Raw genomic sequence first — 72089 nt, forward strand, 5'->3', positions numbered from 1 at the left:
AGTAACCAGTTGTGCAGGAAATGCCTGGAAATCCCTACCTTATACAGCAGGAAAAACAACCACCCTTACAGAGGTTAAACAGAAGGTCGAGGAACCATATCAGGATTTCCTTTCTCACCTCATACAGGCAGTCAAGAGAGTAATCAATAACAAAGAGGCAGCCGATATCCTAATCAAACAACTGGCTTTTGAAAATGCTAATAATACCTGTCAGGCTTTATTAAGGCCGATTCGCAGAACAGGAACTATAAATGATTTTATAAAACAGTGTGCTGATGTAAGTCCAGCAGGGTGTAGCTATAGCTGCAGTTCTCAAAGGGGAGACATACCCTCAATATGTACAGGGTATAGGACAAGCCAGCAATAATACAGGTAATAAAAGAAATATGAACTGCTACTCTTGTGACTTATCTGGGCACTTTAGCAGAGAATGCCCAAATAAAAATAATAATACTCAGGCCAGATGGCAAGCTCCTCGACAGCCTGGAAATACATTAGGGAATAATATTAATCCTCCAAAAACCGTTTGTCCCCGATGTCAGAAAGGATTCCATTGGGCAAAGGAATGTAGATCAAAATACCATAAAAATGGTCGGCCTTTAAACTCAAGAAATAGCTCCCAAGGAGGTTATATCCCATCACCTCAATTGGGAAACTTGAGAAGGGGCCAGCCCCAGGCCCCTGCAATAATAGGGGCATCAACCTTCAACCCCTCTGCAAATTTCGATCAGTCAGTGACCTCTTCAGGGCAACCCCACGCAGTGCAGGATTGGACCTCCACTCAACCACCCATGCAATACTAACCCCAGACTCGCCAGTTGCAGCCATTCCTACAGGAGTGTCTGGGCCGCTGCCTGAGGGAACTGTAGGTTTAATATTAGGACGGAGCTCCACCTCGTTACAGGGGATCTTAGTCATCCCAGGAGTTGTTGATGCAGACTACACAGGAGAAATACAGATTTTACTTTCCCCACCCACCACAACTATACAGATTCAGCCCAACCAGAGAACTGCCCAATTACTCCTGTTACCAATACATAAAATAGAGACAGCTGTTACCCAGAAAGCTAGAGGGGCCGGAGGCTTTGGATCTAGTGATTCAGCATTTTGGATAGAAGAAATCCATGCTACTAGACCTACAGAAATTTTACAAATTCAGGGAAAACCAACTGGAGATCTATTGGATACAGGAGCAGATGTTTCCTGCATAGCAGGGAAGGATTGGCCCTCTTCATGGCCCACGCACACCACCTCTACTTCCCTAGTAGGACTAGGAAAGACATCTAATGTAAAAAAGAGTTCTCAGATTTTAACTTGGGCTGATGAAGATCAACATTCAGGAACATTCTGTCCATATGTAATTACGACTATCCCCTTTACATTATGGGGAAGAGATATCTTATCTCAAATGGGAGTTCTATTATATAGCCCTAGTGATAGAGTAACATCACAGATGCTAGACATGAGATTTAATCCAGGAAAGGGATTAGGAAAAGAAAGTAATACCTCACACTCCTCGACAGGATTTATAATTGGGGCCATTGCCCTTAGGACTGCTGATCCCATAGTCTGGAAATTGTCACAACCAGTATGGGTTGAGCAATGGCCCTTAACATCTGAGAAAATATCAGCAGCCCGACAATTAATTGATCAGCAATTAGCAGAGGGACATATAGAGCCATCAAATAGTCCCTGGAACACACCCATATTTGTAATAAGAAAGAAATCAGGCAAGTGGAGACTTTTGCAAGATCTAAGAGCCATAAATGCCACCATGGAAGATATGGGCTCCTTACAACCTGGATTGCCCTCCCCTGTGGCAATTCCACAGGAGTATTGTGTTGTTGTTATTGACTTACAGGATTGTTTTTTCACTATACCTCTTCACCTGGCTGATTGTCAAAGATTTGCATTCAGCATACCATCAGAAAACTTTAAACAACCTTATCAGAGATATCAATGGAAGGTTCTCCCACAAGGGATGAAAAATAGTCCTACATTATGTCAAAAGTTTGTAGATCAGGCATTGCAAGTTATTAGAAAGAAATTTTCAGATCTATATCTTATCCATTATATGGATGATATTTTACTAGCTCATAAAGATCGGGCTACTTTACAGGAAATTCTTACTCAGACCGCCCTTGCTTTAGAAGAACATGGTCTAAAAATAGCCCCAGAAAAGATTCAGATTGAACCTTCTTTTTCCTACTTAGGCAGAATATTACATACCTCTACTATCACCCAACAGCCTTTACAATTAAGAAAAGATCATTTAAACACATTGAATGATTATCAGAAACTATTAGGTGATATCAACTGGGTCAGGTCATATCTAAAAATAACCACTATTGACTTAAAACCTCTATTTGACATTTTGAAGGGAGATTCTAACCCTAAGTCTCCCCGACAATTAACTGTAGAAGGAGAAAAGGCTATAGCAAAAATAGAACAGGCCATCAATAAACAGCAACTACAGTGTCTAGATTATTTCAAATCTTGGGCCTTAATTATTCTAGCCACTAAATATACTCCTACAGGATGCTTGTGGCAGGAAGGACCATTAGAATGGATACATTTACCTGTCACTCCTAAGAAGATTATACCACCCTATCCCTCCCTAGTGGCCACTCTCATTATCAAAGGTAGACAATGCAGTATCGAACTCTTTGGAAGAGAAGTTACTGAGATAATAATACCTTATAAAAGAGAACAATTAGACACACTATTACAATTTGAAGAAGAGTGGCAGATAGCTATAGGTAACTTCCCAGGACAAATTTTACATAATTTGCCAAGATCACCTATATTGCAATTTCTCTCCCTACATCCGTTTATATTTCCTATTAAATGTTCAAAAGAACCATTATCACCTCCTGCCTCCTTGGTATTCACAGATGGTTCCTCTAATGGTAGGGCAGTAACAATCATTGACTCAATAATCCATGTTCAACAAACTCTAGAGACTTCAGCTCAGAGAACAGAGCTTTTGGCAGTCATTTATGCTTTTGAACAATTGCAATAGGTTCCCTTTAACTTGTACACTGACTCTCAATATATAGTTAAATTATTTCCTCATATTGAGACCGCCTCTCTCCCACAAGGAAGAACAGCCATTTTCTCTTTGTTAACTCAGCTACAAACTTACATTCATAAACGAGAAAAGGCTTTCTATATTGGACATATTAGAGCTCATTCCTGCCTACCAGGACCCTTAAGCGAAGGAAATTATCAGGCTGATTTACTAACTCACCCAGTAGTTTGTACAGCTCTAGAAGAAGCCAGGCGGTCTCATGCCATTCACCATCAAAATGCTTCTGCTCTCCGTCTATATTATCGCATATCTAGAGAAGCTGCTCGAAGTATTGTGCGTGACTGAGGCCATTGTCCTACTCATTTTCCTAGCCCTGCTACTGGAGTTAATCCAAGAGGACTTAGACCCTGTGACTTATGGCAGATGGATATTACTCATGTCCCATTTTTGGCAAACTTTGCTATGTGCATGTTTGTATTGATACCTTTTCTCATCTTATCCTTACTTCTGCACGTACAGGAGAAGCCTTTAAAGATGTAAGTCAACATCTATTCCAATGCTTTTCCTACCTAGGAATACCAAGGGCACTTAAAACAGACAATGGGCCTGCCTATACCTCTAGAGCTTTTAAAAACTTACGCTCTACATTCGGCATCGCACATACTACAGGAATACCCTACAATCCTCAAGGCCAAGCAATAGTAGAAAGGGCTCACCAAACTTTAAAAACACAAATTAAAAAATTACAAGAAAATGAGTTTAAATATTCCTCTCCTCATCATGTTCTACAACATACTCTATTTGTAATTAATATAATAAATGTAGATTCTGAGGGAAATTCCCCAATGTACAGGCATTGGAACCCTGATTTAACTAAACCTAAAGCCCTCGTCAAATGGAGAGACTTGCTTACAGGAGCCTGGAAGGGACCTGATGTACTTTTAACCTGGGGGAGAGGATATGCTTGTATATTTCCACAGGATGCAGACTCACCTGTGTGGATTCCAGACCGTCTAGTCCGACCTTATGTCTCACCGCCCGCCATCTCTGCCTCATCATAGCACACCGGACCAGTGCCAATCTGCAGCAGATGTGCAGCCCTGAGCTGGAACAATCTGTCCATTGGGAGGATCACATGTGCCTCCTTTTTGTCTTTCCACATGTCCCAGCTTTGCCCCACATCTCCTTTCCTTTTTTTCCTTCTTTAAAAATCTAACTACTTGTTTGCTGCTTCTTTGGCCTTTCTCCTTCTTTCCTGAACACAGCCTTTTCTAGAACTCCCTACCCTACTGTTCCAGGAAGGGCACCTCCCTTTTATGCCGTGACTGGGGGTGTTTGCTATATGTCCCATACAAGGAGTTGTCTTGTGCCAAGGGCCTGACATCCTGGGCTAGAAAGCCCTGTTCCGGGACTCTCCTTTGTCCTGTATTGGCCCCTCTTTTTTACCCTTGTGTCAAGAGGGACCATCTTCTTACAATCCAATTGCCCATAGCTGTTGCATGAGCTCTCTGTTAATGCTGTGGTTGAAGCCTCATGGTGGCTGGTACCATGGATATGTCTCTCACCCAATAGCGTGAGCTGGGCCCTCCCTGGAGAAGAAACCTGGGTTCCCCAAGATATGTGATCAATGCCGGGGCCCCGCCAGCAGGCAAGGGGATCCCAAGGCAGTTGCTGGGCATGGAGGCCAGAGGGACATAGGCTACCAAGGAGACAGAACTGAACCTCACATCACCCTACTTGGCCCAGAGATGGCTGGTAGTCAAAGACAGGTAAGACCCCACAGGGTGGGGCAACCTAAGACAGGCACAGTAGGGAGGCCAGTAGGAGAGAACTTGGGGTTCAACAGAGGTGGGACACAGATCCTCACCCCCCCCCAATGGTTCAGGGGCTTGAACACTCGCCCCTCCTGAGGAAGGTCTCCTGTCCCCATGGCTGCTTCCCACTTCCCAAGCCCAGCTCAGATCGGGACCCAGGTAAAGACAGAGACTGGCTGACAGCAGCTGCCCTCTCACTGCAACAGGACTTGTTTCCCATTTCTACCTTGGACCATAGGGAAAGGGGAAGCTGAAGGAAAGGGCTGTGTCAGGATGCTGCCTTCTCCCCTTTCTTCTCCCTCTTTTTTCTAAACACTTCCATGCCTTGTAGTTATTTTGCTTTCTCTTCTTTTTCTCTCTGCTACCCTCCATATTCCATATCAGCTGACCCAGAGGGCACAGCTTACTCCTCCTCAGACACCGACACCACCATCAACCACAGCCCTGATGTGCCGGGAGCCGGTCCATGCTTGCTGTTTCAAGGGACCTTGCATATATGGCATACTGTTCTTAATATGTTTGCTCACCTTCTTGGCACTATGTGTTTTAACCAAGGTCTCTGAGAAAGGTTGTTTCCCCAGGTAGGCATTTTCCCCTGAAGTTAGGGAGGGAATAAAACCTCTTAGCTAAGTGCCAGGCGTGTAATTAATCACTTTAACTATGAACAATCTTGCTTAAGCTACATAATCTTTACTCCCTGGAATGGAGATAAGAAACGCCTTAACCTTTGTAATAGAGGTTGATAGGATTGAATCAACTGGTATAAATACAGATGTAACAAGACAGCAAGACACAGAACTTAGAACACAGAACTTAGAAGACAGAACTTAGAAGACAGAACTCAGAAGACAGAACCTAGAGACAGAAGAACTTCGCTGGAGAGAACATGGCAAAAGATCCTGGACTGAACTTGACTACAGAAATTGGCAAGAGAACCTTACTAGAACCTGGTGACTGAACCTGGCTGGAGAACCTGCACAGAACCTGGCTGGAGAACCTAGCAAGGGAACTTGGCTACAGAACCTGGCTAGAGAACCTGGAGAACCTGGCTGAAGAACCTAGCAAGACAACATGGACACAGAACCTGGCTGGAGATCCTAAGCAGAACCTCTCTGGAGATCCAGACCAGAACTTGGCTGGAGATCCTGGCTGGATATCCTGGCTAGGCTGCTGATCAACTGAACACTGTCTCCATGTCCTTCCTTCTTCGCAGACTCTGTCTACACCTTTGGGGACCCCTGGACCCACTGGGACGGGACCCCGGCACTGATGGACACTTTGATGCAGCCCTCCAACTCGCTGACGCTTCGGGAAGCCCATCGCCAGTGATGCCACCCACTAGCCAGACCAACAAAGGCAATCAAACCAACAACTTGAGGACAGCTGTAATCCCTTGACTGAAGAGGCCGGCAACCTTCTACAGGAATGGGGCTCCTTGTGCACTCCATCCACTATGTTTATAGTTATGCTCACTGTCATTGCTTGCCAGTCTTCTTCCGAGTTTTAAACGGCCCAATCTGAGAGGTGGACACTGATTTGCATGTGCTGTCATTTAAAAAATAAAAAAAATGGGGGAATTTGCCAGAAGCTGGTCCATCCTTGCTGCTTGACACAGTCGCTGCCGGATAGAAATATCTGCACAGCATATGTTTCAAGGGACCTGGCCTATATAGCATACTGTTCTTAATATGTTTGCTCCCCTTAGCGCTGTGTGTTTTAACCAAGGTCTCCTCTCCGAGATAGGTTGTTTCCCCAGGTAGGGATTTTTCCCTGAAGTTAGGGAGGGGATGAAACTCCTCAACTAAGTGCCAGGCGGGTAGTTAATCACTTTAACTACAAACAATCATGCTTAAGCTACATAATCTTTACTCCCTGGAATGCAGATAAGAAACGCCCTAACCTTTGTAATAGAAATTGACAGGATTAAAATCAACTGGTATAAATATGGATGTAACAAGACAATAAACAGCAGAACCTCTCTGGAGATCCAGACCAGAACTTGGCTGGAGATCCTGGCTGGAGATCCTGGCTAGGCTGCTGATCAACTGAACACTGTCTCTGTGTCCTTCCTTCTTCGCCGACTCCGTCTACGCCTTTGGGAACCCCTGGACCTGCTGGGGTTGGACCCTGGCAGAAAGGGATCCATAAAAAAACTAATGGCCCCAAAAGAAGCCTACTATGAATGAATTCCTTAAATTCCTGACAATAATATTTAGAAGGACATGAAAGGACTCAATCCTTTTCATCGAATCTCCCTAAGTTTCCTTTTTAGAGTAACCGCTATTGTCTTTCTTTCTTGTTCTTCTATGTTTGCTTCCAGTTTTAAGATGCAGAATGAAAAGTCTTAAAAGGATCTGAGCCCAGCTAATGGCATACACCTTTCTAAATTAATTAAGAAAGCAAAAGGGGGAAATGTTGGAGCAAAGACCAACAGTAGTGAACATATCAATGCGAGAATCCTATAGAAGGCGAATGAACTTTGATATTCAGCATGGCTGAAAATCAGCATTTTGTTACCCTGCTGTTGGCAAAGTGGCTGTAAGCAACCTCCTACCATGATAATACTTTTATTGTGTACCAAACTTTACCATTGATATGCCTGTATGCTTTGCTAAAGGGCAAATGTGTATTTAAGTAAATAAAAGCTGATGGGTCCTGGGTTTCAGAGAGCCTCCTTACTAGAGAGAAATGTCTTCACCTGGCTCCCCCATGCCTTCTAAATATGTAATTGTTGTCTAGTGTATTCCTTTCAGTTCATACACTTTTCCAGTTCCTGAATCTTTGCTGCAAAAGGTTGCTGCAGGGAAGGTAGGGAAAGGTGGGGTTAGAGAGATCAACTAAAGGACTTGAGGCATGCATATGAGCCTGACTAATGGACACTGACACCAGTGGGGGTGATGACATGAGGAGGAGGTAGGAGGGACAAATGGGGGATACGGACACATATGTAATACCTTAATCAATAAAGAAAAAATAGCCCTAGCTGGTTAGGCACTGTGGATAGATTATTGTTCTCCAGGCTGAAGGGTCCCAGGTTCAATTCCGGGCAAAGACACCTGTCTGGGTTGTGGGCTTGTTCCAAGGTGTGAGGCGTGCAGGTGGCAGAGAATCAATGATTCTCATGCATCATTGATGTTGCTATCTCTCTCCCTCTCCCTTTCTCACTGAAATCAATAAAAAATATTTCAAAAAATAAAAGAATAAAAAGATGAATAAAATAGAGCCAGAGTAAAAAATATATGTTTTAGAATATAATAAAAAGGAATCCTATCATTTTCAGATATTTAATAGTTCCTACAACTTTTGTGATAAAATAGGTTTGCACTGTTTTGGTAATATTATATTTAATTTTTTTTCCTTAACATATTAATGTTTATTGCATGTAACACTATATTATAAAAGACTAATATGCAAATTGTCCCTTCAAACAGGAGTTTGACCAGGAGATCCACCATGGGGTGGGACAGACTGGCAAGCAACGCGGGCTGCACCCTCCAGGTAGCCCCACACTGTTCTGTCCGCACCCCCCCCCCCTCCGCCCCCGCAATGATCGAGGACCCACCAGCCAGTAATCTACCCACAGCTCCTTCGCCTGGCCTTCATCTTCCCCCATCTGATCCCCAACTCGATCGGCGTGGGGCCAGCCAGCCAAACACCTGTATCCCCTCCCCCTGGACAACCTTCATCTTGCACAAACTCTGCAATAACACTTTAGAAAATTTCCCGTGAAATGTCACTCACCTAATTATCACAAATGGACACTAAGTCTTTGAAATTGGGAAAACTAGTTAATATGAAACCAACTTTTCCTGCTACAGATATATTGAAATGAATACACTTTCCTTTCATAGTCAGTCAAATAAGTAAATAGTTAAATTAATTAAAAGACAACTCCCTGAAAATAGCTCATCAACATTTTTATTCATGTTTTACATACCTCATGTACAAGAAAGAAGACAGAAAGACCAATAAAATTGGTGAATCATTGGTTTGTAGCCTTCTTCTGAGTCAGAGACCCCTTGGTGAATCTATTTAATACCATAGACATTTCTCTTATGTAGTTTCCAAATGGAAAGTTTTCTACATCAAACGTAGGTACAAGATCGTCTTATCAAATTAATAATAAAGATTATTATTTTACACAGTACAGGGTTGCACATTCCTATACTCAAAACTAGTATTTCAAATACAATTCTAAATAATGAAGTGTGTGTCCTTGATGTTTATATAGTTAGACTAACTTTTATTTCAGTGGGATTTTTCCAAGGTGAACTGATGTCCTTTTTCCAGACGAAAGAAGGGTACATTCAGAACAAATTCTTAGTAGTTCAATAAGAATGAATCTTCACTTTAAACCTACATGACTTCCTGTTCCCAAAGTGTCACATTCTAACATAAGATCAATAGAATTGAGTTCTTCAGAGAACAGTTGAAGTGACTACAGGCAAACTGTAATGCTAAAATAGACTGAATTTAGGTTGAGGTTTAAATCGTATCCCTGTAAGGTCATTAGGAGTGTTTCACACATTACATATTGCATTCATTATTAGAAGTGCTATACCTCTTTAGCAATTACAAATCATATTGATCATCAGTATACATTCTCAATCTAATGAATGGTATCCTTTCTTTTGCTTTGAATGATATGAATGAAATTGAGGTGTATCTCTTCATTCAATGTTACTGTTTTCACATAATTAAAGGTTTCATGCTCATATTATTTTTTAATTTTTTAAAAACATTTGAGTTACAGACAGTAACTTTATGAATTTAAAGTTATTGAATTTATGGAAGTTAATATGATCACATAGGCACTCTGTATTGAATTTATGGAAGTTAATATGATCACATAGGCTTCAGGTACACAAGTCTATGATACCTCATTTGCATATTGCATTATGTGTTTACCTAAGTCAGGTAAAAACCATGGAATTGGGCAGGAAAGTTTGCCACACCTCTGAGCCCAGAAAGGATATAAGCACCCCTATGTTCATAGCAGCACAATTCACCATAGCTAAGATCTGGAAACAGCCGAAGTGCCCATCAGCAGATGAATGGGTTAGAAAACAGTGGTACATCTACACGATGGAATACTATGCTGTTGTAAAAATGAAGGAATTCTTGCCATTTGAAGCAGCATGGATGGAACTGGAGAGCATTATGCTAAGTGAAATAAGCCAGTCAATGAAGGAAAAATACCACATGATCTCACTCATTTATGGATAATAAAGACCATTATAAACTTATGAACAAAAATAGATACAGAGGCAGAGCAGCTTCGAACAGACTGTCAAACTACAGCGGGAAGGCCGGGGAGGGTTGGGGGGCAGGCGGGGAGAGTAAGAGATCACCCGAAAGACTTGTATGCATGCATATAAGCATAACCCATGGACATAAGGCACTGGGAGTTAGGGGAGGCCAGGGGATTGTCAGGGCGGGGAAGAAAAAGGAGACATATGTAATACCCTTTGTAATACTTTAAGCAATAAAACAATTTAGAAAAGAGAGAAAAAAGAAATCTCAAAGTAAAGGTCATAAAAAAGAGATAAGACCGATTGCTATGATGTGCTCTGACACCCAGGGAGTAGACTCTCAATGCAAGAGCTGCCCTTGGGGATCAGTGAGCTCCCACAGGGCAGCGCCATTCAGCTGGATCCTGTGCTGACGACTGGCAAGGGGAGCAGCAGTGGCAGGAATCTCTCCCACCTCCACAGAGGCGCTAAGCATGTTTGGCAACTGGGATTAAGCCTAAGCCATCATTCGGACATCCCCTGAGGTCTCCCAGGCTGCCAGAGGGTGAGGGATTCCGTCAAGTGTACAAAGTTCATTCACTGGGCCTCTTATATTGCTAATAAACTACAATAAGATATAACAAAATTCAAATACTTGGAGGCTAAGTAGTCTTTTATTAAATAAATGGATGCCCAGGGTATGAATTCCTGTATGGAAGCAGTCTGGTCGGCCTCCCCAGATGGGGGCACATGGGGCCAGGCCTGCAGTGGTTAGTGGCCATTGGTGGTTAACCAGAAGGCCATGCCTCCAATCATGGCGTTAGCGCATATAGGGGGTATGGCTGACCAGGGGAAAGGCTGTGAGTGGTTTGCTTATCAGTCCTGCCCCAAATGGGGGATTGCGGGCAGATGGGAAGCAAGCCTGGTCAGGGATATGGCCGATTGGGGCCCAGATAAGACTGCTTGGCTGCCGCAATGCAAGTCATAGCCAACAGCTATTCTGGACATTCTGCCATTCCCGTCACAGGGCTTTTATGTACAAAAATAGATAACTGGGTAACCGAAGAGATTAAAGAAGAAATTAAAATCATCCTGGAAGTAAATGAAAATTAAAAATAAAAGTCCAAAATCTATGGGACACACTGAAAGTAATCCTTAGAGGGAACTTCATAGCATTACAGGCCTAACTCAAAGAACAAGAAAAACAGTTAACAAATTTTCTAACCCCCACAACTTAAAAAGTTAGAGAGAGCAACAAGCAAAGCCCAAACTCAGCAGCAGGAAGGAAATAATGAAGATCACAGCAGAAATAAATGACATAGAGACCAAAAACCGCACAAAAGATTAATAAAGACATGAGCTATTTGTTTGAAAGGATAAAACAGATTGACTAAGCTCTAGCTAGGCTCACCAACAGGACCCCAGTAAACAAAATCAGAAATGAAAGAGCAAAATAGCAAAAGACCCCACAGATATAAAAAGGATTGTAAATAAATACTATGGACAACTCTACTCCAACAAACTGATCAACCCTGAAGAAATGGACATATTCCTAGAAAAATACAATCTTCCTAAACTCAGTTAGGAAGAATAAAACATAGGACTAGGACAATAACTACTCAGGAAATTCAAGCAGTCACAAAAATAACTTGCAGCAAACAAAAGCCTGGGCGAGACGGCTTCACAGGGAGTTTTACCAAGTGTTCAAAGAAAAACTAATACCTTCTTCCTCAGACTATTGCATAAAATTCAAAGGAAGTACCATTTCAAATGGTTTCTATGAAGCCAGCATTACTCTAATCCGAAAACCAGATAGAGAAAATACAAAGATAGTAAAATGCAGGCCAATATATCTCTGATGACCATAGATGTTGCAATCCTCAACAAAACTCTAACAAATCCAATGCAACATTACATTGAAATGAGCATATACCATGCCAAAGCGGATATATTCTGGGGAAGTAGGATGAGTCAACATCCAGAAATCAATAAGTGTGATGCATCACATAAACAAATTGTCAGAGATTCATATCAATTGGTGCAGGAAAAGCACTTGACAAAATCCAACACTCAATTTTGATAAAAACTCTAAGCAAACTGGGCATAGAGGGATCATACCTCAACATTATAAAAGCCTTATGTGACAAAACTACAGACAACATCATACTCAATGGGCAAAAACAATTACTCTAAGAAGAGGAACAAGACAGGGATGCCCACTCTCACCACTTCTGTTTGGCAGAGTACTGGTAGTGCTAGGCAATGTGATCAGGCAAGAAGAAGTCAAACAAGGCATGCTAAGTGGAAAAGCAAAAGTAAAACTGTCAAAATTCTCAGATGGTATTGTGCTGTCCATAGAAATACCTAAAGATTCCATCAAAAAAACTATGAGATTTAATAAATGAATTTGGCAATGTAGCAGGGTACAAAATTAACACCCAGAATTCTATGGCTTTTTGATACACGGATAATGAACTCAGAAAGAGAAACTAAAAAAAAAAAAAAATGTCATTTGCCAGTGCAACAAAAAATTAAGAAGACTAGGAATAAACTTAACTAAGCAGGCAAAAACCTGTTCTTGGAAAACTCCAGGAAATTGAACAAAGTGATAGAGGAAGACTAAAGCAAATAGAAGAACATACCATATTCATGGTTTGGTACAATCAACATCAATAAAATGTTCATAGTCCCCAAAACAATGTACAGTTTTAATGTATTCCCCCTTAAAATATCAATGGCGTATCTCACAGACCTAGAAGAAAGTTTCCAAAAATTCGTATGGATTTAAAAAAAGACCCCAAAGAGTTACAGGAATCTGGACAAAGAAGAACAAGGTTGGAGGGATCACAATACCAGATATCAAGCTGTATTACAAAGCCACCATTCTCAAAACTGCCTGTTACTGGCACTAAACAAGACATAAAGACCAATGGGACAGAACAGAGAACATAGAAGTCAACCCTAACCATTATGCTCAATTAATATTTGACAAAGGAGGCAAAAACATAGAATGCAGTCTTACAGTCTCTTCAATAATTGGTGTTGGAACCTGGATGGCAGTCAGGCCTAGGCAGGTCGGGGTAGGTGGGGCCGCGGGGTGGGGTGGGGCGGGGTGGGGCTGGGCAGCTGCGCACTGGGATAGAACTCTGCTGACACAGGCACTGCACTGGAGACTCTTGCCCTTCCCTCGGTGTCTGGGGCCTCTGGGCAGGGCCCCATGGAGGACCTTAGCCAGGCCAGCTGCAGAGAGGAGGACGCGGCGCCAGGCGCCAAGGGGTGGCCCGAACCCCCGGCCCGGGTGCAATTCCGCGTGACAAGGTTCATCATGGAGGCAGGTGTCAAGCTAGGGATGCAGTCCATTCCCCTCGCCATCGCCTGTGCCATTTATCATAAGTTCTTCTGCGAGATCAACCTGGACGCCTATGACCCCTACTTGGTCGCCATGTCTGCCCTTTACTTGGCTGGCAAAGTGGAAGAACAGCCCCTGCGAACCCGTGACATCATCAACGTGTCCAACAGGTACTTCCACCCGGGCAGCGAGCCCTTGGAAATGGACTCCCTATTGTGCGTGATCCGGGACAGCATTGTGCAGTGCGAGCTCCTTGTGCTGCGGGTACTGCGCTTCCAAGTCTCCTTTCAGCACCCACACAGGTACCTGCTCCACTACCTGATTTCTCTCAAGAACTGGCTGAATCCTTACAGCTGGCAACGGACCCCCATCTCCGTCACTGCCTGGGCCCTGCTGCGGGACAGCTACCGCGGGGGGCTGTGCTTCCGGTTCCAGGCTCAGCACATAGCGGTGGCGGTGCTCCACCTGGCCCTGCAGGTCTATGGGGTCCAGGTGCCCGCCGAGGCCATGGCCAAGAAGCCATGGTGGCAGGTGTTTAGTGGCGACCTTACCAAGCCAATCATTGATAACATTGTGTCTGATCTCACTCGCATTTATACCATGGACACAGAGATCCCCAAAGGTCCTGGCCCAGGTCTGCCCAAAGAAAAGCCTGGGACGCTCAGCTGCCAGGGGAGGGTGCCACCACATCGCCATGACGGCCGGTCCCCAGAGCACTGGGTGGGAGGACTGGCTTTGTGCTGCTGGAAACAGGCCTGTGAAGGCGTTGACATGCTCCCACTTTGATTCTCAGGCTTTGACTGTGCCTGGCAGCCATGGTCCAGATGGTGATGGGCGCTGCACCTACCGTGGGCAGGAGCAGGCTGCGGGCAGCTCTGAGGCCTCCAGGTCTGCTTTTGTCCTTTGAAAGGACACAGACTACAGCAGAGGTTTGGGATCAGTGGAAGGAAAATCAAAGAACGGATGGGACTGTGCCCCAGGGGATTTTTTTAAAGGCAAGATTTAGAGAAAGTATGACTCAAATAACATAGAGGACATTTTATTTTGTTTCATTAAAGATATTACAAAGCCAAAATAAAAACATAATAATTATTGGTGTTGGACTTTTAGCACAGATACATGCAAAAAAGTTAATCTAGACCACCGACTTACACCATACACAAGTATAAACTAGGAATGAATAAAGGATTTAAACGTAAGTGGGTAACCATGAAAATCTTAGAAGAAGACAAAATATCAGGAATCTGTCTCAGCAATACCTTTACTGATACAGCTCCTAGAGCAATGGAAACTGAGGAGAAATGAAACAAATGGGATGATGTCAAATTAAAACACTTCTGCAGAGAAGGAGAAGCCAACAAATACAAGAACAACAACAACAACAAAACAAGGAAGTCCACTGCCTGGGAGAAGATATTTTCCAATGTTATGTCTGATAAGGACCTATTCTCCAAAATTCATACTGAACTCATCCAATTAAACAAAAGGAAGATCAACATCCCAGTAAAAAACTGGGCACCACCAGTACGAAGGCCCCCTCTGACTTATGGTGGTCCAGTCCCTGTGATGATTATTACAGCCACAGAGGAGATGGGTATGATGGGGGCACGGCAATTACTGCAACAGCCAATGGGACACCCCTGTAAGAGGTCCTGAGTGTAGTGCAGGCGGCAATTACAGGATACACCATGTATGCAAGAGAGAGTGAATCATGCAGTACAGTGGCTCACCTTATTGGGCTCAGGGAGTCAGGAGGGGAAGCCGCTGTGACAGAAGAATTAGACACTGAAATTGAAAATGATAAGGTACCGACAAAGTTTTATTGTAAAGAATTTGGCTTCTGTTATTTAAGAATGACTAAAAGGAAATGGTAGGTTTGGGGGAAGCATCAAGAATTGTTTGGAAAACCAAGATGGTGGCATATGTTAACACTGGAGATTGCTTCCTTGAACAACCACTTCAAAAAACAACTAAAAGATGGAACGGACATCATCCAGTACCACTGGAATTCTGGCTGAGTGGAAATTCTACAACTAGGAGGAAAGAGAATATCATATCCGGACTCAGAGGAGGTGCGGTGCTGTAGTGAAATACTGAGGTGCGGAGTGCACGCAGAGTGGGCTGGAGTCGGAGGGTGCGGTTGTTGGTTTCAATCGGGAGGGAGTTTCAGACTCTGAGCTCCAGATCCGGGCGAGTCTCTAGGGACCCAGACTCAAACGGGAGAAGTGAGACTGTCTGGCTTTGGTCGGAACTCTAAGGCAGAGCCCCTAGGGATGGAACTGAGAGCAGCCATAACTGCTTGCTCTGACCCACCCTGTAGATCCCCGGGGACCTGCCCCACCCAAGCCCTGCACAGAGGCATTTGCTGGATAGCCTCAGGCAAACGTTAGATTAGCACCGCCCTAGAGATCCATCACAGAAGCTCTCCCACTGCCAACAAAGCGGACTCTCATAGCCAGTTAGCCTAGAGGTCAAATCAACCCTGGTATTGCCAACAACAATCAAGACTTAACTACAACAAGACTGCGCACAAAGACCACTAGGGGGTGCACCAAGAAAGCATAAAAAATGCGGAGACAAAGAAACAGGACAAAACTGTCAATGGAGGATATTGAGTTCAGAACCACACTTTTAAGGTCTCTTAAGAACTGTCTAGAAGCCTCTGATAAATGTAGTGAGATCCTCAAGAAATCTAATGAGACCCTCGATGTTATGATAAAGAACCAACTAGAAATTAAGCATACACAGACTAAAATAACAAATACTATACAGACTCCCAATAGCAGACCAGAGGAGTGCAAGAATCAAGGCAAAGATTTGAAATGCAAAGAAGCAAAAAACACCCAACCAGAAAAGAAAATGAAAAAAGAATCTGAAAATATGAAGATAGTGTAAGGAGCCTCTGGGACAGCTTCAAGCATACCAACATCCGGATTATAGGGGTGCCAGAAGAAGAGAGAGAGCAAGATATTGAAAACCTATTTGAAGAAATAATGACAGAAAACTTCCCCCACCTGGTGAAAGAAATAGACTTACAGGTCCAGGAAGCACAGAGAACCCCAAACAAAAGGAATCCCAAGAGGACCACACCAAGACACATCATAATTAAAATGCCAAGAGCAAAAGACAAAGAGAGAATCTTAAAAGCAGCAAGAGAAAGAAACTCAGTTACCTACAAGGGAATACCCATACGACTGTCAGCTGATTTCTCAAACAGAAACTTTCAGGCCAGAAGGGAGTGGCAAGAAATATTCAAAGTGATGAATACCAAGAACCTACAACCAAGATTACTTTATCCAGCAAAGCTATCATTCAGAATTGAAGGTCAGATAAAGAGCTTCACAGATAAGGAAAAGCTAAAGGAGTTCATCACCACCAAACCAGGATTCTATGAAATTCTGAAAGGTATCCTTTAAGAAGAGGAAGAAGAAGAAAAAGGTAAAGATACAAATTATGAGCAACAAACATGCATCTATCAACAAGTGAATCTAAGAATCAAGTGAATAAATAATCTGGTGATCATAATAGAATCAGGGACATAGAAAGGGAATGGACTGACTATTCTTGGGGGGGAAAGGGGTGTGGGAGATGCGGGAAGAGACTGGACAAAAATCATGCACCTATGGATGAGGACAGTGGGTGGGGAGTTAGGGCGGAGGGTGGGGCAGGAACTGGGAGGAGGGGAGTTATGGGGGGAACAAAGAGGAACAAATGTAATAATCTGAAAAATAAAGATTTAATAAAAAATAAAAAAAGAAAGAATTGTAGGTACCATTATGAAGTTTCAGGATTGGAGGCAAGGTTTGAATTATACAAGGTTGTATCATAAGTGCTGATTTAAATTACAATATACTTAAATGTTTAAATTTTACATATTTTATTGTTAAAATATTCAGAATATAAGCACAACGAACAGACCAACAGAGGCAAGACACTGGGAGTGGGTGACGAGAACAAGTGACTAGGAATAGGGGAGGCCCGGGGGAGGTCAGTAGAAAAAAAGAAAGAGACATATATATTACTTTTTGTAAAACCTTAAACACTAACATTACAAAAAATTTTCAGAAGAAAGTGCTCTGCAAATGGGATTTCTTGTCTGATTTTACTACACATAAAAGCAATGTGTTTGGATGGTGAGTTATATTCATGGCCCTAAATTTCCCAGGGTGTCTATGACCATAAGTGCATAAAGTCTTTGAAGTGAACTGCATACAAAATGAAGCAGTGTGTTATTTCGTCATGGCATGCTGCCCTGTTTTCCAGTTAGGGAGGGTAAACAAATGAGGTATTCTCCTTGGAAAACCTAAATGGATAAAAGGATTGAAGAACCTCTGACAAGGCTGCAAAACAAGGATTTCTCTAGTTCTGTGGCCCACACTTCGCACCCTAAGATACTGATAAGGCGCAGGCTTCTCCCACTGGCCCCAGGAGGAAGAAAAGACCTTGGGGAAATAGGAGATGGTGGTGAGCAGCAATAGGGCAATGCGGCGTGGAAGCACAGCAGCCTAGGCCTCGGCATGAGGAAGATTCAGAGACACGAGTATAGGAAGAACATGTCATGCCAGCTCCTGTTGAGGGGCTGGTGGCAAGGCCTGAAGGTGCTGTGGGAGGCCTAGAGGGAGAGTTCAGAGGAGTGGCGCATGTAATCTGCATTTACTCTGAGTGACAGTGGACATGCACACTCCCTCCTCCTGACTGAGCGCCCCCGCCTGAGCTGGAATTGCACTGCCCTTGTTGTGCTGGTAGTCCTGTCTCAGGCACACACCCTGCGGCACTGGTGTCACAGGCTGTATCCCTCGCAGCATCCAGGTGTCCCTGTGAGAGAAAAGTAATGGCCCAGGAGGGAGCCTGGCAGCACACCGGGGGAGAGCCCAGGCAGGCCCTCCTCACCCGTCCTGTCTGCTCACTGGGGGCCATCGTCCTCTCATAGTTCTCCAGGGGATTGAGCCACAGGTCCTTGCTGATGATCTGGTAGGGCAAACAGGAGACCACAGGGACCAGAATAGAAACACAAGCAGCAGGCAGACACAGGAAGCTGTATGCTGACATGGCCAGTGACATCCCACCACAGCAATCCTGCCAGATTCTGCCACACTGCGGTCAGAGAACCAGTAGAAGAAGCTGGCGCTGTTGTCCTGGAGCCTGTGGCTGTAGGCTTCTCATTCACAATGCTGGTACCACTGAATTGGAGTGGCACGGGACACCCTGTATCCTGCAGGAGAGGGGTATGTGAAGCTGGGCACATTGCCTTACATCCCTGCCCACCACCAGCTGAAGCCCATGCAGGGAGCCTCCTGTTACTTGTGAGAGTGATGAGATACTCCTTCACAATCACATGGTTGTGGAAGTAGGGGTTGCTGCAGAAGTACAGGCTAATGGTGCAGCAACCCCAGGGATGCCTGACTTCCCTCACCTGCAGAAGGAAAGTGGATCCAGGGAGTGAAATCACAGCCCAGTGCTCCCGCATGTAGCTCTTTTCAGGGACAGGCCACTTAACCACCTGCCCTCCACCACTCCATGGAGCAGGTGGACTGACCTTCAAATTGATCATGTGGCCAAGGATGTTTTCTTCTTGGACCCTAATCATTGCCGACAACTCTGGGTGGTTGACAAACTGCTTTGGGTCAAGCAACCTGCACCTTGGAAGCTGGGCATGGACCAGCTAGAAAGAGCAGCCTGGCCTGGCCTCTCCTTCCCTTAAGGCCACTCCTTCTCCATCAAGGGCAGAAAGGGGCACAGCACCACTCTGTTTCCTGACAGACCCTGATGCCCACCAGATTGTTTTGTGCTGAGGGCTTGACAGGCTACACATCACACATTCCTGCTTCTGACTGAGGAATTGGACATAGAGACGGCCTGTAAGGCAGCGTTAGTTAGTCCCAGAACAGCCCGTGCAACACAGCCCTGTCTGTGGGCATCAGCCCCTGGTGTATGCGTGCCTCTGCCTTGGAGCTCTGCCCCTGGACCCTCAGGTACCGCTTCTATGGTGCCTGTATAAGACAGAGGGTGTCTCCAGGGTCCTGGGCCAGACTGGGGCGCACTGCCCCTAGATTGTCCTCAATGTTTTTTTCTATGGGAATCATCCCCGCTTACAACGTTCTCCTGCACTGTCTCATGCTCCTTGTGATCCTGCTCCTCTACCCTTAAGGATAGAGCTGTGAGCCAGAATGCAGGGATGCGCCGGATATTGAGGCTTCTCCGTTTGAAATAGGGCTTGAGCCTCTGCCGAGTCCTGCACCTGAGCCGAGAGAAGGCCCTGCTGGCTTGCTCGTTCATGGGCTCCATCTCCAATTGAAGGGGCTGGAGCACCTCCAGAGGGGACCAGGTTAACTTGGCCCCGGGCCCTGACTGGGCCTGCTCCTGCTGCACTGGCTCCTCTTCTTCTGGCTTTGCTTTGGCCTTGGACTGAGGCTCCACCTCTCCCACCTGTTCCACTGCCTCCATGGTGCACTTCCCCTCCCCCTGCAGGACAAACTGCTCCCCTGCAATTAATTGCTCCTCCATCCACCCATCCTCCTGGTGGTCACTCCCTTGCGGGTCACCTGGAGCGTGTGCCTCCAGCCTCAGCTCTTCACTCACCACCTCCTCCTGCCTCCCCACCTGCAGATGTGGGAAAACCTACTCCCCTGCCCACATGGCCTGCCATGGCACCACCTGCAGAAGGCCCTCTGTCCACAGGACAAACTGAGCCTGTGCCTACAACTCCTCCCCCAGGCCTTCCTTGTCTTCCCCTTGCTCCTCACTCTGGGTTCCCTGCTGCACCTCACTCTCCTCTCCCTGCACACACTGCTCTGCAGCCACCCAGTCCTCCCCTGCACCCCACTCAAGATCTAGCCAAACTTCTTACCTGCATCCAACCTCAGCTCCAGGATCACAGCCTCCCTCACCTGCATGAAATCCTCCCTCTCCAGCCCTATAGCTTTCCTCCAAACCTCCTGTGCCCTTGTGTCCTGGGTATCACCACTTTCCTGCACCGAGGTGAAGCTAAAAGCCTCTGGGCCATCCTGCTTGCCCTGTCCTTCCTGGTGCAATGGCCCTGGGGTGCACTGTGAGTCCTCAGGCGCTCTGAAGCTGAAGGCCCCCTAGTGGAACTGAGAGGAAGCGCGCTGCCCCCAGGAGCCCCTCAGTCTCCCAACACAGCCTGACTCTGGATGCCCCCTGGCTCTGAGACTGGTGCTGTGAAGGAGCAGGTGGTGCAGAGCCTGCTATGTCCATGCAAGGCGCTCGCTCACTGGTGCATGCATCCAGGCCCTGGTGTGCTGAGTGGGTGCACACTGGGCTCATGCACAGGCGCTGGTCATGTGAGCATGTGGTACAGAAGGCAACTGGCCAGGCCCAGCCTGCAGTCTCTGGATGGGCTCCTGAAAAGTCTCCTTCAATCAAGGGCAGGGCAGTGGGCGTCACCCTGCGCAACTCCACCCCTTAGTCACAGCCCTGGTGTATGAACCTGGCCCCTGCAGCCCCAGGTTCCTGAGGAAGCCCACCCACTTTCACACACCAAAATCCTCCCCAAAACCTGAGTGTGAAGACTGGAATGGAGAAAGGCACGCCAGGCCCCCACTTCAACAAAAGGCAAGTTTTGTTCATGTGATTGCCTCCTTTGGGAATGGGTTTCCCATTTCATTCTTGCTTGACAGGAAAATAAACTTTGTTGTGTTGAGGTTCCCCCCTCTAGAATGTTCGGATTGGCTTATGCGGTTGTCTGTGTACAAGGAAGGCTTTGGTCTACTGACAGAGTTTTGACCTTTTCCCTTTCCCAAGTGCAACCCATGCAGGGTGCTGCAGTGCGCACCTGCCTCCATACACCCCAGGCCTTAGCACCCTCCCTGGCGTGTAACTCCTCTCCTCTGCCCCACACCCCACATCACTTCCATGCAAGTCTGCCCCACACAGGGAGGGTGGCTCTACCTGTAAACTTTCACGTTCACAGGACAGGCTCATGGCTTCTGTTGAGCAGTGCCTCCATCTTGAAAAGGCCAGCTGTCTTCTGTCTGACCATGGCATGTCTATGTGAGTGACCGCCCAAGCCAAGGGAGTTGAGAGCCTAAGAGACAGGATCTAAAGTCGCCCCCTGCACTCCTGCCCAAATTATAATACTTGTCATCAGAAGTCAGCCATTCTTCCTTCCTCCTCCCAGACAACACCCTGAAAGAAGGGAACAATATCAGAAGGCCTTCCGAGGCCTGGTGTCTCCTCTTCTGTAGCCCTGCCACTTTCCAGGCAGGCTGAAATGCTGGAGATGCTGCTCCCACAGCCCCTTGTGAGGTCTTTGCCCAATACTATTACATTTCCCTGCTACCAACAACGCAGAGTCAGCAACACCTTGCAAGCTTCTTTATGGTTCTTTCAGTGACACTCATGTTAGGTGGCATATGCTCTCTGACTCTTCCGCAGGCGATCCTTTTCTCCTCTTTTCCTCCTGTGTAAAGGGAATGGACAGAATCCCTCAGCCAACCTTGGTGTGTGCCCAAACACCACATCGTTTCGGTCCTTCGGGGCCATATTTGATGTTCTGCTCCATCTCCTCTGAATCTGGAGTGTCCCCTTCTATACACACACACCCACACTCACAGACACTGGCATGTGCCTGAAGGTGTGTGGGGCCCCTCTGAAGCACATGTCCACAGTCAGTACACCGTGCCTTTTCCTGGCCTGTTTAACTTTCCTACCCCAGGACTTCAATAGTCTCGTCCAGATCCTGCTGCCATTGCCAACATTGTGGGCTCAGCTCAGCGGAACTGAGCGGTGGGTATAAAAACAAAGAAACGTGAATTAGAGGCACTGAAAACGGGTAAGGCATGGGAAGGTAGGACTCCACTGGAGTGGCAAGAGGCCTAAGTGGGTGGTGAAAGCACCTACAACAGGATTGCAGAAACATGATGAAGAACCATGTTTGTTGCCCAGGGCCCGAGGCCAGTCATCCTGAAAGCCATGGTGCTTACAGCGCCCCCATCTGCTTACATTCTGTGGGCACCAGGACTCCCAGTTTCCCTTTGCTGCTCTCACACACATTCCTGGTGCACTAGGGTACCTCCAATTTACCCAGGCCCGGTTTTCCACATCCACTTTTCTAAGGAGATTCACAGGGGCAACTACTCACCTTTTAATGCCCAGCAGGGGGGCTCCTCCTCTCCAACAGGTCCCCTCTGTAGCTCCCTCCTCTGGGTCCTGAGTCTGCGGGGTAGTACTGCAAAGGATTGGGCCACAGGTCCTCGCTGATGATCTGGGAAGGAACACAGGGAAGAGGGGGACCAGACCAGTCTGCTACTCTGCTTTTCAAGCACGTGGGGCTTCCACCATTACATTTTCTGACAGTGGCCAGAGCAGTATCAATCACCTCAGCAATCTTGCCTGACCCGGGCAGGGTATGTTCAGACAACCATTTGAAGAAGCTGACGCTGCTTGTATCTTGCCGGCGGCTGGGGGCTCCACGTTCATAATCCCAGAACCAGAGGATTGGAGTGGATCTGGAGGCCCTGTACCCTGCAGGAAGGAAGTTGGAAGGCTGGATTCCCATCGGTCCAATGTCAACACCCACCCACCATTTTCCTGCTCTTCCAAAGGCCCATCCTGGGAACTGTCACTCACCTGCAAGGCTGACATCATATTGCTTAACGATCAGGTCATTCAGGAAGTAGGGGTTGCTCCGGAAGTAAAACATCAACTTGCAGCGGTATTTGGGAAGGCTCACTTCCTTCACCTGCCAAGAGATGCAACTAGTAAAGTGTCTTGTCTGCCAGCTTCTGGAGTGAGCCTGCCTGCAGGAATCACCCACCTCCCCTCCCTTTCTTTCTGCTGGGACACGTCCCACTGGGTGCCAAAGCCCTCATCCCACGCTCCACTCTGCCTCCCAGTCTGACCTCCACATTGATCAAGTAGTTCAGCAGGTCTTCATCTTCCTCAGTGATGATGGCTGATATCTGCGGGTGGTTCCGGATCTGCTTTTGGTCAAGGAGCTCTCAGAGGCTGTGAAACGAAATGGGCAGCTAAAAGACACGGAGCCATCCTAGGGGCATACGAGAGTTGGCCGTGGATGGCAGACATTGCCCCTGTTCCAACATCCTCACCAACTACACTTTCTTCACACATGCTCACAATAATGGTACCTGTGGGTTCATGATCACCTGAGCATGAACCTGCCCTAACAATCGTGGGTTCATTTCCAGACATGTTCTGAGCCCTCCCTGTCCTCCGTGTGCCTGTGCAGATGAAGCAGTGCTTAGGGCAGCGGTTCTCAACCTGTGGGTCACGAACAATGAAAATACATCCTGTCTATCAGATATTTACATTATGATTCATAACAGTAGCAACATTACAGTGATGAAGTAGCAACGAAAATAATTTTATGGTTGGGGGTCACCACAACATGAGGAACTGTATTAAAGGGTCGTGGCATTAGGAAGGTTGAGAACCACTGGCTTAGGGTGTCTGCATGTACCCTGGCCTTGTCCCTTGGGATCGCCTACACGAAATGTATGGTCTCCAGAAACAGTGGCAGCACACATCTTCAAGAGGTCCATGTGGGTCACAAAGGCTGCATTCCGGGTTGGAAATAAGCCTTTTTTTGCACACGAGTTGCAATAAAAGGGTGTGTGTGTGTGTGTGTGTGTGTGTACCTCTGGTCCTTTGTGTATACCTGTGTTTGTGTGTCTGTGGAAGGAGGGAGGAAGCCTGCCTGGAATTCCTATGGGCATCTGATGTGTTGAGAGAGGACACTGGAAGCATTCGCCTTAAACCTGGCTAAAACGAGCTGAGTGTTTACACTGAGCTTTTTGGTCAAAAAGGGAGAAACACAAAACACTACCTCCAAGGATCTTTCCACTGCCCAGAAAAGGTGCCCTTCCACTATCTGATTGTGGTGTGGTACGTTGTGCCCATACTTCCTGACCTGACACCTAGAAGCCGGCCATCGCTTTGCCCAGTGCTGTGCCACTGGGGAGGGGAGGCCCTTTCCTCTGTCCTCCTCCGCTTCACCTTCTCCTGGCTCCTCCTCCACTTACTCCCTGTGGTCTTTGTCAGCAGTGAAGCCAGAAGGGCTCAGGCAAGGATACAGCTTGGGCCCAGAAGTTGGGGATGCACTGGATGATGGCCCTTCTGCACTCAAGAATGGGCTTTCTACGCCGAGAGGTCTTGCGCTTCACCCGAAGGTAGGCTCTGCTGGCTCGGGCGCTCTCAATGCTCAGCTGGACCTGAAGGGCCGCCAGCACCTCCAGTGTGGGCCGGGTGCTTGTCCCACTGGGCCCTGGCTCTGCTCGCTGCTCCTCAGGCTTCGCCTCTGCTTCTACTTGGGACTCCGCCTCCTCTGCTGCACTCATTTTGTCCCCAGCCTCAGCTTCCACCACCTGGGAGAGAAGGTCCATGTCCAGTAGCTGCTCCGCCCCAGCAGCACCTGGGCCCTCGCCTCCTAGGACCTCGGTTTCTGCACAGCATCACGCTTAACTTGGAGGTCACCTCGCCACCACTCCTGCCCTGGGTTGCGTGGTCCCTCCCACGCCCCGCCCTGCACCTGTACACACAAGCTCCTGTGTTCACCCGAAGGGCCCTTGCGGGTACACTTCTGACACAAAGTGCTGGCGAGATCCGCAGTCTACTGACCCAGCAGGACCCGCCCCCTCCCCCCCCACCCCCCACCTCCAGATGGCACTGGTCCTGAACTGGGCAGATGCCAACAAGCAGGTGGCAGTGCTTGGAGCTCACTTCATGTCCCCAGGTCCCTTATCTGGATCCTTTAGGCATAGTCTTGGTTTCATAGGGTGCATCTCCTACACAGGGGGTCTGGGGCCTCCTCGTGGAAAGGAGGATGCACCAGCTATGCTGGGTGCACTGGCCATGCACAAGATGCTCTTTGCACATGAACTTCAATCAGTGAGCAAGACTGCACTTGGCCCCATTCTGCTCCACCCCTCCCTTCGCCAGCACCACTGCAGGCCACCAACCTCCATGCAAACTCCTCCTTGCACCCCCCTTCTGAAGTATAAATAATCCTCTGTCCTTTTCCTGACTGTTACCACCTGCTCTTCGCATTGATCCAAGCGCCAGAGTTTGCACATGGCGAATTTGCTTTCTGTGTCACTTACAGACTGGTACACATTTGCCCCTGGTAGAATGGACAGTCACAGTCCTGGCTGGTGTCTCCATGAGCTGGAGCCTGGTCCCAAACACCAGAGGTTGCTAGTCTGGCAGGTCAGGGAATTCACCTCGGTTTTGTGTTGGATTCCTGGTCAGGGTGATTAAGGGAAGCAAGGGATCTCTCTCTCTCTCTCTCTCTCTCTCTCTCTCTCTCTCTCTCTCTCTCTCTCTCTCTCTCCTCTCACCAGTAAACATATCCTGGGATGAGAAATAAAAATGTAATAATAAACAGGTTCATAGGATCTAGGTAAGAGGGCACTTCAACATGGAAGGTCTCTGAGGTCCAAGTTGGAGCCAAGGGGAAGGCTTATGGCTATAGGGGGCTGTAGCCTCCATTCTTGCAGATCCAAGGCTTAGGAGAACAAAGCCAAGAAAAGGGCTCATTCTCTGGGCCTGCAGGTCATTGCTTTGCTATCTGCATCACATTTCTTTCATTCTCACTGGCTTTTCTTCTGAATATGTGGGTGCATATGCTCTTTCTGATTGGTGTTTGTCATTTCTTGAGATATGTTCCTAGTAGTGGGATTGCTGTTCAAATGGGAGCTCCATTTTTTCAATTTTTTGAGGAAACTCCATAGTATTCTGCATAGTTGCTACACCAGTCTGCATTCCCACAAGTAATGCAAGAGGATTCCTTTTACACCCCATCCTTGCCAGCACTTGTTGTGTGTTGAACTGTTGATGATAGCCATTCTGACCAGTGTGAGATGGTATCTCATTGTCCTTTTGACTTGAATCTCTTGAATGATTAGTGATTTGGAGCATGTTTTCATATGTCTCTTGGTTTTCTGTATGTTCACTTTCAAAAAGTATCTAAATCCTATGCCCACATTTTGAGTGGAATATTAATCTTCCTTTTGTTTGAATGAGATCATTATGAATTTTGGAGAATAGGTCCTTATTGGATATAACGTTGGTAAATATCTTCTCCCAGGCAGTGGACTTCCTTGTTTTGTTGTTGTTGTTGTATTTTTTGGCTGCTTCTTCTCTACAGAAGCATTTTAATTTGACGTCGTCCCATTTGTTTCTTTTCTCCTCAGTTTCCATTGCCCTAGGAGCTGTATCAGTAAAGGTACTGCTGAGACAGATGCCTGCTATTTTTCTGCCTATGGATTCTTCTAAGATTTTCAAGGTTACCCACTTACCTTTAAGTCCTTTATCCATTTTCAGTTTATTTTTGTGTATGGTGTAAGTTGGTGGTCTAGATTCATTTTTTTTACATGTATCTGTGCTATTTGTCCAACATCAATTATTGAAGAGACAGTATGACTCCATTGTATGATTTTGCCTCCTTTGTCAAATATTAATTGAGCATAACTGCTTGGATTGACTTCTGGGTTCTCTATTCCATTCCATTGGTCTATATGTCTGTTTTAGTGCCAGTAACAGGCAGTTTTGAAAATGGTGGCTTTGTAATATAGCTTGATATCTGGTATTGTGATCCATCCAACTTTGTTCTTATTTGTCAAGATTGCTGTGACTATTTGGGGTCTTTTGTAATTTCATAGGAATTTTTGGAGACTTTGTTCTAGGTCTGTGAGACATGCCATTGGTATTTTAATGGGGAATACATTAAAACTGTAGATTGCTCTAGGTAGTATGAAAGTTTAATGATGTTGATTCTACCAATCCATGAATGTGGTGTGTTCTTCTATTTGCTTTTGTCTTCATCTATCTCTTTTAAATTTCCTGTAGTTTTCCAAGAACAGGTCTTTTACCTCCTTAGTTAAGTTTATTCCTAGGTATGTTAACTTTTTGTTGCAAATGTAAATGAGATTTTTTGTTTTGTTTTGTTTTGGTTTCTTTAGTTTTTATTTCTGTAAGTTCATTATTGGTGTATCAAAAAGCCATAGAATTCTGGGTGTTAATTTTGTATCCTGCTGCATTGCCAAATTCATTTATTAAATCTCCTAGTTTTTTGATGGATTCTTTATGTATTTCTATGGACAGTACCATGCCATCTGTGAATAATGACAGTTTTACTTCTTCTTTTCCAGTGGGCATGCCTTGTTTGACTTCTTCTTGTCTGATTGCATTGCCTAGCACTACCAGTACTCTGTCGAACAGAAGTGAGAGTGGGCATCCCCGTCTTATTTCTCTTCTTAATGTTTTTTGCCCATTGAGTATGTTGTTGTCTGTAGGTTTGTCATATAGAGGGTATGATCCCTCTGTTCCCAGTTTGCTGAGAATTTTTATCAAAAGTAGAGGCCCAGTGCAGAAAAATTTGTGCACTTGGTGGGGAGGGAGGGGGGGAGTCATTCAGCCTGGCCTGAGGCCTATGCCTTCTTGCAGTCTGGGATCCTTGTAGGATGTCCACCTTCTGGCTAAGGCCTAATGCCTGAGGGATCAGGCCTAAGCTGGCAGTCAGATCTCCCTCTGGCAGCCCAGGAGCCCTTGGGGGATATCCACTTGCCAGAGGGTGCAGGCCTAAGCTGCAATCGGATATCCTGAGCGGTGATGAGGAGGCGGGAGAGGCTACCACCACCAACACTGTGCTGGCAGTCGTCAGCCTGGCTTGTGGCTGAGCAGAGCTCCGCCTGTGGGAGGGTACTGACCACCAGGGGGAAGCTCCCGCATTAAGTGTCTGTCCACTGGTGGTTAGTGTGCATCATATTGACCAGTAATTCCCAGTCGTTTTGCTGTTAGGGTCAATTTTCATATTACCCTTTTATTATATAGGAGGACAGAGGCCTGGTGCACGGGTGGGGGCCGGCAGTTTTGCCCTGAAGTGTGTCCGGATCAGGGTGGGGGTCCCGCTGGGGTGCCTGTCCAACCTGGGTAAGGGGCTGATGGCATTTTGCAGTCTGTCGAAGCCCTCCAGTGGGGATCCTCAACCCGTGGGGGTGCCTGCCCCGCCTGGGTGAGGGGCTGAGGGCTGTTTTCAGGCTGGCCACATCCTCTTCAGGGTTGGGGGGTCCCTACTGTGGTGCCTGGCCACTGTGGGTGAGGTGCTGATGGCTATTTGCAGGCTGGCCGAGCCCCGCAGTAGGGACCGTCACCACATGGGTGTGTAGCCAGCCTGGGTGAGGGGCTCAGAACCATTTTCAGGCTGCTCACAGCCCCTTCAGGGTGGGAGAGTCCCGCTGGGGTTCGCGACAAGCATGGGTGAGGGGCTGATGGCCATTTCCAGGCCTGCCATGTCCCTGGGCAACCTACGCTCCCAGCCTCTCCTTTTTCTCTTTTTTCTGTTTTTCTGGGATTTAGCTATCTTCTATAATTGAAACTTATAGCCTTGAGCAGAGCCCAGGTCTGGCTGGAAACCTGCATTGTCCCTGGCAACCCAGGCTCCTAGCCCGTCCTTGAGTAGAGGTTGGCTGGAAGCAGGTATCAGAATTTATTTATCTTCTATAATTGAAACTTTCTAGCATTGAGTGAAGCCAAGCGCTTGCCAGAGCAGGCGGGAAGCTTGGGTTCCTCCATCTCCGGGAGCAACCCAAGCCTCCTGCTTACTCCAGCTCCATGGCCACCATCATCTTAGTTGGGTTAATTTGTAAACACATTCCTGATTGGCTTGTGGGTGTGGCGTGTACGTGTGGCTTGAGCATAGCAGAGGGATGATTAATTTGCATGTTTCTGTCTTATTATATAGGATTGGGTGTTGGATTCTATCAAATGCTTTTTCTGCATCAATTCCTATGAATATCTCTCAATTTGTTTACGTGATGCATCATGTTTATTGATTTCTGGATGTTGTATTATCCTACTTCCCCAGAACGTATCCACTTTGTCATGGTGTATGCTCATTCCAAAGTAATGTTAACCATGATGTCTCTCTCCCTCTCTCTCTCTCTCTCTCTCTCTCTCTCTCTCTCTCTCTCTCTCTCCTCACTCCCACCTCCCCTTCCATGCTTTCTGTTGAAAAAAAAAACAATAGAAAAAGGTCCTCTACTTGGATTAGCAACAACAAAACACACAGATACATTATGCTGCCTACATATTATAAAACCAACATTGAAAAAATTCTGCAGCCACTGTGACTGAAAATTTTAAATTCATAAGCTCAGGTACAATAACATTTGCTATTTACTTGTAGAATTTTTCGGAGAATTTTCTGGGTTTTGAAGTAATGCTTTTAAAGAATATAAAACGATGTTCAAGGTTAACTATCCTATAAATTATTTTACTGTAAGTGGAAGGTTACAAATTGTTTTAAGTGGGAGAAGGGGTGGAAGTATTTCTGAAGGTAAGATTTAGTCAAGAATTTCCTCAATATAGTTATTTTGATAAGATCCAGAATGCCTCTTTTTTGTCTGTTTTGATGTTGTCTTATAGCTCCAACTAAATGTACTTACCTGTGCAAAAGATTTATTAAAGCATAGAAAAAGTGAATGAAAAAAAAAATGACTGAAAATCCCAGTGCACCAAAAGAGACTGAAAATGATACTAAGAAATGGATGATATTTAATTTTTAAAAAGTAGGTCTTCTGTTATTTAAGAATGGGTAAAATCAAATGGTGGGTTTGGGGAAGAAGCAAGACTAGAAGGTCCCTTTATGAAGTTGCAATAAAAAAACACCATTGAAAGTTTCAACAGTAGACTAGGAGAAATGGAGGACCGAATTAGCAAATTAGAAGACAGGGAAACAAAACACACCCAAACTGAACAGCAACTGGAGAAAAAAAATTAAAAGAGAGAAGGAGAGCCTAAGGGAACTATTGGACAACATGAAATGAAACAACATACGAATAATAGGGGTGCCAGGACTATAGAAGAGGAACAAGGGTTAGAAAACCTACTGGAAGAAATAATATCAGAAAACTTCCCTGAGGTGGGGAAGAAAAAAAACACTCAAGCACGGAGAGTCCCAAACAAGGTGAACCCGAAAAGAAACACATCAAGACACATCATAATTACCATGGCAAAAGTTCAGGACAAAGAGAATATCTTAAAGGCTGCAAGAGAGAGACTGAAAGTTACATTCAAGGGATCTCCCATTAGATTATCAAATGATTACTCAAGAGAAACATCAGGCAAAAAAAAAAAAAAAAAAAAAAAAAAAAGGACGATATTTGCAAGTGATGCAAAGTAAAGGACTGAATTCAAGAATACTCTATCCAGCAAGGCTATCATTCAAAGTTGAAGGGGAAATAAGAAGCTTCACAGACAAAAAAAGGCTAAGGGAGTTTATCACCACCAAGCCAGCAATGCAAGAAATGCGAAAGGAACTGGTGCAAAAAGAAGAAATAAAAAGCTCAGAAAGAAAACAGCCACACACAAAAAGAAATGGCTACAACAAGTATCTTTCAATAATAAATTTAAACGTAAATGGACCAAATGCTCCAACCAAAAGACATCGAGTGGCTGAATGGATAAACCAAACATGACACATACATTTGCTGTCTATGAGAGACCCACCTCAGAAGAAGGGACTCACACAGTCTGAAAGTGAAGGGATGAAAATATATCTTTCAGGTAAATGGAAACAAAAAAAAGCTAGGGTAGCTATACTTATATCAGACAAAATAGACCTCAAAGTGAGGCCATAACAAGAGATAAGGAAGGCCACTTCATAATACTAAAGGGATCAATAAAACAAGAAGATATAACCCTGATAAACATATATGGACCCAATGCAGGAGCACACAGATACATTAAAAAAAACAAAAAAACACACACACACACACAAAACCTCCTGGAAGATATCAAAGGAGAGATCGACAACAATACAATCATAGTAGGGGACTTGAATACACCACCTCCATCACTGATTAAATCCTCTAGAAAAAAAATCAGCAAAGAAACAGCAATATTAAATGACTCACTGGACCCGATGGATTGAATTGACATCTTGAGAACACTGCACCACAAAGCCAAGGAATATACATTCTTCTCAAGGGCTCATGGGATATATTCAAAAATAGACCACATATCAGGACACAAACAAAGTCTCCCCAAATTCGAGAAGATTGAAATCATACCAAGCATCTTCTCAGATCACGATGGCATAATATTAGAAATAAACGACAATAAAAACAACCCAAAATACTTAAACACTTGGAAGCTGAATAGCATGTTATTAAATATTGATTGGTTTACCAATGAGATCAAAGAAGAAATTAAAAACATCCTGGAAACTAATGACAATGAAAACACAACAATCCAAAACCTATGGGACACAATGAAAGCAATCTTGAGAGGGAAGTTTATAACTCTACAGGTCTATCTCAAAATACAAGAAAAAATGGTAGTAAATCATCTAACTCTACAACTCAAAGAACTAGAAAGAGAGCAACAAGAAAACCCCAGAGTGAGCAGAAGGAAGGAGATAATAAAGATTAGATCAGAAAAAAATGACATAGAGATCAAAATATATATATATATAAAATCAATGAAACCAAGAGCTGGTTCTTTGAGAGGATGAACAAGATTGATGAACCTCTAGCCAGGCTCACCAAGAAGCAAAGACAGAGGACCCAAATAAACAAAATCAGAAATGATAGAGGCGAAATAACAACAGACCCCACAGAAATATAAATGATTGTTAAAAAATACTATGGACAACTCAACTCCAACAAATTAGACAACCCGGAGGAAATGGTCATATTCCTAGAAAAATACAACATTCCAAAACTCAATCAGGAAGGATCAAAACATCTCAAAAGGCCAATAACTATGCAAGAAATTGAAGCAGTCATCAAAAAACTACCAACAAACTAAAGCCCGGGCCAGACGGCTTCACAGGGGAGTTTTACCAAACATTCAAGGAAGAACTAAAACCTATCCTGCTCAGACTACTAAAAAAAATCCAAGAGGAAGGAACACTTCCAAGATCATTCTATAAAGCCAGCATCACCCAAATACCAAAACCAGGTCAAGACAACACAATGAAAGAGAATTACAGGCCAATATTCCTCATGAACAAAGATGCCAAAATCCTCAACAAAATCTTAGCAAATCGGATCCAGCAGTATATCAGAAAGATCATACACCATGACCAAGCTGGATTTTCCCAGGGATGCAAGGATGGTACAATATCCGAAAATCAATAAATGTGATAAATCATATAAACAAATTGAAAGAAAAAACCACATAGTCATATCAATTGATGCAGAAAAAACATTAGCCATAATCCAATACCCATTTTTGATAAAAACTCTCAGCAAGGTGGGAGTAGAAGGATCATACCTCAACATAATAAAAGCCATATATGACAAACCCACAGCCAACATCATACTCAATGGACAAAAACTAACACCATTTCCCCTAAGAACAGGAACAAGACAGGGATGCCCACTCTCACCACTTCTGTTCGATATAGTACTGGAAGTATTAGCCATTGAAATTAGACAAGAAGAAGAAATAAAAGACACCCAAATTGGAAAAGAAGAAGTAAAACTCTCCTTATTTGCAGATGACATGATATTAGAGATAAAACACTCTAAAGACTCCATCAAAAAACTATTAGACTTAATAAATGAATTCGGCAATGTAGCAGGATACAAAATTAAGGTCAAGAAATGGATGGCATTTCTATACACCAATAGTGAACTTACAGAAAGAGAGACTAAAAAAATAATCCCATTTACCATCGCACCAAAAAAATTAAGCTACCTTGGAATAAACTTAACTAAGGAGGTAAAAGACCTCTACTCAGAAAACTACAGTGCGTTGAAAAATGAGATAGAGGAAGACATAAACAGATGGAAGAACAGACCATGTTCTTGGACTGGTAGAATCAAAATCATTAAAATGTCCACACTACCCAAAGTAATCTATAAATTCAACGCACTTCCCATTAAATACCAACGGCATATTTCACAGACCTAGAACGAACTCTCCAAAAATTCATCTGGAATAAAAAGGTCCCCGAATAGCTGTAGCGATCCTGAGAAAGAACAAAGTAGGTGGGATCTCACTACCAGATATCAAGCTGTATTACAAAGCCACTGTTCTCAAACCTGCCTGGTATTCCCACAAGAACAGACATATAGATCAATGGAATGGAATAGAGAGCCCAGAAATCGGCCGGAACCAATATGCTCAATTAATATGTGGCAAAGGAGGAAAGAACATACAATGGAGTCAAGATAAATGGTATTGGGAAAATGGGACAGATACATGCAAGAAAATGAAACTAGACCAACAACTTACACCATACACAAAAATAAACTCAAAATGGATAAAGGACTTAAATGTAAGACAGGAAACCATAAAAAATACTAGAAGAATCTAAAGTCAACAAAATCTCAGACATATGCTGAAGCAATTTCTTCTCTGATACAGCTCCTAGGGTATTGGAAACTAAAGAGAAAATAAACACATGGGACTACATCAAAATAAAAAGCTTCTGCACAGCAAAAAACCATCAACAAAACAACAAGAAAACCCACTGTGTGGGAAAACATATTTGCCAATGTCATATCTGATAAGGGCCTAATCTCCAAATTTATAGGGAACTCATACGACTTAACAAAAGGAACATAAGAAATCCAATCAAAAAATGGGCAAAGGACCTAAATAGACACCTTTCAAAAGAGGACATTCAGAAAGCCAAGAGACATATGAAAACATACTCAAAGTTACTAATCATCTGAGAGATGGAAATCAAAACAACAATGAGGTCCCATCTCACACCTGTCAAAATGGCTATCATCAACAAATCCACAAACGACAAGTGCTGGAGAGGATGTGGAGAAAAATGAACACTTGTGCACTGCTGGTGGGAATGCAGACTGGTGCAGCCACTATGGAAGACAGTATGGAACTTCCTCAAAAAACTAAAAATGGAACTCCCATTTGACCCTGTGATCCCTCTTCTTGGAATATATCCCAAGAAACCAGAAACACCTATCAGAAAGGATATATGCACCCATATGTTCATAGCAGCACAATTCACCATAGCTAAGATCTGGAAACAGCCTAAGTGCCCATCAGTAAATGAATGGATTAGAGAACTGTGGTACATCTACATGATGGAATACCATGCTGCTGTAAAAAAGAAGGAACTCTTACCATTTGCAAAGGCATGGATGGAACTGGAGAGCATTATGCTAAGTGAAATAAGCCAGTCAGTGAAGGAAAAATACCACTCATTCATGGATAATAGAGACCATTATAAACTTTTGAACAATAATAGATACAGAGGCAGAGCAGCCTCAAACAGATTGTCAAACTGTAGCAGGAAGGCCGGGAAGGAGTGGGGTGCAGGAGGGAGGGGGGTAAGAGATCAACCAAAGGACTTGTATGCTGCATATAAGCATAACCAATGGACATAAGACACTGGGGGGTAGGGAAGGCCAGGGGATTGTCAAGGTCGGGGGGAAAAAAAGGGACACATTTGCAATACCCTTTGTAAGACTGTGAGCAATAAAATAAAATATAAATAAAATAAAATAAAGAAAAAAAAAGACAATTATAAACTTAAAATAAGAAGACTATCGGCTCATGAAAGAGTGCATTCATTCATTCTTTTAAAAACATACTGAGATCTTAATGTTTCCAAATGATACATATAGTTATTAAAAAAGAAAGAGAACTGTGCTTGCTTCGGCAGAACATATACTAAAATTGGAACAATACAGAGAAGATTAGGATGGCCCCTGCGCAAGGATGACATCAAAATTCATGGAGCGTTCCATATTTTTTTATAATTAATGCTGAAAGGTATTCTTTAAGAAGAGGAAGAAGAAGGAAAGGTAAAGATAAAAATTATGAACAACAGATACATATCAACAAGTGAATCTAAAAATCAAGTGAATAAAAATTCTGATCAGAGTAAACTGGTGAATATAATAGAATTGGGCATAGAGAGGGGGTGGACTGAAAATTTTTGCAAGGGAAAGGGATGTTGGGGGGTGTGGGGGGCATGGGAGGAGACTGGACAAAAATCGTACACCTATGGATGAGGACAGTGTCAGGGTAAGGGCAGAAGGTGGGGTGGGAACTGGGTAGAGGGGAGCTATGGGGGGAAAAGTGGAACAACTGTAATAATCTGAACAATAATGATAAAAGAAATAAATGAAGCAGTGTGTTACTTCTTCATGGCATACTGCCCTGTTTCCAGTTAGGAAGGGTAAACAATTTACATATTTTCTTTGGACAACCTAAATGGAAAAAGGATTGGGGAACCTCCACCAAGGCTGCAAAACAATTCTTGACCTCCTTCCTGTGACATTTTGTATGTCCTCAACCTTGAAAGGAATAGTAGAAATAGAGAAAAATTGAATACGGAATGATATAAAAGTTTGAAGAAGTATAAATGCAGGCATCCTTTTGCTTATTTAAATGACATCAGCACTTTCTGAAGTGGTTATACTAAGATTGAAATAGAGATTACCACTTAAATGGAACCAGTTAGCTTTCCGGACTATGCTTCTGGATGGAGTAAACAAAAGCGCCCCTAGATTGTGATATGTATTTTATTGGTGAACTATTCATGCACTTTCTCTGCAACTATTTGACATTTAATGCACCACAAAGGGTATGATCACTCAAACTCTGAGTTATCTTGAATCCTCAGTATTTTTATTAGTGAATATAAACAAACATCATGAATGGGAAAGGTTTTTAAAAACTCACCTCTTGGACTGTTGAGTGTATAGTTATCAACAAGCCTTCCAACTTCAATTTTAAAAATTACCCCAATAATGTGTGTTTTTTTAACATTCTTTTTATTGAAATAGTGTATGTGAAATTAGTTGAAAATTTTGGAAGCTGGGACCTCAACTTTTTAAGGATTTTAAAATCTAGCCTGTCAGATTGCGCGTTGTGTGGTGGAACAAACCATGGATGGTATGGCTCAGTGAGCCCATTTTTCATTGCCAGCTGGTATGCTCCTGGATTGGTGAAATACTTAATAAAGCCATTTGGATGCCCAATTTACTCAGCCTAATTTTTCCACTGTAGGTTTGTACTGATAACGTATTATGGTACAGAGAAATACAACAAGACAAACAATACAAAACGTCCCAGCATGAAATAGATCACTTTATATACAATCCCATGGGGAAGTGGACTAGAAAGGAAGACTAAAGGGGAAGAAGGAACAGCATAAAAATCCTGACCATGACGCCGAAACCGGTTTGGCTCAGTGCATAGAGCGTCGGCCTGAGGACTGAGGGGTCCCGAGTTTGATTCCAGTGAAGGGCATGTGCGTTGGTTGCGGGCATATCCCTAGTGGGAAATGTGCAGGAAGCAGCTGATCGATGTTCCTCTCTCATCGATGTTTCTGACTATCTCCCTCCCTCTCTGTAAAAAGTCGATGAAATATATTAAAAAAAAAAAGACTGCTAAAAAAAAAGAAAGAAATCCTGACCATGACAAAAGGCTCCTTCTTGTATTTCTAAACGGATATTCAGGGTATCAAAACCCTAAGCTATGTACATACTTTTAGATATATATTTTTTTATTGATTTCACAGAGGAAGGGAAAGGGAGAAAGAGTTAGAACCATCAATGGTGAGAGAGAATCATTGATTGGCTGCCTCCTACAAGACATCTACTGGTCTAAAAGCCCACAAAATGGGCATGTCATGACCTGGGAATTGAACCCTGACCTCCTGGTTCACAGGTCGAAACTCATCCACTGAGACAAGCAGGCCAGGCTTTGGCTCTTCTTTATTCAGAGTCTTCCCTTTGACATTCGTGTGCTCCAGCTGCCCTGTATCCAGCCTGCCTGACTGCTGGGCAGATTGTTGGACTCTGGGGTACATTCTAGTAGTAAGGAACCTACTGTGTGTGCCTTGCTCTCCCTGTTTGCTTTCTGATGGCATAGAGACCCTGCCCATAGGGCCTTCATGTACAAGATGCCTGTGCACCAGCAGTCACCTCCTATCCAGGCCCCTTCTGTGCCCATCTTCACAGATGTAGTCTCTATCTAAGCTTTCTAAGCCTCATTGCCTTAATACTATGCTTTTCTGAATATTTTGGTGGAAAAGTCCAGATTCCAATAAAGAATTGGGCTAGGTTTCTCATTGTGGTCTCGAGAACAAATAAAGCGTCAAGTGCAGGACACTTGGTTTTAGAGGCAACATGCAGCAATGAGTTTTCTTTTGTTGTGTTTTAATATGGTGGGTTTTTAAAATTAATTCTTTAGAGAGAGGTGAATGGAGAGAGACAGACACAGAAGCATGCATTCCTGTGAGAGAGTAACAATATTGGATGCCTGGGTCTGAACCTGCAACCTGGACATGTGCCCTGGCCAGAAATCAAATCGGTGAAGTTTCTGGTGCACAGGACAATGCCCAGACACACTGGCCAGTGTGCACTGTCTTTCATTTTCTTCCTTATCTTGCATGTGGTGGTTAATAAATACCATCAATGCTAATACCAGTGGGCAATTCCAGAGGAGGACATGCTGACAGGAGCTTTACATAAGTTGGCCCCACAGGTGAATCTCCACACAAGGTAATGGGCACGATCTCTTTGTGCAGAGGAATTAACACCCAGAACACAGGATGTTTTGCCTATGTCCTTCCTCCCTCAGAACCTGCCCATTTGTATACTTTTCCCCAAATTCCAAAGGTTCTGATTCCCATTATGGACACTATTTCCTCTGAAGGTTGGGATGGGAAAACAAGGTGCATGTCAGAGGGACAGGGAGAGGGAGACGTAATAGGAGAGAGAGAGGATGAGAAAGAGAGCGTTTGCAGTAAGAGATATACCTTTTCTGAGCCTTGTTCTCTTATCCTCTTTTTTTGGGGGGTGGGGAGCTCACCGACTGTTACAGAGACTTTAGCATTTTCTCTTCCCACTAGAAGAAGCAGAGTGTGATGGCCAGTGTGGCTCAGTAGGCCTATGAACCAAGAGGATATAATTCAATTCTCAGTTGGAGCAGGGGTCGGAGTTCACAACTGGATCCCCAGGTGGATGTGCAGGAGAAAGCCAATCAATGATTTTGTCTCATTATTGATGTTTTATCCATCTCTCCCTCTCCCTTCCTCTCTGAAATCAATAAGAAATGTACTTAAAAATGGGAAAATGAGCTCCCTCGTTGATGGGCCCAAGTTAGAAGAGTGGAAGGTAGAAGAAAAAGAAAGGAATAGCAATAAAAAGTGAACGAAGGGCCAGGTGCTGTGTGTGACAAGCTAGGAAGCTGCTGACACCCAGCAGAGAGCAGCAAGCATATGAGTGGCTGGCACTGGACCAGATGGCTTCACAGGGGAGTTTTTCGAAACATTCAAAGAAGAACTAAAACCAATCTTTCTAACACTATTTCAAAAAATTCAAGAGGACAGCATACTTCCAAGATCTTTTCATGAAGCCAGCATTACCATAATCCCAAAACCAGAAAAAGACAACACAAAGAAAGTGACTTACAGTCCAATATTCCAGATGAACATTGATGCTGCAATCCTCACCTAAATTCTAGCAAACCGGATAGAGCATTACATTAGAAAGATCATACACCATGACCAAGTGAGATTTATTCCAGGTATGCAAGTATGTACAATATCTGCAAATCAATGAACATGAAACATCACATAAACAAATTAAGAGAGAAAAACCACACAATCATATCAACTGGTGCAGAAAAAGCATTTGACCAACTGCAACAGCCTTTTCTGATAAAAACAGTCAGCAAAGTAGGAATAGAAGGATCATCCTTCCACATAATAAAAGCCTTATATGGCAAACCTACAGCCAACATCATACTCAATGGGCAAAAACTAAAACCATTTCCCTCTAGAACAGGAACAAGAAAGGGACACCCACTTTCACCACTCCTGTTCAACACATTACTGGAAGTCCTAGTCACAGTGATCACACAAGAAAAGTAAATAAATGGTTCCCAAATTGGAAAAGGAGAAGTAAATTGTCATTATTTGCAATTGACATGATACTGTTCATAGAAAAACCCAAACACTCCTTCAAAAGTTTAGTAAACTTAATAAATGAACTCGGCAATGTAGCAGAGTACAAAATTAACGCCAAGAAATATATGGCATTTTTTATACACCAATAGTGGCATTTTAATACACCTACAGAAAAGGAGATTGAAAAAAGTATCACATTTACCATCCCACCAAAAAAATTAAGAAAGCTAGGAATAAACTTAGCTAAGGAGGTAAAAGACCTCCACTCAGAAAACTAGAAGATGTTGAAAAAAGAGGTAGAGGAAGACATAAACAGATGGAAGAACATACCTTGTTCATGGATTGGTAGAAATGACATCATTAAAGTGGCTATACTATCCAAAGCAATCTATAGATTCAATGCACTCCGCATTAAAATACCAACAGCATATTTCGCGGACCTAGAACCAACCCTCCAAAAATCCATCTGGAATTAAAAAAAGACCACGAATAGTGGCAGCAATCTTGAGAAAGGAGAACAACGTAGGAGGGATCTCAATACCAGATATCAAGCTGTATTACAAAGCTACTGTGCTCAAAACTGCCTGACACTGGCACAAGAATAGACATATAGGCCATTGGAATTGAATAGAGAACCCAGAAACCAATTCAAACCACCAAGCTCAATAAATACTTGACAAAGGAGGCAAAAGCATACAATGGAGATAAGACAGTGTCTTCAATAAATGGTGCTGGGATATTTGGTCAGACAAATGCAAAAATGAAACTAGGCCACCAACTGACACCATGCATAAATATAAGCTCAAAATGGATAAATAACTTGAACATAAAGCTGGAAACCATAAAAATAATAGAGGTATCCATAGGCAGCAGAGTCTCAGATATATACGGAAGCAATCTCTTCACAGACACAGCTCCTGGGGCAATGGAAAATAAACTTAAAATAAACAAATGGGATGACATCAAAATCAAAAGCTTCTTCATAGCAAAAGAAACCATCAACAAGACAACAACAAAGCCCACTACATGGGAGAACATATTTGCCAATGTTCTCTCTGATAAGGGTTTCATCTACAACATTTACAGGGAACTCATACAACTTAACAAAAGGAAGATAAACAAACCAATCACAAAAATGGGCAACGGACCTAAATAGATATTTTTTACAAAGAGGACAAAAGGAAGGCCAAGAGACACATGAAAAAATGCTCAGAGTCACTAATCATCTGAGAGACGCAAATCAAAAGGACAATGAGGTACCACCTCACAGCTGTCAGAATGGCTATCATCAACAAATTAACAAAGGGCATGTGCTGGTGAGTATGGGGGGGAAAAGGAACCCACCTTCACTGCTGGTGTGAATGCAGACTGGTGCAGCCTCTATGGAGAACAGTATGGAGTTTCCTCTAGAAACTAAAAATGGAACTTCCATTTGACCCAGTGATCCCACTTCTAGGAATATATCCCAGGAACCTAGAATTACCAATCCGAAAGGATACATATACCTCTATGTTCACTGCAGCACAATTTACAATAGCTAAGATTTGGAAACAGCCTAAGTGCTCGTCAGCAGATGAGTGGGTTAAAAAGCCGTGGTACATCTACACACTGGCATAGTACACTGCTGCAAAAAAGGAAGGGGCACTGACCGTTTGCATCAGCATGTATGGAGCTGCAGAGCATTATGCTAAGCAAAGCCAGTCAGTCAGTCCAAGAAAGAGAAATATCACATGACCTCACTCATCTGTGGATTATAATGAACAACATAAACCGATGAACAAAACCAGATCCAGAGACAGAGAAGCATGGATCAGACCATCACCCTCAGAGGGAAGGTAGGGGAGGGTGGGGTTAAGGGGGAGAGATCAACCAAAGGGCTTGTATGCATGCCTATAAGCCTAGCCAATGGACTCAAACACCAAGGGTGGTGTTGAGCGTGAGGACATGCTTGCGGGGTGGGGGTGGGGGTGTGGGAGCAGTGGGGGATAAGAACACATATGTAATACCTTAATTAGTAATAAGAATGAAAAGGAACCCAGGAACATATCATCAGGTGAGAATTCACACACACTCACGCACACTCAGGCACCCGCACACTCACACCAGGAGAGGGCTCTGCCGCTCTCAGTGGGAATCACCTCTTATGTCCCAGCCTGACCAGCGCTTTCTCACCAGCTGAACCAGAGGACAATGATGAGTGACGGCCCTGGTGCTCTGCGGAAAGCGCCCTCTCCACTGTCCAGCAGCCACTTTTCTGCCCCCTCTCTGTCTCCCACGCCCTGAGCAGGGCTGGGCTGGCCTGAGAGCCCACAGACTTGAGGACCCAGATCCCGGGGGAGTTGGCGCCGAGGGCTGTGGGGGCCCCCTTGGTCAACTGCAAACTCGGCCAGCTGAGGTCACACAATAAAGGCCGACGCCAGAGTTCCATGAATTGTTGCGTGTAAGTCCCCTCAGCGAGCTCCCACTCTGGCGCAGCAAGCGGAAGGCCTCACGCCAGCGAGCCAGGTTTGGACCTCAGGCCTTCAGGACAACCAGGTGGGAACTCATTTTCAGATAGAAAAAGCCGGGGCGGGAGGGGCTGCGGGTTGCCAGTGACTAGAGCAGTTCACCCCCGCAACAGAAAGTTCACCCCTGGAGACAGCAAGAACCCAGGGTGTGCGATTACCTTTTCAACAGGCCACGCTCCTCACAGCGTGGTCTCCAGCTAAGTTGGGAGGCTGGAGGGAAGGAAGCAGTGGGGGGCGCTGCCTGGCAAGCTTCCTGGGGCTGCGCCCTGGTTCCTTTGGGGGCGAAATCTCGCGAGATCACGAGATCAGGAGCAACCCAAGATCAGGGAGCTGGAGGGGGGTCATGTCTTAACAGGCCCAGAGAAGGTGGGGACAGGGGCGCCTGTGCCACACCCACCAGGTTGCAAGGGGTGGCAGAGGGTGGGTGGCTGTCAGGGAAACCCTGTGCTTCCAGGCATGAGGGTGGGGGCGGTCCCGATGTGGAGGGAGAAACAGGAGGCCACGACCCCCAGCTAACCTCCCACTCAACACCCTGTCTGTATTTCTGGGGACCCCTTTCCGTCTGTGGTTGTGGCTGCCACTTACCTACCTTGTTCCCTGGCCAGGCTTGGCGCCCCACTCCCACCCCACCGCAGCCCTCTGTCTAGAAAAGAGCGCCCTGCCCTGGGCTAGCCCACTGTCCCTACTGTCTGGATGGGGACATTTTAGTAACCCCCGGGGCAGAGGAGAGCTGGCCAGATGCAATTACATTGTCTCTCTCCACAGGTGCCCTCCTCAGTCTACCCCTGGGGTTTGGGTCTTCAGAGCTCTTTGACAAGCCTGGAATCCAGCCTTTGCTCTGCTCACCTCCCCTAAGCCTTCAGGTGATGGCACCCTCCCTGCCTTCCTCCCGCCTCAGGAAGGGGTTCTCCTCTCACCAACAAATCCCTTTGGCAAAGTCACACCTGGGCCTGAAAGCAGAACGACTGGGCAGGAGGCTCCTGAGGAGGAGCAGGCCAACAAAGCTGAGGAGAGGTGGGGAGGCACCAGCCACAGCCTGGTGCTCAGGCTCTGGCAGAGCTGCCCCTTAGCTGAACCTTAACCCAGGGCTCTCCTCTCAGGTGGCGCCTCCAGGGCACACAGGGGGCCTGGCATGCTCAGTCTGACAGGGTTTGCTGCCTGCTTTTCCATAGTCTCTTTAGGAGACAAAAGTCAGGCTTGTGAGGAGAGAGGGAGAGGGGAAGAGCAAAGCTGAGGCCCAGCCCTGTCATCCAGGCTGGCCTGAGGCATCTCCTGGGCGTCCTTGGAAATCAGCTTCTCATAGTGAGGAAGGGCTTGTAATAAGAATAGAGCCGCAGTTGTTTAATCATTACTTACAAACTATAAATACGAGGCCCTGGGACACTGGAGGATGAAACAGGCTCTACTGAAAACAGGCTGCCTCCATGGCCCATTACTCAGAAAAGAATTGCATTTTGCAAAGAGACCAGGCACAGGACAGGCTTTGATTTGGCAGCTGTGCCCGCACCCTGACCCCCTCCTGGGGTCTTTCTTAGGAAGGCTGACCATTCCAATCTCATCCCAGGAAGGGGCTGAGCTGTTGCTAAGGTCATAGAAGATTAGCCACCTTGTGGTCAGCCTTTGAGCTCCTGAAGGTCCAGACAGCAGGCCCTCCCCTCCCCTTTGCATGTCACACTTGCAGCTGGCAGCTACAGGTAGCTATCTTCTCCCCAAGAGGCTGAGAGCTGAATTTCCAGGGTGAGCGACTCCTCTCCCCATACTGACCGCATCCTTGGAGTAAACAGTCATTGTGTGGTTCAACGCTGTCTCTGCTTAACTTGGCTCAAGTAGTGACAGGCAGCCTCAGACACATTGTGCTGCCTTTCTCTTCCACACTCAGACTTGGGGAATACTCAGACTTGGGGAATAGTCAGACTCTGCAAACTGTGAGACCTTATCTGAGAGGGAGAGTGGGCTGAGGACACTGTGTCCCTGTCATGCAGGTGATCCTGCATCTCTTCACCATAGGCTGTGGAGAGGTCAGGGGGGTGGAGCGTAACAGCAGGGTGGTAAGGCTGGCTTCTAGTGTGTTCCTACCCTTCCATTCCTCCAGACGTTCCCAATGCCTATGAACTAGCAGAGGTTAAGGTATCCAACTACATAGATGGAGGAATGAGGACAAATGAGGCCACTGCACTCAGCCTCAGTGGATTTGGGTTTGTCACCTAGAGCAGAGCAGATAAAAAGCAGAAACAGAAACAACTCCACTATTTCACCTGGGAACTAGAGATTCAGCATAGCCCTCCCCCCTCTCTCCTTGATGCATTTGGCAACTATTTTTTTCCTGAGTGGCTGCTTATCCCATGCTCAGAGCTACACACAGTCTCTCCTCACAGAGTTTAGGATGACAATAGAAAACACACACACACACACACACACACACACACACACACACACACACACCAAAACCCAACAAGACCATTATCTACAAATGGCTCTTTGTAACTAATTCTGTCAAGAGAACAAAGGTGCTGGTATGGAAAGTTACAGAGGTAGGTAGACTTCTGCCTGAGAGTTGTACAAGGAGGGGCCATCAGGGGCTTGGAAGGATCCTGTTCAGGGCTTGAGGACAGACTGCACAATTTCTGAGAGAGTAAAGTGCTTGGCCAATTTGAGAATGCAAGAGACACTGGGGCACAGTGACAGAGAGGGCAATGGATGTATCCAGGGAAGGTGAAATTCAAAGGGAATCTATTTGAAGTTTGTCCACCCTTATGTTCATGATGATCCGGTTGTTTGTCAGCATTGCAGAGGTTGATGCACTAAAAAGACATGGTCTGTTATATCAAAAGCAAAATGCAGGCCACCCGACTGATTGCATAATGCAACCCTATTCTTGTAAAGTTAAATGTGAATATAACATTCATTTATTCCATTGCTTCACCCATTGCCTCACAATGTTCACCATGTTCCTAGGTGACAGTAAGCCTGCATAAGGAACAGGGACTAACAGTTCTTGGGCCCTACTCTCCTGGGAAATCAGCAAATCATATTTATGAATATCTTAAAGCAGTCCACATGTCCACTAAAAATGATAATGCTAGTCATTGTAAAATATCTTCCTGTATTTTTTACAGGGTTCTTTATTACAATTTCCTCTCCTGGACTGGTGGTGAAGATGTATTTTCATTTTAGAAACATGAAAAGTGTCAGTCAACCAGCACTGCATAATAATGATCACGATCATGACTTAAAAACCCTTCCGTAGTGGAAGAGAGGGAAGCTGGATGCTTTTGAAGGAGCTGCTGTGTGTTTGTGTGTGTGTGTGTGTGTGTGTGTGTGTGTGTGTGTGTGTGAGAGAGAGAGAGAGAGTGTGTGTGCATACACACACTCCTGCACAGCTGAGAGAGGCTGAGTCTAGCCTGTCCTGTGAGGGGATGAAATAGAGGTGAGGTGGAAGGGGTACATACTTTTGTCTACAATCACCTACAGTAAGCCTAAGTATGAAGGAAGCTGCATTCTCAAACTAAGCATCATACAGCCCTTACAGACTAAGGAAAACTTAGCCTTTTGATGTTGTAGTCTGACTCATGCCATGACAGTTTGAACTTTAATGCTGTCAGTTGTTTTCAGGTGAAGACACTAAGACGAAGGAGATTAAACAGGGGTCCAAAGCAGGGAGGGCAAATCAGGAAGGCATTTGGGGCTGACTTGTGCTTCCATGACACCCACTGTACAATAGGCTCCTGATTTCCTAACAGGCACATGCAATGGCCTCTGCACTCCCAGTACACTGCAGGATTAGCCGATGTGAAAGATCTCGGAGAGAATTCAGGGTGGCCAGAGTGCATTCGCCACAGTGTGTGTCCCGATTTCTGTGAACCACACCTTTTGAAAATTCTTTTGGCGTAAATATCCAGGAGCCCAGAGGGAAAGGCAGGAACCTCCATCCCTGGGCGGCATCCCTTCACCAGATTCGGGCCTCCAAGAGACTGGACTCGAAGAGGGTACAGCCCTCCCCATGAGAGTAACTTCTGGGTTAGAGGTTGGTTGTTTGGAGAGGAACACTCAGCTGAAGGCCAGCTGCTCAATGACAGATGGAGCTCGCACAGCTCCAGGTTCATCTGAGTCATCCCCCTCTGTTTTTCCCCTCTTCTCCAGGTCCTGGGCCCAGCCAGCCTGGACCCAGTCTCTTCCCTGTCCAGCTGTGGCTCAGGAGGTGTGCTGGGCGAGCTGAACTGCAGCTGCTGGAATTTATAACCCTGCCTCCTGGGACCAACAATGTCTGGGAACCCCTCCCACACTCCTGATTGATGGTGTCACAGGGGAGGAGGGCAAACTAGCCAATAGACATCTGCTGAAGCCCTCTTGTTTACCATGTTTCATTCCAATCAGGCAAAGGCAACAATCTTCTGAAGAAGGTCTCTCTCTCTGAATTTTTGGGCAGGAGCGGGTAGGGGTTGCCCAAAGTTTCTCTCTGACACTTTGGCTTCTAAATAAAGAGCTGAAAATCAATATCCCAAAAGGCATCTATAGGGTGGAATAATCTTGGCTTCCTTTATTTCTTAACTATTGGCTAAGAGGGTTCAGACTGGTGTCAGTCAGGTAGGTAGATATATATATCAAACAAACAAACCAACAAACAAAAAACAAAGAGACTTCTAGGGGACTTTAAAAGAGAGCCTGAAAACACGACAGTCATAGTAGCAGACTTTTATCACTCCTCTGACTTCACTGGATAGGTCTTCCATGTGACAAAATAATGATACAGAGACTCTAAAGAACACACTGCATCAGATGGATTTAATTTACATTTTAGGACATTTCACCCCAACAGAGCAGAATATACATTCTTCTCAAGTGCACATGGATCATTCCCAAAGATAGACCACATGGTAGGACACATAACAAGTCCCTACAAGTTCAAGAAGTTTTAAATCATATCAAGCATCTTCTTGGATCACAGTGGAGTGAAATGAGAAATCAAATAGAGTAAAAACACCCAAAAACATTTAAACACTTAGAGACTAAATAGAAGGCTAATAAACAATGAACTTGTTACAATGAGATCAAGAAAATATCATAGATTATTTGGAAAAATAGGAAAATGAACAAATAACAACACAGAATCTCTGGGAAACAGCAAAAGCAGTCCTGAGAGGGAAGTTCATAGCACTATAGACATATCTCAGAAAAATAACAAAATCAGCAATAAACTATTTATCCCTACAACTGAAGAATTAGAAAGAGACCAACAAGAAGAGCCAAGAGTAAGTAGAAGGAAGGAAAAAATAAAGATTACAGCAGAAAAAATAAGAGAGACAAAAAATTCAATGAAACCAAAAGCTGGTTCCATGAAAGGATAAACAAAATTGATAAACCATTAGCCAGACTCATTAAGAAACAAACACATATGATTCCAATAAGTAAAATCAGAAACAAGAGTGGAGGAGTAAGCACTGGCACCACAGAAATTCAAAGGATTGTAAGAAAATACTATAAATAGCTATATGCCAAAATGCTGGACAATGTGGATGAAATAGATGAAGTCAGTAAAAAATGCAATCTACCAAATGTGATTCAGTAAGAATTAAGAGACCTGAATAGGCTCATAACAACTAATGAAATGGAAGCAGTAATCAAAACGCTTGCAACCAACAAAAGCTCCGGCCTGGACACCTTCACAGGTAGTTCTACCTAACATTCAGAAAACTACAATCTATACTCCTCAAATTATTTCAGAAAATCAGAGGAAAGAATACTTCCAAACTCTTTGTATGAGGCCAGCATTATTCTAATTCCCAAACAAAGTAAAAACACTACAAAGAAAGAGAATTACAGGCCGATATAGCTGATGATGACAGATACGAAAGTCCTTAACCAAGTATTAGCAAATAGCATCCAGCATTATATTAAAAGGACCAAATGCCATTATCAAGTGGGATATACACCAGGGATGCAAGGCTGGTATTATATTCACAAATCAATAAACATGATACAACTCATAAACAAACTGAGAGACAAAAATCTCGTGATCATATCGATAGACACAGGAAAAGAACTGGAAAAAACCCAACACCCAATTGTGATAAAAACTCTCAGCAACTTGGTAATAGATGGAGTATACCTCAACATGATAAAGGCCATATATGAGAAACCCACAGCCAACATCATACTCAATGGGCAAAAACTAAAACCATTTCCTCTAAAAGAACAGGAACAAGACAGTGATGCCAATTTTCACCATTCCTGTTCGACATAGTACAGGAAGTGCTCCCATAGTGTTCAGACATGAAGAAATAAAAGTCATCCCAACCGGAAAAGCACATAATTAGTGAATTTGGTCATGTATCAGTATACAAAATTAACACTCAAAAATATGTCTTTTGATACACCAAGAATGAACTCATAAAAAGAGAAACTAAGAAAAGTATCCCACTTACCATTGCAGTAAAAGAATTAAGGAAAAAACTCAATGAAGGAAGTAAAAGAACTGTACTTGGAAAATGACAGAACATTGAAAAGGAGATAAAGATATCAACAATGGACTAATATACCTTGTTCATGGGTTGGTAGAATTAACATCATTAAGATGTCCATACTACCCAAAGCAATTTATAGATTCAATGTAATCTCCATTAATATATCAACAGAATAATTCACAGACAAAGAACAAACTCTCCAAGAATTCCTATGGAGTAAAAATAGCCTCAGCCATCCAGGGAACAAGAAAAAAATATGGAAGGCTCACAATACCAGATATTAAGCTATATTATAAAGCCACCATTCTCAAAACTGCCTGCTACTGCCACTAGAAAAGACGTATACACCACTGAAATAGAACAGAGAACCCAGAAGTGGACCCAAGTCATTACGCTCTATTATTAATTTACAAAGGAGGCAAGAGCATACAATGGAGTCAAGACAGTCTCTTCAATAAATGATGAAAATCAGACAGAAACAAGGAAGAAAATGAAACTAGACCACCAACATACACCTTACACAAAAATAAACTCAAAGTGGAGAAAGGACTTGAACGTTAGTTGGGAATCTATATAAAAAAAATCTTAGAAGATTGCATAGGCAGCAAAATATTACACATATGTCTTAGCATATCTTTACTGACACAGCTCCGAAGGCAACGCACACAAAGGGGAAAATAAACAAATGGTCTATATCAAAATAAAAACCTTCTGCATGGCAAACTAAATCCTGAACAAAACAACAAGAAAGCCCACTGCATAGTAGAACACATTTGCCAATGGTATCTCTGATAAGTGTTGAATTCCAATGTTTACAGGGAACACACACAAATTAACAGTAGGAAGATAAACAATCCAATCAAAACACGGGCAATAGACTTAAATGGACAATTTTTGAAAGGGGACTTACATAAGGCCCAGAGACATAGGAAAAAATGCTCAAAGGCACTAACAGTCCAAGAGATGCAAATCAAAATGAGAGAAGTACCAATCCACACCTGTCAGAATAGCTGTTATAAAAAAAATAAAAAAACCACAAGTGCTGGAGAGGATGCAGAGAAAAAGCAACCCTTGTGCACTGCTGGTGGGAATGCAGACTGCTGCAACCATTGTGGAAAACCATATAGAGTTTCTCAAAAAATTAAAAATGGAGCTCCCATTTGATTCAGTACTCTCTCTTTTAGGCATATATATCTCAAGAAATGAGTAACATTAATCAGGACAGATATATGCAACTGTATGTTCATACCCGCCCAATTTACAATAGCTAAGATTTGGAAACAGTCTAAGTGCCCATTAGCAGATGCACGGATTAAAAACTGTGGAACATCTATACAATGGAAAACTCAACTGCTGTAACAAAGAATGAACTCTTATAATTTGCAACTCCCAAGGGGTACCAGACTGTGAGAGGGCACAAGTGGGGCTGAGGGACACCCCCGCACCAGTGAACAAATTTTTGTGCACTGGGCCTCTAGTACATATATTTATATGTGTGTGTGTGTGTGTGTGTGTGTGTGTGTGTGTGTGTGTGTGTGTGAAGGTATATATACACAAATATACAGAAATACGTATATGTATATATATGTATGTATATGTATATGTATATGTATATGTATATGTATATGTACATGTATCTCCCTTAGAGGGCCAATGAACTTTGATATTCAGCAGGGCTGAAAAATCAGCATTATATTACCCTGCTGTTGGCAAAATGGCTGAAGGTAATCTCCTAACCTGATAACCCTGTTTGCTTTGCTAAAGGGCATATAGGAGAAACCTAAATCCAAGTGAATAAAAGCTGATGGGTGCTAGGGTTCAGAGAGCTTCTCTGCTAGAGAGAAAGGTCTCTCCCTGGCCCCCCTATGTCTTCTAAACTTATATTTGTTGTCTAGTGTATTCATTTGTGTTCAGCTCCTTTTCCTGATCCTGAATCCTTGCTGCAAAAGGTTGCAGCATTCTGGCGCCCAATGGGGGGCATCTGGAGAAGAAATTTCACCAGAGTGAAAAATGAAGACATTTTACCAGAAAGCTGAGAAATGCACTGAAAAGGTGGGGAAAATTCTCTGTGCACAAAGCCCATGCCAGCTTTGGAAATAGTGAAACAAAAAGTGGGCGGAAAATCTTTCATTTCTGCCAGGCTATAATGAAGGAAAGTTTGATTATAAAGCAAAATAAATAAATAAATAATTGTAAACATTTACTTGTATGCTCAAGGATAAAGAAATTAAAATATCAAAAGGTACTCCCTGAAATCAGGCTCAAGGAAAAAAAGTAACATTGTCATCTTGAACTATGTGTGCTCTTGTTCGCACTGCATTATGCCTAATTCGTATTGGGGATCAAAAGTCTGTAATACCTAAGCCCTGGGTCCTCCACTCTAGTGTGGAAAGGCACAGCAGCTAGAGAAAATGGGGTTAACAGTCATTTTACAAAAGGACTCTTTAATGCTTTGTCTGAAAATTACCATATGACACCTTGGGACAGGCAGATTTTAGCTAAAATAACTTTAGAGGACAGCCAATGCCATGAAGAGCAGAATAGGATAATATCTATGAAAACTACTCTGATTCATTAAGCCTTGTCTCTATGTTATGGGCACTTGTCTGTTGATTATTATCAATCTGTCTTGGTTGTTTATTGTTAGTCTATTAAGCATGCCTTCAATTTAATTTAATAAGAAAAGAAACAGTAGATGGACAGGCCATTACTAAACATCTAAAACACCTCCCAACCCATTAATTACTAGTCTCTTGGTGATCCTGTAACATGTATGCCCACTCTCGAGAGTGTTATTAAAAGTCTCCTTTTATTTCCCAGACCGTCATTTGAAATTTGGATTTATGAGACATTCCTCACAACTTAAGGGATATCTCTGGGATTTCTGTACCCGTGAAGAGAAAAACACTAGCTTAAGAGAAGTCACACCCCACCTGATTTTGGATGGCCTCTTGAACTGACCCCCATTTCCTCACAGATGTTATAGTACAAACACAAGACTGTTTTTCTTTTTTTTTTTTTTAAATATATTTTATTGATTTTTTACAGAAAGGAAGGGAGAGAGATAAAGAGTTAGAAACATCGATGAGAGAGAAACACCGATCAGCTGCCTCCTGCACATCTCCTACCGGGGATGTGCCCGCAACCCAGGTACATGCCCTTGACCGGAATCGAACCTGGGACCTTTCAGTCCGCAAGCCGATGCTCTATCCACTGAGCCAAACCGGTTTCGGCAAGACTGTTTTTCTTAATAAGATGGTTAAATGACACAAGGAAAATAAACAGGCTGTGTTTAGGCAATAAGATTAGTGTTTCCATAATAAGGGGCAGTTCTTAAATAATAATGGACCATATTCCAAGGTTCACGTTAAAGCCAATGAAAGCCAGTAAGTTTTTTCTGCTGCAAAATTTGCCCAAGTAAAGCACCTTAGATGGTGATAACTGGCTTTGGAAGCTCAAAATTGTTAAAAGTTAAATAGATAGATATAACTAAAATGAAGGCTTTGTGGCAAAGCTTTTCAATAATAATTATAAATAAATATATTGATGGTGATGGTGTAGTCACTGAGGAGAGGGCTGACTGCAATCTCTGTTGGTGGAAAGGTCCAGTGGATCTTCTCCCTGTAAAAGTGGAGAACCAGGTAGAGCAACCTTATATTTTATCTCTGAATGAAAAATGTGGTGGTTTTAAAATTCAAATGGCTACAGGCCTTCATCCCTTCTTCCCCTACTTCTTTGGCAACCTCATATCTCTAAACATATTTTTTAAATTTTTGGTAACTTAAAAATTTGGATTTGGTTACATTAAGGAATGAAACTTACTAAATCTCTAAATGTTTTGAAATAACAAAATACTGAAATATTATTTTGAGTGTACCAAAATGAAAAAAATAAAGCACAAAATGAATCTATTAATTAAATAAGTCTTTGTTAATTTTATTGGAAATATATCCTTAAAAATGTGACGGTATTACTAATCTAAGAAATGCTAAGTATTTAACTTGCCACCTAAAATTTAAGGCTTCCAAGAGTTAAAAGTTCAAATTCAATTGGCAGAAATTATATGCTTGTAATGATAAAATGCATAAAGTTTAGAATTTCATTATCAAGAAAAATAATTCTTGTGATTTCTCTGGAAAAAATTAGTAGTAAAAAAGATATTGTAGTCCTTATGTGTACTATGTGTGGTAAAATTTCAAACTAATATATAATATTTTATTGGACTGATTAAAAAAGAGGATTAATTCTATGGTCTGAAATTAATTTTTAATATAAAAACCAGTTTAAATTTTATTGATCTATTTTAGAATAATTGCAACAAATGTATAATGTAATGTTTGGGTTACACATATTTGTGATAGTCTTTCCATGTTAAATTTCAAGACTTTAACCAAGAGATAGCTTTGAAAGTTTTCAAGTGCCCTGGAATAATTCAAGGGTTTACTCTCTTCTTAAAAGAAATATTTTAGGAAAAGAAATATCTTTAAACCAATTTACGCCAAACTAATATACTTGAAATCACTTGCAGCTTCATCAAATAAAAATTAATAACTTTGTTCTCTTTACATACACATATTTTAAATGTTATAAAAGTTTCAACCTCTAAGGGAGGGCAGGAAAAAGTTGCTGAATACTTCTTAAGAAACATGGGACTATTCAGCAGCAGAATTTTAAGATGGGAGCCCTGACAGCCTGATCTTTAGATAGGCCAGGGGGCAGTGCAACATCTGTAGTTCATAGGTCAAATGTATAAGTTTACTTACTTTGCTTTCTCAATAAGGGTGCATACTTTAGTCACTTAACAAATTAGCTTTTTACAATATAATCAAGTTCTCATATAAACTCAGTTATATGAGAAGCAGATATTTTATTAGCAATTGGTTCTAACAGAGTCCAGAGTGTACCTATGTAAATGAGCACCAGCCAAAAGAATGCTGTTTAAAAGTAAATTTTAAGCTTAAGAAAAAGGAGACATTTTTAAGTCTCTTCTGCTACTATTTACAAGGTAAACAAAAAGTTATTCAAATATTAAATCTCACCATTAATAAGACACCATAAAAAAAGAGACTTACTTTTACTTAATCTGTATGCATTGCAGTATTGGCCAGCATACCTCTCTTTTAGAGGTATTTCTTAAAAGGAACTAAGTTTGTAGCTCTATTTAAAAGAAATAAAAAAGCTTTTAAAAGAAACTCCCAAATTGTGGCCTAGAAATTACTCTGGAAGAAAAAACAGGAGGAGATTCCCTTCAAATATCTAGAAAACTGCAATTAAAAATAAATGTATTAGGCCTCAAAAAGAAAAGTAAACAATTTCCATTCTGCCTCCCTAAACAAAGCTTATGTCAATACTAGAGGCCCAGTGCACAAAAATTTGTGCACTCGGTGGGGAGGGGGATCCCTCAGCCTTGCCTGTGCCCTCTGGCAGTCTGGGACCCTTGGGGAGATAACTACCTGCTGGGTTAGGCCTGCTCCCGGGTGGCAGAGGGCAGGCCCAATCCCTAGGTGCAGCCCCTGGTCGGGATCAGAGCAGGGCTGATTGGGGAGTTGGGGCACCGCCCCATCATGCACAGAGCAGGGCAGATTGGGAGGTTGTGATGCCACCCTCAGTCATGCTCAGGGTAGGGCCAATTGGGGTGTCGGGGCACCGTCCCCTGTCACACTCAAGGCTGGGTAGATGGGGAGGTTGCGGCGCCACCCCCTGTCACGCACAGAGCAGGGCCAATCAGGGGGTTGGGGCGCTGACCCCGTCACACACAGAGCAGGGCCAATCAGGGGGTTGGGGCACCACCACTCTCACACTCAGGGCTGGGCCGATGGGGAGGTTATGGCTCTACCCCATCACACACAGAGCAGGACCCGTGGGGGGGGGGGATTGGGGAGCTCCCCCCTATCAGGCATAGAGCAGGGCTGCTCAGGGACTTGGGGCCCCGCCCCCTGTCACACACAGAGCCTCAGAGCGATCGGGGGTTTGGGCGCTGCCCCCTGTCATGCTGATCCCGGTGCCGGGAGGCATATTACCCTTTTACTATATAGGGTAGAGGCCTGGTGCATGGGTGGGGCTGGCTGGTTTGCCCTGAAGGGTGTCCTGGATCAGGGTGGGGGTCACCACTGGGATGACTGGCCAGTCTGGGTGAGGGGCTGAGGGCTGTTTTCAGGCTGGGAGTGACTGAAATTCCCAACCCCTCCTTCTTTTCTTTTTTTTTTATTCTGGGCCAGCTTTACCTTGAGGCTTGGCTCCAGCTCTTAGGCCTCCGCGGCTGAAAGTAGGTTCTGGCCTTTGCTTACAATGTTGCGAATCTGCTGGTTGAAGTCCAGCGGTATTTGTTACAATGTTTCTTAAACTGCCTGCTCCGAGGCCTGCAGCCGCAGGCGGGAAAGTTGGTTTCCTCCAACGATCCTCCCTCACTGAGGCAAGCAAGCTGCATGTTAGTTTCAAGCTGCCTGGCTGCCTGCCGCCATCTTGGCTGACAGTTAATTTGCATATCTCGATGATTAGCCAATGAAAAGGGTAGCAGTCATATGCCAATTACCATGTTTCTCTTTTATTAGTGTAGATACTCAAAGACTAATAGCAGAAATCCTATTAGTTTCATTTACTGTCCCCAGTGAGAAAGGAAGTTAGGAAATAAGTCTTATTTTAGACTGATTTAAATTAGCAAATGAAAATCAAAGAATATTCAGTGGAACTTAGTTGAAATAGGCAGAAACCTATTCCTAGAGCAGTCACTGTTTTTACTGATAGTTCATCTCATGGTAAAGCTGCTTATAATGCAAAGAATTCAGACCAAGTCATTCAGACCAGTCATACTTCTGTGCAAAGAATCGAATTAGAGAGTTGAGTCCCATCCTTTGGTTTTAGAGCAGGAGCTAACTCCCAGGGTCCTTGGCTGCTGCTTGCCAGTTCTCCGGAGCTGGGGACAGAAGGCAAGGAAATGCTGCAGGGGAGGCGGAGTCCCTGTGACCCATTCTGCTGTGGCCCCGGGCGGCGCAGCTGGGCTCCTGAGCCTTGTGCATCCTGAGTGACTCAGGCGCGGCCTGGCCGGTGGCGCTGCTGGTCTCCCCATGTCCCTGACCCTGTGCCCAACCGCCCAGGGTTGGCTTGGCCTGGGAGCTGGGCTCTGCGCCGCCCCTCCCCGCGCTGCTCCACCCCAACCCCTCCCCCAGGCCTCCTTCCCAGCTGAGCGCAGTGTCCCTGCTGCCACAGCTCTGGGCTGGCCTGCCCCATGGCCAGCGCTGCTGAGGCCCCAGCTCAGCCGGCAGGTCTTGCCTACCCTGAGGCCCTGGACGCGGCCCTTCTGCCCAGACCTGGCTCAGGTGCCTCCTGTGCCTTCGGGTCCCCACCGAACCGCCTCGTGTGCTCTTGGAAGGTCCGTGTTCCCAGGAAGCGAGGCCGCAGTCTCCATGGGAGCGCATCAGTTCAACGCAGGGCTGTTATAGGGCGCCGGGAAGCGCACACACAGTTGGGGCTGCAAAGAACTAAATATACTAATCAGCACAAAGTGGTCATTGTTCTGTGCAGGCGATTCTTTAATTACTGATTCTGTGGCTTCCTCTCAGAGTTAATATGTTGGTTAACCCGTTGACTAGAACATAGGAAGGTCGGCTGGATTTTATGCGTGTTTGGTGTAAGTTTTATAAGGCACTGTGGGGTGCACAGTCCTCTGCCAGGGGCTGTACCCACGTGAACGCCAGGTAGTAGACAAAGAGGACATGAGAAGACGGAGGCATATAGGAGAGTCTTTTTAAAAAAATATTTTCATTTTTTTTACGTAGAGGAAGGGAGAGGGATAGTTAGAAACATCATGAGAGAGAAACATTGATCAGCTGCCTCCTGCACAACCCCTACTGGGGATGTGCCTGCAACCAAGGTACATGCCCTTGACTGGGACCCTTCAGTCTGCAGGCTGTTCTCTATCCCCTGAGCAAAACCGGTTAGGGCAGGAGAGTCTCTTTTGCAGGCCATGTATCTATTGCTAACAAGGAACCATCAGACAAAACAGTTCTTCAAAGTAGCTTCACACAGTGGCTGCGCCAAGCAGCCCTTGCTAATACAGTAGCAAACAGGAACCATACCAAGCAGCCACCCACTGGCTGGTTAGTAACACATTTATACTAACTTAGACACAAAGGCTTCCTGCCAAATAGTGACATCAGTATTTGGGTTATAGTAAGGTACTCCTGCCCAGTGTGTACAGTACAATCTCTGTGTCCTTGCTTAGATTGGCCTTGACCATCCTGATTAGGATTCTCCTGCTCAGATTGGCCTTGAACATCCGGCGTACTCTGATTAGGCTCCCACAGGCACTATCTCAGTCATGGCCCAAGTTTAAGTGTTCTCAAAACTGACTTATCAGGAGGAAAAAGTGTCATGAATGTGACATAACCGTTCTCTCAGGAATAACACTTAATTCACAGAAAACGTAACTGCAACCCTAGAGGAGCTGCATGGGAACCACAGGCTCAGATATTTCAGCCAAGAAAGCCGCTGGTGCCAAAAAGACCTCAGAGGAGAAACCAAGTCAAATTAAACTGTTTGTGATGTGAAAGCCATTTCCAACACTGTTTTTAAAGGTTGTCTAGTGCTGACATGAATGTTTGTTTTGATTCCTGTATTTGAGGATTGCAGCTTAACCTCTACGCCACAAAACCGTTTTCCTTATAAGAGCTGTCCATCCACCTTCTACAGTGGCCAAATTTGACTGGCTGTCAGTTACTGTTCGTAGAAATGTTCTGGAGGTAATGGGTGAGGGCTGTTTCCACCCACAGCTCATTCACTTCTTTGTAGTAATAAGCTGAACTGTAGTAGATTATGTTCTTTCAAAGCTAGAACTTTTAAGTTTGCAAACAATCATGACTGTTCCATTGCCAGTAATTTGATTCATGCCTTGGTCTTTTGGGTTTGCACCAGAAATTGGAATTGCTTGCAATTATATGGTTAGGTAGATTGAGGCTCAAAATTAATGATGACATTTAATAGTTTCTTAAAGCACCAAGTGGTTCAACTTTTGATGAATTAGAAATGATATGTTGTTTTTGTTTGTTTCATTTCAATATGCCAGTGATCTGTTAGGTGTGCTTTTTAAATGTTGTTCCAGCATTTGAACAGAAATGCCCTTAAATGTTGAGAGCCATTTACTATAAAGTAAAACTTGTCTAAATCCTTAAATGTGAAATGTGGAGAAATTAGTGAGTAGTAGTAGGAAATGTAGGATCAATATTGTCAGACATAAGTGCTTATCTCTCAGCCCAGTGATTTCCTACAGTTGATTTTGTCAGCAACTAACATGTAGCTGTAATGTTAATTATGTTCTGGTAGTGTAAGGTAACTATGAAATGGTAACTAATTACCTGAAAGAATCAGATCTGGAATGCCCTTTGATGTTATGATTACTTGTACACCTACAATGTGATAGGATTGTATGACACTCACCTAAGGATTAATGGCTCTTCTGTAAACTTCTGATAATTTTCTTCTCGTTTTGATTCCAACAGCGGTCCAGAATGTGTTTGAATTCACACAGAAATAATATTGATATCTGAAAGCCATGTTGAACTTCTCTGAAGAAAGGGAAACAATGATTGCAGCTGGGGATTTGCAGGAATTTGTTCCTTTTGGTCGAGACCACTGCAGACACCACCCTAATTCTTTGAACCTTCAGCTTCGGCAGCTGCACCCAGCCTCTGAGTTGTGGTCCTCTGATGGTGCTGCTGGCTTGGTGGGATCCCTGCAGGAGGTTCCAATCCACGAAAAACAGAAGGTTTTATCAAGGTTCTCAGTTTGCTTTTGAAATGTAGAGAGATTCGATCTACCTGTAATTTAAGGCTACCCAGATGCAACTGAGAAATGAGTATGATGCTACTTCTAGGGTATAGGTTAAGATTTGGTCATTTTTGTCAAAGCTAAAAATAATGACCTTAATTGTATTATAGTGTCATGGCTGTTTAGACATATAACTCAGGGATTTATAATGAGAGTCACTATGATTATGGTCCATTTAAATCTCTTTTTCTTCACTTAGTATGTGGGACCAGATTTCATGTTATTTGATGGTTAGATAGTAGAGTTAGCAATGGTCCCTGCTGCCAAAAACTTACATGTTTCTAGAGGAGAAAAGAAATGCCACATAAGTAGATACAGTACTAGTTTTTAAATAGGGGAATGAGATACTTCCCCTGTGCATGTTAAACAGTCAGTCTTTCTAATCTTAATTCCATTTCTGTATACCTTTTGGGATACCAAAATTTCCAGGAGCGGAAGTCTGTAGTTAGGAATCCAAACCTTTCTCTGCCCTGTTCATTTTGATGGTTGGCACAAGGGCAGGAAGGTGAATGCATATGCAGTTGTGAAGCAGGGAAGTCTGCATGGTGGGTAAGCTCCCCCAGTGTCCCATGTGCACTTCACTGCCATCTCTGCTTCACCCCGCATATGCTTAATATGTCTTTAGTCTCCCAAGAATGTTGGTTTAATTTTTTGATATATAGGTAAGGTCTAGTTTTTGTTTATTTATGTTTTTGGCAGCATAAAATGGTAATGTAATAATAAAATACTTAATATAGAGAATTCTTGAGGTAAATTCCCATTTTTGAAATCCTGTAAGATACAGTATGATACATACACCCACACCCCCTCCTCTGTTAATCAGTGGCACTAAACCTAAGAGTTGGGCATGGACTGAGTCTTACTCCACAGACAGAGTAGGAGACTTGTATCTGGATTGCTGTTCAATTTTAATTAATAAATCTTGCTCCATAATGTTGCAAAAGAAATAAAAACCGCGTAAACATGTCTTACATATGTAAATTTTTAAGGAAAGCTGCCAGTTAAGGAGAGGTGGAAATGAAATTGGAGAAGTGGATGATGACGGGGAACTCTATGTGGCTGGAAATATGGTGATCTGGAGCAAAGGAAGTAAAAGCCAGGCATTGGCTCTTTACAAGGCCTTTACAGTTGATAGTCCTGTTCAATAGGTGAGTTGATTGGAATTTTAGTATTTGATTGATTATTGAGTAATTTTTTTTAAAAAAACAAAGCTTTTATCCTAAAATTTAACAGAAATAATAAAAACAATATATAATGATCCCAGTAGCTAGATATATGTTTTAACATATAGTGAAGATAATGGTAGGGAAATAAACATTTCATTTATTTTCTATATCATCATTTTTTTGCACTGTTCTTTATCCATTTAATGGTAATATTTAAACACTTGAGTAATTCAATTAGTTATTGCCAAAAAAATTTATAAGACTTAAATTTAAGGCTATAAGACTATATTAGCACATGATTATATTTGGTTGCAAAGTGTTAAATAAATAAAAATCAAGTTCATAGTAAAAATACTCAGAGAGTAAGGGAAAGGAAGAAAAAATCTAATTTGCTGTCATTGCACATGCTTGGGTTGCACTCAGGGGGAAGACTCAGTGAGCACCAAAGCCCCATTGAAGCAAGTCTTGCCCCAGAGGGGTGTGTCCAGCACAGAGGTTCTCCCTCTGCAGACACAGCTGATTCTCACAGCCGATTGGCCTGGAGGTCAATTCCTCCCAGTGATAACTACAACAATCAAGGCTTAACTACAACAAGACTGTGCACAAAGACCACAAGGGGGTGCACCAAGAGTGTCCTCCTCAGGTAATTGGGGAGGCTGAACCACTGGGCCCTAGTGGACACTCAGCACAGAAAACCACTTTATCAACACAGGGAAGCATAAAAAATGCGGAGACAAAGAAGAAGGACACAAATGATAGAAATGGAGGAAAGCAAACTATTGGATATAGAGTTCAAAACCACACTTTTAAGGTTTTTCAAGAATTTTCTAGAAACTGCCAATAAACTTAATGAGGTCTACAAGAAATCTAATGAGACCCTCGAGGTTGCGATAAAGGACCGATTAGAAATTAAGCATACACTGACTGAAATAAAGAATATTATACAGACTCCCAACAGCAGACTAGAGGATTGCAAGAATCAGGGCAAAGATTTGAAATACGAAGAAGCAAAAAACACCCAACCAGAAAAGAAAATGAAAAAAGAATCCAAAAATACGAAGATAGTGTAAGGAGCCTCTGGGATAGCTTCAAGCGTACCAACATCCGAATTATAGGGGTGCCAGAAGAAGAGAGAGAGCAAGATATTGAAAACCTATTTGAAGAAATAATGACAGAAAACTTCCTCTACCTGATGAAAGAAATAGACTTACAAGTCCAGGAAGCACAGAGAACCTGAAACAAAAGGAATCCAAAGAGGACCACACCAACACACATCATAATTAAAATGCCAAGAGCAAAAGACAAAGAGAGAATCTTAAAAGCGGCAAGAGAAAGAAAGTCAGTTTCCTACAAGGGAGTGCCCATACAACTGTCAGCTGATTTCTCAACAGAAACTTTGCAGTCCAGAAGGGAGTGGCAAGAAATTTTCAAAGTGATGAATGCCAAGAACCTACAACCAAGATTACTTTATCCAGCAAAGCTATCATTCAGAATTGAAGGTCAGATAAAGAGCTTCACAGATAAGGAAAAGCTAAAGGAGTTCATCACCACCAAACCAGTATTCTATGAAATGCTGAAAGGTATCCTTTAAGAAGAGGAAGAAGAAGAAAAAGGTAAAGATACAAATTTTGAACACCAAATACACATCTATCAACAAGTGAATCTGAAAATAAAGTGAATAATCTGACGAACAGAATGAACTGGTGATTATAATAGAATCAGGGGCATAGAAAGTGAGTGGACTGGCTATTCTTGGGGGGCAAAGGGGTGAGGGGGATGTGGGAAGAGACTGGACAAAAATCGCGCACCTATTGATGAGGACACTGGATGGGGAGTGATGGAGGAGGGTGGGGTGGGAACTGGGTGGAGGGGAGTTATGGGGGGAAAAAAGAGGAACAAATGTAATAATCTGAACCATAAAGATGTAATTAATTTTTTTAAAAAAAGAAAAAAAAAGAACAGTAGTAAAAATGAAAAAAAAAGAGTCATGGAGGGGGGAAAAAGGTGGGGCCTATTCTAGGTTAAAAGAGACTAAAGGACATCACCCAATGCAATATTTTTTGCACCATTTTGAGTGAACTTTGATTGAGTCCTGGTTCTAGAAAATTATCTTAAAAAAACATTTTGGAGAAAATTTGAAAAAGTTGCAAATGGTCTGAATATTAGGCGATGTTAGAATAATTTTTTCTTAGGCAAGATGATGGTTTTGTGGTGTATAGGAGAGAATATTTATTTTGGGGAAATGCATGATGAAGTCATGATGTGGGGGATTTTCAGGTAGTCAGCACCCCCCACTCAAATCCCTCACATCCACATAAGCAGATATGGCATAATGGTAACCACAGTTAGATTTATTTGTTTATTTTTAAAACATTTTTTATTGATTTTAGGGAGGAAGGGAGAGGGAGAGAGAGAGAGAGGAACATCAATAACATCAATGGTAAGAAGAGAATCATTGATTGGCTGCCTCCTGCATGCCCACTACTAGGGATTGAGCCCGCAACCTGGGTATGTGCCCTTGACTGGAATTAAACGCAGGACCAGTCTGCAGGCCGATGCTCTATCCACTGAGCCAAACAGGCTAGACCTTAACAACTCTTAGATTTAGATGAAACAGGTGTTCACTGTATTATTTCAACTTTTCTTACTGAATATTTTTAGAATAAAAAGTTTTGGGGCGAGGGAGAATATATTTATAGCAGTTTAATTAATTATCGGGCTATTGACAAGAGATTTCAAGACTTTTTGACTAATGTTAAATTCCTTAGTGGTAAGCACTGCAATCTTGGTACCTGGACATTGCTTTTTTTGTGTTTTCCCCCATTAACTGTTTCCTGATGAACATTGTACCCTTCTCACAATATACTGGGAACGATAAACTGAATTATTCCTAAACTTAAAAAAAAAAATGAATCGAATTAGAAACGATCAAGGCTGACTTGCAGGATTTTCAAAAGCCTCTTAATATTATCTCTTATCTGCCTATGCTGCCAGCCTGGTAAACAGAACTGCAACTACTCAATTTAAATGGCTCAGTGACTGATGCCTATCTATACTCTTTGAACAAGTCCTGGTCCTTTAACAAAAGGAAATGAATATGCCTATCAGTTAGTTATTTTATTAAACAGGCCAGGGGAATCTCATCAACTTTTACACTAGTCTGCCAAAATATTGTACAGCAGGCAAAACAGATTATCAAGAAATGTCCCCCTTGCATATTATATCTGCTACAAGGGCCTCTAAATCCCAACATGAAAAACGAAAGTGGGGGAATTGTGAAGAAATCTCCTGTAAATACACTACACCAGGTACACTACATTTAATTACTTTGAATTTTTCCCTTGTAATGCTGATGGCAAGACACCCATGGAAAGACACTAGTGAAAGAATAAGCTAAAGGAAAATGCTCTAGTTAAATGGAAAGATACCAAGTCTGGTTTATAGAAGGGTCCCTTTATAAACCTTTGGTCGAGGATATACTTGTGTTATTTCCAGAAAACTCCTCCAATTCCTGCAACTTTAATCTGAGAGAGGAACTGACCAGACTACGCCAACCACAGATATCAGTGGCCCCAAGAAAAACGCTGAGGAGTCAGAGGAAAAACATCCAGATGGGGGATGGGGAAGACGGCTTGCCATGCTAGCACTCATCAGCTGTGCATTGGTGCAGGTTCCCCATAACAAAGCCAAAAAAGGTCAGACCTGCATTGTCATTTCTCACCATTTGTCCACCATCCAGTACTTGAACATCATTGCTGTCATGTCACAAGCTAACAGTGACTGGGAAAATGATCCATAAAAAACTAATGGCCCCCAAAGAATCCTACTATGAATGAATTCCTTAAATACCTGACAATAATATTTAAAAGGACATGAAAGAACTCAATCCTTGTCATCAAATCTCCCTACATTTCCTTTTTAGAATAACCAGTATTGTCTTTCTTTCTTGTTCTTCTATGTTTGCTTCCAGTCTGAAGATGCAGAATGAAAAGTCTTAAAAGGATGTGAGCCCAGCAAATGGCATACACCTTTCTAAATTAATTAAGAAAGCAAAAAGGGGCAAATGTTGGAGCAAAGACCAACAGTAGTTAACATATCAATGTGAGAAGTCCACAGAAGGCAAATGGACTTTGACATTCAGCATGGCTGAAAATCAGCATTTTGTTACCCTGCTGTTGACAAAATGGCTGAAAGCAACCTCCTACCATGATAATACTTTTATTGTTTACCAAACTTTACCATTGATATGCCTGTTTGTTTTGCTCAAGGGCAAATGTGTATTCAAGTAAATAAAAGCAGATGGGTCCTGGGTTTCAGAGAGCCTCTCCAATAGAGAGAAATGTCTTTACCTGTATCCCCCATGCCTTCTAAATTTGTAATTGTTGTCTAGGTGTATTCATTTGAGTTCATCCACTTTTCCAGATCCTGAATCTTTGCTGCAAAATGTTGCTGCAGGGAAGGTAGGGGAAGGTGGGGTTAGGGGGAGAGATCAACCAAAGGACTTATAGACATGCATATAAGCCTGACTAATGGGCACAGACACCAGTGGGGGTGATGACATGAGTAGGAGGCAGGGGGGACCAATGGGGGATAAGGACACATATGTAATACTTTAATCCATAAAGAAAAATTATCCCTAGCTGGTTAGGAACTATGGATACATTATTGGCCTCCAGACTGAAGGGTCTCAGGTTTGATTCTGGCCAAAGACACATGTCTGGGTTGTAGGCTTGGTCCCAGTTTGAAGCATGCAGCGGGCAGGGGATCAATGATTCTCACTCATCATTGATGTTGCTATCTCTCTCTCTCCCTCACCCTTTCTCACTGAAATCAGTAAAAAATATTTCAAAAAATAAAAGAATAAACAGATGAATAAAACAGAGCCAGAGTAAAAAAAAAATGTTTTAGAATATAATAGAAGGAATCCTATTATTTTCAGATATTTAGTAATTTCTACAACTTTTGTGATAAAACAGGTTTGCACTGTTTTGGTAATATATATTTAATTTTTTTTCTTAACATATTAATTTTTATTGCATGTAACACTATATCATAAAAGCCTAATATGCAAATTGTCCCTTCAAACAGGAGTTTGACCAGGAGATCAACCATGGGGTGGGACGGTGTAGCTATTTGTCCCCAGCTGCACCCTTTAGCCAGTCCCACACTGTTCTGTCCAACACCCCACCCCCCTTCAATGATCGAGGACCCACCGGCCAGTAAGCTTCCCACAGCCCCTTCCACTGACCTTCATCTTCCCCCATCTGACCCCCCGCTCGATCGGGGTGGGGCCAGCCAGCCAAACACCTGCATCGCCTCCCCATGGCCAACCCGGCGATTGGGGTGTGCATGCCGGACACCTCCCATGCAAGAATTTGTACACTGGGTCTCCAGTATTATTATATTTAAAATTGTTAATCTTGGAATGGTAATGCTTATTACATGTAAAATTATTACATTTAAAATAGTTTTTCTGGAAATATTAACATTTATTGAATGTAACATTATGACACTAAAACCATTTTTCTTAAAATATTAAAAAAAGTAAATATAAAAAAGAGTGACACTGTATCAACATGGATTAAAAGGAATGCATTCCTCACTCTGGTGTTATCTACTTCTTACCTCACTAATCAGAAGATGAAGAATTATTTCCTAACAATGAAACAATAAGGTAGTGTTCAGTACAGATGCCCATCCACTACTCACTTTCCACATGGCTTCCTGAAATTAAAGTGCAGCATTCCTTTTAAAACAGCTCATTACTCTAATCCATGAAAGGCTGTACCATTTATCTTGACTTCCCACCCCAGTAATGCTTTGACTTGGAACAGAATGGGCAGGTCTTGTTGGTGGAGGATCCCAACTTCTTGAAGATGGAGCCCTTTTCAGTAGAAGAAAACCCACCCATGGAGCCACTGCTGTGAAGATGAATTTTATGTCTGCCATCCTCTTTGTTATAAATAACATCATTCTACTTGAGTAGGGTCAACATTTGTTAAATGGTCAAGTCTGGTTATTGTGTATAAATTTTTACCAAACAGGATGATGGTCATAAGCATGCTGGTTAGCCCAAAATGATAAAATTCTATCTTTACATGTCTTCAGTACAGTGCTCAGAGTTATTGAAAATCAGTTTGGATAACTGAGAAAGAACTGAAGCAGCATTATATATATGTGCCAAAAAACAAAACAACACACACACACACACACACACACACACACACACACACACAGAAACACACACCGGAATTTGAATGCAGAGTATCCAGTTATGGTAAGTGAAAGAAGTTATTTTAAAGATACAAGGTAATAGTCTCAACTAGTATTTAAATTAGTTTCATCTCAATAAAAGCTTTTAAAACGTGTAACGTCATAGTTAAAAATTAAAATGTAAAAAGTCAAAACATGCATTACAAAAAAGTGTTATTTAACGAATGTTATCATATAATTCCTACAGTTCATTTATAAAATAATTCTTTGATCAGAAAACTATACTCTATTTTAATAGTATTTAAAGTAAACATGTTGAATAATACATAATTAAAAATCACTCTTATCAATTTTAAATAGAAAATAGGCTTATCTTCCAATTCTGTAATTTGTCATGGGAAAGAAGAACTAAGAGCATCCTCATATGTGGCCCAATATGAACTGGCAAACTCTTCTCAGTATCACCTCGGTGGGAAAAACAGGAACATCCACCTTCATCTTGCACAAACTCTGCAATAACACTTTAGGAAATTTCCCGTGAAATGTCACACACCTAATTATCACAAATGGACACTAAATCTTTGAAATTGGGAAAACTGGTTAATATGAAACCAACTTTTCCTGCTACAGATATATTGAATTGAATATACCTTCCTTTCATAGTCAGTAAAATAAGTAAATAGATAAATTAATTACAAGACAACTTCCCTGAAAATAGCTCATCAACATTTTTATTCATGTTTCATATTCCTCATATACAAGAAAGAAAGAAAGAAAGAAAGAAAGAAAGAAAGACCAATAAACTTGGTGAATCATTGGTTTTTAGCCTTTTCCTGAGTCAGAGACCCCTTGGTGAATCTATTTAATACTATAGACATTTCCCTTATGTAGTTTCCAAATGGAAAGTTCTCTACACCAAATATAGGTACAAGATCCTCTTATCAAAATAATAATAGAGATTATTTTACACAGTACAGGGTTGCACATTCCTATACTCAAAGCTAGTATTTCAAATCCAATTCTAAATGAAGTGTGTGTCTTTGAAGTTTATATAGTTAGAGTAACTTTTATTTCAATGGGAATTTTCTAAGGTGAACTGATGTGCTTTTTTTGAGACGAAAGAAGTGTACTTTCAGAACAGATTCTTAGTAGTTCAGTAAGTATGAATCTTCATTTTAAACCTACATAGCTTCTTGTTCCCAAAGTGTAACATACTAACATTATATCAATAGAATTGAGTTCTTCGGAGAAATATTGAAGTCACTAGAGGCAAACAGTAATGCTAAAATAGACTGAATTTAGCTTGAGGTTTAAATCCTATCCCTAGAAGGTGATTAGGAGTGTTTCACACATTACATATTTCATTCATTATTATAAGTGCTATGCCTCTTTAGCAATTACAAATCATACTGATCATCAGTATACATTCTCAATCTAACGAATGGTATCATTTCTTTTGCTTTTAAAGATATAAATGAAATTGAGGTGTATCTCTTCATTCAATGGTACTGTTTTCATATAAATAATGGTTTCATGCTCATATCTTTATTCTTTAATTTTTTAAATACATTTGAGTTACTGACCATTTCTGCACTTTGTATTGAACTTATAGGAGTCAATATGATCACATAGGCTTCAGCTACAGAAGTCTATGATACCTCATTTTCATATTGTAATATATGTTTACCTAAGTCAGATCTCCTACCATCCCTAGATTTTGAAATATTACCTAAGTGTTTTCCACCTGAGGGATGTCCTTTTCCTTCTCTTACTTCCTCCTCTTCCACTTCTCAGACTTCTTACATCACCTCTATTTCTTTATGGAAGTGGTGCCCTCTGCCCACCCCCACTTTGAAAAGATGGTTTCTTGGTGTAGTCTACTTCAATTGTTTTTCCATCCACAGACTAAAATGAGTACACATAATATGAACATTACATAACATTTAACCTGAACAAGTGAACAACTGTTAGAAACCTACTAATTATTGCAACTAAAATCAAGATCTACCTCAAATTCTTCTCCCAAACCAAGCATTTCCTTCAAAAATGATAGAGTCCTTTTCCATGGTAAGTATGAAACACTTCATTATTACCAATATTCCATTGAGGTATTCAACACAGAACCATATATGTTGGTTAATAAAAGTCCTCCAAAGACCTCTAGTAATAAGCACTAAAATGTCTCACATTCCAGGGGAAAACAGATACATTCCATTCTTGTCTTTTAATAGGCTTATTCTTGGTTTTCTGGAGAGAGAGAAAGGGAAAGGGATAGAGAGTTGGAAACATAGATAAAAGAAAAATATTTTGATCAGCGGCTTCCTTAAATGTGTCAAACTGGTGAATCAGCCAGCACCCTGGGAATTTGTCCTGACCAGGAATAGATGATGAGACATCTTAGTTCACAATTCTATCCTCAACCATTGAGCAATACTTGCTGGGCAATGTGGATTACTTTTTAGAATGTGTCAGTTACTTCATTTTTGTTTTGACAACATCTATTTCATTTTTTCCAGTGCACCCGGCTTACATAAACTATTTTTTAAAACAAACAATCATTCATTCAAAATGATTAGGTACTTTATTCCTCCTCTACCCCCTCTCAGTTTTCTTACTTTTATTATTTCTTCAGTTAAAATGACAGAAAAAAATGTCCAGTATGACTGAAAATCTGTATTTACATAGTTCTGATTTTTTCTCCATTGTATTTTTAATTGGCTTCTTGCACAATCTTTAGTATTTATATGTTATACACTGTTTGTTAAATATGGTTCTAAGAAAACAAGCCATCTTGAAGGGGAGAGCTGCTATGACTAGGAACCCAGCCTCACCTCCACCCAGATGGGCCTCAGACATCACCTGTGATCCTAGAGCCACTCTGGCCAAAGACCTTTTTATGGCAGCAGCAGGCCCACGGACACCGGGACTTCAGCCCCCCACCAACGCCACTGCCTCCTGTGAGACTTGGAGTGCACAACTGAATTGCCGATCCACTCTGTGGCCATTGGCCCCTCGCACCCTGGCACCAAAGGTTCTGCAATGATAGCTAAAATGGGGAGACAAACAAACCACCCCCAAAGGAGAGAAAAGGAGGAATTGCCGAGAAGGGAAACGCAACTAAATGGAGGCATACAATATGTTCGAAAAGGAATTCAGAATAAGGGTCATACAGTTTATATATCAGATGCATGGGAAATCCACAACTTACATAAGAATCAAGGAAAATGAAAAAAATTGATAATAGCTACAATAGAATATACGATGGAAGGTTTCAATAGTAGACTAGAATTAGCAAAGGATTAAATCAGCGATTTAGGAGACAAGGCAGAGTAACAACCCTGAACAACACAATCTGAACAGCAATTGGAGAGAAAAAATAAAAAGCAGGTGGATATCTTAAGGGAGACTGGGGACAACATGAAACAAAGTAACATGTGTATAATGTGTCAGAGGGACAAGATGAGGAACAAGGATTAGGAAACCTATTAGAAGAAATAATCACAAAACCTTCCTGATCTTGGGAAGAAAAAGTCACACAAGCACAGACAGTCCCAAACAAGATGAACCCAGTAAGACCTATACCAAGACACATTGTAATTATAATGGCAAACAATAACGACACAAACAGAACCTTAAAGGCTGCAAGAGAGAGAGAGAGAGAGTCACCTACAAACGCTCTCCTGTTAGATTATCAAATGATTTTTAACAGAAACACATCAGGCCAGAAGGGAATGAAAGGAAATATACAAAGTGATGCAAAACAAGGGACTGAATACAAGAATACTTATCCAGCAAGGCTATCATTCAAAACTATAGAGGAATTCAGTTTCTTCACAGAAAAAAAAATCTAAGGGAATGTTTCACTACGAAACCATCAATGCAAGAAATGCTAAACAGAAAGTTGTAAAAAGAAGGAATAGAAGAGACAGAAGAAAAACAGGCATAAAGAAAAAAGTGGCAACAAATCAGTACCTATCAAAATAACCTTAAACCTAAATGAAATAAACACTCCATTCAAAAGATATAGGATGGCTAAAATTATAATAAAACAAGACCCATATGTATGCAGTCCATGATAAACCCACCTCATAATAAGGGACTCACACGGACTGAAAGTGGAAGGAGAGAAAATATTTTTCAGGCAAAGGCGGGGGGGAAACTAGGGGATCAATAATTATATTTGAAAAAATAAATCTCGAGAAGCCAAGATTGTGGCGGAATAAGCAGAAGCGTCCCAGGGCTTGTCCTGGAGCAAATGGAGTGAGCAGCTGAAACTAGTAACACCCACCCCGAATTGGCGAAGTACACTCAGGTGGTGAGACAGTTTGCAGCAGGGAAGGGCAGAGTTCCTCTGGTAAGGTAAAAACCAGGGATCTGGGCAGGAAAGTTTGCCACACCTCTGAGCCCAGAGGGTAGGAGGGAGACCACGCAGCACACAGCCGCGACTCTTGGGACAGGCACAGCTCCTGACTGTGGAAAAGAGATCCGCGGGACTGTTGGTGCAGGGAGATTTGAGATCTGGTTTCCATAATTACGGAGGACTGAGCCTAAAGGGGCAGCCTGAAGTGTTGACCAGACCATGCCGTGCCCGTAAAAGAGGAGCTTACAGAAACTCAGCCTTCCCCGTTTCTGTGGCTGGAGTTTGTTTGTTTGTTTTCACTGAACCCTGTTCATAGGACATTTCGGATACAGACACTCACCTGTGCTGAAGAGCGGGAGAAGGTGAGGACAAGTGGAATCTGGGGAGAGGCTGGGAAGAGAAGGTGTGCCAGGAGAAGTGGCAGTAAATTGAGTTTTGAGTCACCCCTGAGCCTAGGACTTGGGCAACCATTTTCTACTGAGGCTATAATTCCTCCGTCCAGGCCCCAGGCAAGGAGAACAGCCACATCCAGATTCCACCCTGAATGAGATGAAGGATTAAAATAATATGATTAGTCCCTGGGACTTATCAGGGTCTGGCCTATAGCAGGGCTTTCAGTCCCAGCAATGACAACAAAAACAACAACAACAACAACAACAACAAAAAGCACAGACATTTCTGAAACCTGGGATCTTAAGCCAACCTAAGGAATGACATTTCAATTTTTCATTTTAATATTATTATTATTATTATTATTATTATTATTATTATTATTATTTGTTAGCTTTTTTCTTGCATTTTTCTTTGTTCTCTTTTTTGTTTGTTTGTTTATTCCTTTATTTCCTACTTCTTTTCACATTATTTTTTCAACCACGGGAGCAGCAGTCACGTGAGTGGCACGCACTTGTCCAGGAAACATCAGCCCTATGAGCAGCCTACCTCGAGCCTAAGGGCAGCAGCCTCATGTGACCTGCCCCGTCCACAGAGCAGCAGCTGTGTGAGCGGCCTGCTTCCCCTTCTGAGGAGCAGCAACCATGTGAGCAGTCTGACTTGTCCAAGGAAGAGCAGCCACTGGAGCAATCTTCCTACATCTGAGGAAAAGCAGCCCTGTGAAGCCCGCCCCCATCCGAGGAGCAGCAGCTGCGCACACCCTGCAGTAGTCTGAGGAGCAGCAGCTGCACAAGCATCTTGGAATCGTCCAAGCAGCAGCAGCCACACGAGCACTCTGCCCAATCCAAGGAACAGAGGCTGTATGGGCAGCACACCCCCATTGAAAAGCAACAGTTCTGTGAGTGGCCATGCCCCACTGGAGGAGCAGCAGCCCAACCCTGTCCAAGGAGCAGCAGCGACACGAGCAGACCGCCCACGTCTGAGGAGCGGCAGTCCTACACAGCACGCACTGGTCCGAGGAGCAGAGCCACAACAGCCTGCACCTGTCTGACGAGCAGCAGATGGGTGAGTGGCGCATCCCCATCCGAGGAGGAGCAGCCACGCGTGTAGCTCACGCCCGTCCAAAGATCAGCAGCCTTGCAAGCAGCCCATTCCTGTCTGAGGAGCAAAAGACTTGCAATCAACCTGTCCAAGTCCTAGGAGCAGTAGCCCAACAAGCAGCACACCACATCAGAGGAACAACAGCAGCGTGCATCCAGCCCCCATCGAAGGATCAGCAGCCATGTGAGCAGTCCGCCCCAGTTCAAGGAGTAGCAGCTGCGTGTGTAGCCCACCCCCATCCAAAGAACAGATACCTCGTGATCAGCACATCGTTCGTCTGAGGAACGGCAGCTGCGTGTGAAGCTTCCCCGCACCAGGCAGAGGAACCACCACAGCTGTGAACAGCACCCACCAGAGGAGCGGCTGCCAACTGAGGAGCAGCTGCTACCACAACTGCTTGAGGAGCAACCACAACTCGAGGAGCCACTGCCACCCAAGGAGCAGCTCCTGAATGACTCAACATCTAGATATGTCGGTGAGATCAAACATGGGTAGACAAAGAAACCCCCAAAGGAAAGAAAAGGAGGACTCACCAGAAAAGCAGCTAAGAGAAACAGAGGCATGCAGCTTGACAGACAAAGAATTCAGATTAAGGGTGCTAGAATCCATAAACCAGATGGAGGAAAAAATAAACAACTTATCAAGAACATAGAAGAAACAGAAGAAAAAAACCATCAACTTATATAAGAATCAAAAAGAAACGAATGAAAAAAATCAATAAATTATGGAAGAACCAAGAAGAAATGAAGACTGTTATAGCTC

The 72089-nt window shown here is 43.2% G+C and overlaps 1 protein-coding gene across 1 annotated transcript; it reads left to right on the top strand.

The window, feature by feature from the left end:
* Positions 1 to 8298: 8298 nt before the first annotated feature.
* Positions 8299 to 14211, top strand: LOC308512415 (cyclin-Q-like; the record flags this gene model as incomplete). Its single annotated transcript, XM_081082174.1, has 2 exons — positions 8299 to 8303; positions 13308 to 14211. The coding sequence occupies 2 exons, from the start codon at positions 8299 to 8301 to the stop codon at positions 14209 to 14211; spliced, it is 909 nt and encodes a 302-aa protein (XP_080938300.1).
* Between the last annotated feature and the right edge of the window lie 57878 nt (positions 14212 to 72089).

Source organism: Myotis nattereri (genome assembly GCF_964212035.1).
Source record: "Myotis nattereri genome assembly, chromosome: Y".
Taxonomy (NCBI): Eukaryota; Metazoa; Chordata; class Mammalia; order Chiroptera; family Vespertilionidae; genus Myotis; species Myotis nattereri.